The 72,089-nt window shown below is 36.7% G+C and overlaps 2 protein-coding genes and 1 long non-coding RNA gene across 3 annotated transcripts; 2 read left to right on the forward strand and 1 right to left on the reverse strand.

Moving 5' to 3' along the window:
• Positions 1–2,779: 2,779 nt before the first annotated feature.
• adora1b (adenosine A1 receptor b) lies at positions 2,780–11,116 on the reverse strand. The gene is made up of 2 exons (XM_046872375.1): positions 9,894–11,116; positions 2,780–5,421 (listed from the first exon to the last, which is right to left on the reverse strand). The coding sequence occupies exons 1-2, from the start codon at positions 10,232–10,234 to the stop codon at positions 4,737–4,739; spliced, it is 1,026 nt and encodes a 341-aa protein (XP_046728331.1). The 5' UTR covers positions 10,235–11,116; the 3' UTR covers positions 2,780–4,736.
• Positions 11,117–11,776: 660 nt separating this feature from the next.
• On the forward strand, positions 11,777–37,736 carry LOC124400494. Its single transcript, XR_006928392.1, has 3 exons — positions 11,777–12,253; positions 17,417–17,555; positions 36,358–37,736. It is a non-coding gene; the product is annotated as an uncharacterized LOC124400494 (long non-coding RNA).
• Positions 37,737–66,856: 29,120 nt separating this feature from the next.
• LOC124400510 (matrix metalloproteinase-9-like) lies at positions 66,857–70,569 on the forward strand. The gene is made up of 13 exons (XM_046872400.1): positions 66,857–67,102; positions 67,233–67,471; positions 67,582–67,730; positions 67,820–67,948; positions 68,179–68,352; positions 68,448–68,621; positions 68,737–68,910; positions 69,037–69,192; positions 69,328–69,550; positions 69,660–69,799; positions 69,889–70,039; positions 70,155–70,258; positions 70,412–70,569. Exons 1-13 carry the CDS (start codon positions 66,968–66,970, stop codon positions 70,522–70,524), a joined length of 2,061 nt encoding a protein of 686 aa, XP_046728356.1. The 5' UTR covers positions 66,857–66,967; the 3' UTR covers positions 70,525–70,569.
• The last annotated feature ends 1,520 nt before the right edge of the window (positions 70,570–72,089 follow it).

The following is a 72,089-nucleotide window of genomic DNA, read 5'->3' on the forward strand; positions in this document are numbered from 1 at the left end:
CGTGACATCATTATGGAGGAGTGGAAGAGGATCCCATCAACAACCTGTGCAGCACTGGTTAATTCAATGCCCAGGAGGATTGAGGCAGTGCTACATAACAACATAACAGGCACTAACAATTAAAATAAAGTAGTCAGTAACTAGAGAGAGACTTAAAAGGAATGGTATGTAGTATGAGATTAAAGGACGATAATGTGAACCTGCTGACGCATTCTGAGTGTTAAGTGGTTAAATGTCTTTTCCACTATTTCCTGCAGATATGTAGCACATCTCTCTCTCTCTCTCTCTCTCTCTCTCTCTCTCTCTCTCTCTCTCTCTCTCCCTCACACACACACACACACACACACACACACACACACACACACACACACACACACAAACAGAGAGATAAGAGAATAAAACTCCTCAGTGCTGGTCACTGACTATAACTTCTTGTTCCAGATTTTTTTTAATTAACAGCATATACTGTACTGCTCTTGCAACCTGCAGAAAATAAAAAAGTTTTATGCACTATTTATCACGATATATTAATAACTGCACAATAAGGGTTGTAATAGCTTTTTTGTTGCTGGTAGGTGTCTTATCAAATGCATGCTGTAAGTCTTAATTGTGTTAGTGCAGTCATTCTCATGCTGAAAGCTCTTAAGACTTTGTTGTTTTCCCGAAAATTGAATCATCGGTCTACTGATCTCTTTAAACTACATCCTGTACATTATTATTAGCTAAAATATACCCCAAACCATGACATGTCTGTCAGTCTGCTTTGTTCAAATGTACAATATTACACTAACAATTACACAAGCTTTTTACCTGCCAGATAATTCCTGGACAAACATGACACTCGTTTCATAAAACTTCACTTTGTCTTTGTGCAGAAATGTAGCTCTAACTTTAGTCCTAAATAATTTCTCTAAGATGTCTGCTCACAGCTGACGCATGAGATTTGGTGCCAGATGACTGCCAGATGCTTAGAATGCATTTGTCTGGAGTACTTTGATTCATTAAAGTAAAAACATTTAGCTATCTTGCATCGCCTGGTCATGGTCACATACCCAGGATCAATTTTAAAATTACTTTCTTAGATCAGTAGCCTATTGGACAAATTTAAGTCAGAGGTAAAGTTTTTTAACTTTTTAAAAGTGTTTAACACTGTTATTTATAACACACATTTGTTAAATTCAACCAACAGCACATATAATTTAGAAACAGTGGCTTATTATGGAAAAATAAGATGCTCTGGTATTGAATTTAACAAATTGTGGTTGTATATATATATATATATATATATATATATATATATATATATATATAGTATATATATATATATATTAAACAACGAAGCGGCTAATTTATTAATTTTTCCTGGGTTTTTCCCGGTTTCACAAACTTCAAGCCAAAAAACTGAACCCCATAACATTAGACCAATGAAATTTCAGAACGGAAACGAAAAAACGCACCTCACCTGTGTTCTGAGCTGCACGGCATTGGGAGGAAAAAATGTTTTTCTTAAACGCACGATGATGCCAAAAGATAAACTCCAGAGAGAAATTGTTGTGAAAGGAAGGAGGAAGACAGTGAACAATGACTTTCTTGGTCGGCTACTGTTTAGTTGTAACGCGTTGAGTCAGGGTGAAGGGAGAGCTCGCTAACTCCAGTTGCAACAGAAATCATATAAGCACAGACAGATTTCCAAAACTCGTGCTTTTTTATTTTTCTTGGCAACAGCGTTACGGGTTAGTCAAAGAAACTTAGAAATGAGCATCAGAAAATAATAAGGACATATTCCTCGGTCTCCACACATGCAGTAATAGCGGAAAAATGCAGTGCGGGCTATTCCCAAAATACCGCTATGATCCTAAAGGAAGCGCAACATATTTCACCCGTTACACCATGTAACAGACACTGTCTTTCATTAAAGCCTGTGTAAAGTTCATTAGTTTCAATGTAGACATTGCGGCTTATAGACAGGTGCGGCTTATTTATGTTCAAAATAAAAATCTTTGTCAAATTCAGTGGGTGCGGCTTATATATGGGTGCGCTTTATAGTCCGGAAATTACGGTATGTAATTTTACGCACCAAAATACACTGCCACAAAACTAAGATTTCTTTAATGCAATGAATCTATATAGTGGCACAAAGTCAGGTGTGATCATTATTAACAGTTAATACTGATATTGTAATAGAACCAGCTGGTGATTGTTCTGAGCTAATTAAATACCTATAATGATCTGTTTAGGATGAACAGAGTTAACATACTGTACAGTATGTGCTGCATTAATGCCATATGACCAGATGATGCTGTGGGTAAATACATTTTTTTCGTTGCATAATGATAAACAAAAAGGTCACATTCAGGGTTTCAGGTAATACACAGGCCTTTTTGTTGCCCAAACCTTTTCTTATAAAGGCCCAAATAAAGTTAGCATTATACCAAGAATTCTATTCAAAGTTAACATGGTTTACCTTATTAAAAAATAAATAAATGGGAAACATTACCCTGTAATTTGCAAAAGCAAGTAGTGAAATGTTTTTTCAAATGGATTCTTTTCCCCCTTTTTGTCATCTCATATATAGCATGATCTAGTACTTTGTAGGATTCAGTATATTCAACCGAACGGTCTGGCAAAATAGGACTTTTCCTGTTTTAAAACTTTGTTGCTACCAAATGTTTCCCACAGACATTTAACACCGTTGTGGTGGTGCTTGCAATCTTTAGAAAAGCTAATTATAAAACTGTTTTCTAATAAATATAAAATAAATATGACATGAGACAGTGGGTCAGTGAATAAACAGTGTGTCTGTTTTATTCCGGTTCCCCATTTGAGTGTAATTACTATCATAACTGCACAAACAATTTGCTCTGCAACCACAGGCCGCATAAACATAATGTACCGATTCAAATTTCAAGTAAAAGGTATAGAGAGGGAATGCATGATATAAGCAGATTTCTGGTTTGATAGATCACAGTCATGTGAATGATGCCCTAGTTATAAAATGTGCTGGCTGATCAGTGCTCATGTTAACTATGGCTGATGTGGCCTTCTATTGGACATATAGTGCACTAGAATGGACAACACCATCATGCTCCAGTCTTTTCAGGCATATAAACACATTTTGGATTTGGGTGAATGACTAAAGTTCGTGGAGGGAAAAAATCTAAACAATCAAAATGATAATGAAATCAGTATGATTACTGTAATATTTCATTATTTTCTTTTCATTAAAAACGCAATGCAGTTTTAATCTTTTGGGGTTTTATGTTATAAAATAGTAATATAAGGAGGCATTCCAATGCTATATATTTAAATAATTAATTATCAATCGATTTGCTCTAGTGCAGGGGTCACCAACCTTTTTGAAACTGAGAGCTACTTCTTGGGTTCCGATTAATGTGAAGGGCTTCCAGTTTGATCTGGAAATAACAAATTAGCTTAATTTACCTTTTATTATATGTTATTATTAATAATTAATGATATTCATCTACGTGAAGACACTGATCATGTTAATGATTTTTCATAATAATTATCAACAATGATTTAACAAAGTAGGAAACAGCTATTTTTAGAAAAGGCCCGCGGGCTACTCATGTGGTCCTTGCGGGCTACCTGGTGCCCGTGGGCACCACGTTGGTGACCCCTGCTCTAGTGTATACATAATATTGTTTCAATTTTAATGAAACAGATTTTTTGCTGAAGGAAAAATGTTACGCTTGTGTTTTACTTTCGAATATTTTTTTAAAACTATTTTAACTATATATTATGCGAGAGTTTGTTTCAAATTGTCGAAATATCTGCATACATCAGTAATGCAATTTTTCATGCTTCATAATTACGCAAAAAGAAATGTGCTAAAGAACTAATTTCTTGGCCTTGTTCAAACCTGTTTTACAGTTCTATTTTGGTGTGTATTACTACAGTATTATACGTTATTTTATGTTGAGCAATTATTTAGTGATCAGACAATGAACAGACAGTCACATGATATATTAAATTATCAATGGAAAGAAAGCACAGAAATTAATGCTCAAAATTTCACCTATACAAAGCTTCACTTCTGGTCAGCTGCACAAACTGTGTCCAGTGTGAATTTAAAAAAAAAGTGGATTGCTGCACATGCCATGTCATGTCCGGTGTGAAATGGGCTTAACGTTCTTTCTTCCTTTTTTTCCCCCTTTTTTTTTTTGCATTTATGCTTCAGCCTAGATAAGGATTTTTTGAAGCAGCTTTGCAAAAGTGGTTCTAGAAATCAATCAAAATAGAAATATATACAATTTCTTTACCTTATCATTCCTAATGCTCTCTTATGATAACTGTGCTTCAATGTTCAGTATATCAACGATGTTTTCCTGTAAACTGTCAAATTCATTTAGATAAAGGTACTCAGATAAATGTTCATTCTGATTCAGAGATGATGCACCATTATGGAGTGTATTAAACATTTTTTATAGCACATTGATACAAATAATCCAGTGTAGATTTGTGTGAATACTTCCCCTGTGGTTTGACTCTGCATGTCATTGATCTCCCAGTAAACAGTTTTACAAGTATAAAACATTTTTGATTTTCTTTACAATATGTCATACTCCCCATCTTCATGATCTAAATTTCCCTCCCTTGTGTCCATCCCAGAGGAACAATAATGTTTAATATTGATTTGTAGAATGGGGCGTCAGCAAATGATTTACATTCACATTAAATTCATATGTAGCAGACTGCCAGCCTGCTCAGTCTTCCAGTTAAATGTTATTTTGTTCCACTGGAAAAGCAGGCTGAGGAGCGTGGCTGTAATTATCCTTATCCAGTCTTTCGCTCATTTGCGTTTCAATTGGAGGACTCTCCTTACAACAGAAGTACTGCTTCCAGATCCTTTGGAATGCGGTGCGAAACTTGTTAATGTGAAAAGCATAGATGATAGGGTTCACAGCAGAGTTGCCATGAGTGAGTAAAATGGCAATGTAGAGGAGCAATATGGGATTCTCACACGTGGGGCAGAAGAGTGTGATGCAGTTCAGAATATGAAGTGGAAGCCAGCTGACAGCAAACAGAAAAAGGACGAGAGCAAGTGACTTTGCTAGCTTTAGCTCTTTGTCGTAGTACTTGTTTGGGTCACTGTGGCTCGTGCTCACCTTCTTGTTTAACTGCTTGTGAATCATGTAGAAGATCTCTGTGTAGATGCAGAGCATAAGGAGCAGCGGGGGCAACACCCAGCCAAAAAAGTTGAAGTAAACCATGTATTCCATGCTGATGACGTTCTCAAACTGGCAGGTGATGATGAGGTCACGGCTGAGTGAGCCATTTTGTTCTTGGAGGTTGTGTAACTTGTTCCAGCCCAGCATAGGAGTCATGCCAACTATGAAGGCTACTGCCCAGCATGCAACCACAGCTAATCCCACTCGTCTTGAAGTGACCACTCGCTTGTAACTGCAACAAAATTCAATGACATTATTTATTTATGAATCAATATGATCAGTTATTTACAAAAAATTCTAACCATCAGCATGTTACTTCATAATTTACAATATCTCAAACCTGCATGAAAGTGTGTCCATTTTCAGATCAGCACACTTGTTTATATTCTGTTTTTTAAATTCTAAGCTTTTTAAAGAATATAGGGTGGCTGTTTCTGAGTTTAATGCCTCATAAACATTGAGACATATATTGTTGAATAACTGCACTGCCCTTTTAAGGGTCAGCTACTACCATTGTTAACAGGCTCGCCAATAAGAGATGGTAATATAATTTGAGTCTGCAGAATAGGGTCCTGCCCATGGGCAAAACAGCTCCCTAGGTATCTTCCTCTAATCAGTTCTCCAATTCAAGGAAAAGAAGACAAGAGCGCTGTCACAGGAAATTTAATCACACATCTACTTCACTAAATCAAACTGTCTCCAGGTGGAGATGAGATCACTGGTCCTTAGAGTTATTTCTAGATTATATTCTTTTCCCACTCCCGGTGTGTTGTGCAATTACGTCTGCCAGGGCACCTGTGCGTTGTTAATGCGAACGTTTTCCACTTGAGCTACGAGCCTCAATCAATTAGAAAATAAATAAATTACTGAAAGCAAAAGCCTTAAATTTGCCTTGCTACGTAATCAGGTCATTTGCTCATTTTATGAATAACAAAAAATATTCACCCGATACAAAACTGCTATTTTCAATCCTAACTAGATGGATAGCATGCAATACCATGTTATGATCATTTTTAACATTCATTCTTGATGAGCATGAGATGGGAATACACCCTAGATGGTATGCTAGTCCATCACAGGGCAGCATGCAAACACATATTTATACATACATAAGGCAGATTTTAGTCATTATTGTTCCTCCTGGCTTGTATTTTTGGAGATTGGAGCGCATGTGACTGTAACCTCAAAGCAGGATCAAATGGAGATTAGTGGAGTTGTGACCCACTGCCATGTCCCCTATCAATTCAGAATGAATTATTCTGAGATCTGGAATGTATCAGTGATTTATAGCCAAAAATGTCAATTACAAAATAGATCATCAATGGGTTTACAGTTTTTCTCAGTTGCTTTGGAGCATTTCTCAAATCATCCTTAAAATTTGCAAACCAGTAAGTGCATTTCTCAAAACAATTAGTATTCAGGTGAGAACCATAAACAACAATTGATAATGTAGGCAGACAATAGCAGACAATTGTAAACAATAATTTTATTTAATGTACCAAAGCATTCGCATTTTTGTTTAAAGCAATGAGAAATTGCTTTTATACTATGACGAGTGATGACATAATGTAGGGGTTGAAAAAGTTGTTTTGAAAATTTCATTTCTGAAGTGAGAAACTATCCAAAGCAACTTAGAAAAGAATGCAATAATGAAGTAAGACCTAATTTAACCTTCAGAAAAGACCAACTGACCACCACAAAAGTAGTGTGACCAGAAAGCACTACCCAGCCCCACTGTTTGTACGTTTCTAAACAAGACTACAGTAACACTAAAGAAGTCTGCAATATTTTGAATGAACAGCTTCATCAGCTGCACTAATGCTGAAGTCAGCTCCTAAGCGCTGCCAGCCTCCACATATTAATTATACACTTCTATTTGACAGCAACTTTCTGTCATAACTACAATTGTTTTATAGATTGTTATTTGCTCATTATTGCTATGTGCACATCTGCATTTAATGTAATCTACCATATGCTTCTACCTCAACTTACTGCAAAATAATTCATTTTATTTGACTTCAATTGTCACCCTTATACATCATAGTGTTACCTTTACAGTGTAACCTTATTTAATTTAATTCATTTGCTATTTACACTACTGTTTGGATATTTCATTGTCTGTGAATGTTCTTTAACAGATATTATGACCAGCATTCATTCAGTATACAGTAAGACAACTTAATGTCATTTTGTATATGATCTTATAAGAGTTATGTAATATTTAAGCATGCTATATTGCAGTAATTATATGCTTGTACATTAAATGTAGTCTCTTCCCTTATTCAAAACCCGTTCTCTATAGCTTTTCTACTACCTCAATCACTGTATATAATACTATACATTCAGCTGTAGCATTGGATATAACATCAGACCATTTGGGAAATTAGCGTCACCCTTTTTGATAATCACTACGTACGTGTCTCTTTAATAGTGTTATGAAAGATAGAGAACAATAATTTCCTGTTCAAAGAAAGAGCTGTCATAGTCTTCTGGATTAGGATTTTTTTTTGTAACACATAATGGGCTGTAATTCTGCCACTAGCATACAATAGATTTTCAACATGTATTCAGAAGACTCCAGTATAAATATCTTCTTAAATAGGTTTCTGCACCGCTTTCTGATTGATGAGAAATGTGAAGTTTGCTTGTTGGGTCTCTAGGTTACATATAACTCCCCCCCAGTTTAAACATCAATGTTTCCAGTAGTAAACTATATTAGGTTATGATAATATAATAGTCTGCATGAATCAACCAAGTTAGTAAGGCAATATAGAGGGCTATATATTTAGTCCTCAGAGTATTTAGAAAATTAATGATTAATTCCTGAGTCCACAGATCATAATTTAATGATGATTATATCATAAGTGCATCTGTTTTCGTAACCATATTTGCTAATGACCAGTATATTTACACTCCCATGTTTTACTGTAAGTGTAGGTTTTTAATGCCATTTCACCCTAATGTAAACCATGCAGCATATGGTAACTGATCAACTAAATGGCACAGAGCTATCCCAGAAAATAATATTTAGAGCAGAGAAGAGTCAGTTTCAAAAATCAATGGCTGTTATAGAGCACACAGTAGTCAGCATATTCTGGTTCTAAATGTTACTCCTTGCAGTCTTACACTGAGGCAGTGGCATTTTTGGCAGCAGTGAAAAGAAATTTGTGCAAACAAAGCCGTGGAAGGTGAGAGGCAGTTTGTGCAAACAAACGAGCAAACGAGATTTTTTCCAGGAGAACATTTACTGCAAATGTGTTTAAATAAAGAATTAATTATGTTTTTCTAAGTCTTTGTTAGACTGGTTCTATCCCGTTGTTAACAGTATAAATGTTGGTAGGCTAATTGTTTTGCTGGAAGACTAATGCACATAATAGAGTTATTGACATTAAAGGGCCATGGTAGGCACTGAACCCAAGCAAAGCTGTTTATTCATTTAATACAATTGCTTTGTTTATGCATCCAGCACTGTTTCTGTAACTTTGAGAACATGAGAGAGAGAGAGAGAGAGAGAGAGAAAGAAAGAGAGAGAGATGAATGAATACATTTATATGTTGATGTTTTACTGTAGATCCTGTATTTCTACCAGTCCCCCTAATGCATCAGGCCCTAATCCACTACTTATACTCTCACTGCAACTGATAATGTTCTTTTTTCCTTTTTTTTCATTTGAGTGGGATTTGGGATTGAAACTACTCTTCTATACATAGACTGTATAAAATTTTTTTAAGATTTATTCAATGTGACTGCAATGTGCATATGTTGTTTATACCTTTAATATATATGCATTTATTTCAAGGCTGTTTCTGTAACTTTGGGGTATTAAAGTCTGAGCCCTTCTCACACAGAGAGATTGAATGAATGAATAGACTCATAGACTGATGTTTTTAATCCTGTATTTTTACCAGTCCCCCTAACACCTCAGGCCTTAATCCACTATGTATACTGTTACATTAACATACAATGTTCTTTATCCCCTATACTGCACATATATATTGTGCAATGTTATAGATGCGGCACTGTGGCACTGGCAATGTGCATATATTGTTTATTCCTTCAAAATATTTTCATTTAATTTTTTCATGCATTCAGAACTCTTTCAGTATCTTTGGCGTATTAAAGTGGCGTACTTAAGTGGCGTATTAAAGAGAGAGAGAGAGAGAGAGAGAGAGAGAGAGAGAGAGAGAGAGAGAGAGAGAGAGAGAGAGAGATGGATGGATGGATGGATGGATGGATGGATGGCTGGATGGACTCATACATTGATGTCTCAAATCCTGTTTTCTTACCAGTCCCCCAATGTCCCAGGCCCTAATCCACTACTTATACTTTCACAGCAATTGATATAATGTTCTTTCTACTCTTCTATATACATACAGTACATTGGAAAATCTTTTAAGAAGTTGTGCGATGTGACACTGCAGTGTAAAGTGTCAAAACACACTAACTTATGATGCCTTTATAAACAGTCTGAAATTTGAGGCCACTTAGTGAAATCAGATAAATATTGTTTTTTTTTCACAGCCCTACCCCACATCTAAACCCACAAAAGCCATCTGTAAATAAACCGAGAGCACCACTTATGCAGTGCCAGCCAGAAGACTGCAAAACGTATTCGACTTTTCTTTAGCTTTATCATTAGTATCTCATCTGTATAAACCTGGCAGCACTATAACTACAGAAAAGCGAGTAGGATGTGTGTGTTACCTGGTCGGGATCTTAACCCTGAGGTATCGGTCGAAGGCGATGGCGAGCAGGGCGAGGATGGAGCTCTGAGTGAGTACCAGCACTGTACACGCCACCAGCAAACAGCTGTAGAAGTGAGTCTTGAGTCCGATACTGATGGTGATTGCGAGCGGGATGACCAGAGCTCCCACCGCTATGTCGGCCACTGCCAGGGACACAATGAACCAGAAAGTTGTGTCTCTCAGGGACCTGTTTATTTTAACCGCCCAAATCACCATCACGTTTCCGATCACCGATGACACGGCGATCAGCACCTCCATGCCTATGTAGAGGACTTGAGCTGCGTACTGGTCGACTGGCATCGTCGTATCGGTTGCAATGAATAATAAAGCCTGTATAATAATGATAAATTAAAGTTTGGCAGGGATGTCGGGTTTCAGAAAGAAGTGATCTTTAATCGTATGGCTGCAGTCCATAAAATTCCTCCTAGCAAAATGTTTGGGGCTATTCTGGGACAGCAGGCATTCTCTTTTCCTTTTTAAAGTAAGAGCGTAATACACGTGGAAATAATAGATAATGCAATGCATCAAAGAATGTGTGCTTTTATTCGTTTTCGTAAAATAAAAATGTCCGATGGTGGAACCATATTGGCAGAACCCAAACGCGTCTCTTCATCAGATCCACCTGCGCTTTGTTCACATGTCCGGCTGCTTGCATGGCTTTGTCCGAGGAAAACAGTTCAGTTCCGCTTTTCTGTGTCACCTGCATTCGTTGTGCATTCTTCCCACCATCCAGGAGTCCAAAACTGGGACGAGAGAGCACTTCATTCCTGCTCTGGAAATCGCAATCCGTCCGTGTGGGCTGTCAACTGTTCTTCTCCTGGAGCTTATCCGAATCTCAGAAACAACGGAGTATGCAGTGTCCCAAATCAGCCGGTCCTCCCTTTGTGTTTATTCATTACCGTTATTCCTTACATTTATACTACATGGACGCAACCGACTCCCAGTTCATGCTGAGTAAAGTCTCAAATGGTGTTGAGCCAAAGCCCGCAGAGAGGCGTGTGCTGAGCTGGGACCAGAGAGAAATCACGAGAAGAAGATGATGACGATGATGAAGAAGAAGAAGCTGAGAAAAACTAAATGATCGTCTTTTAAATATTGGGTTTCAGCACATACTGCTGGTTTCCTTTACAGCGCCTCGAGTGTTTCCGGCCCAGTCTTTTTTTTTTTCAGGAGGTAAAATGAGGTGTGTGCTTCTGATAACTCTGTGCTTCTGATATTACTGTAATGTGTTAGCATAGAAAGAGGTGTAACGTGGCGCTAAAGACTTCTTCCAGCAGTGCATTTAGCTTTAAAAACAGTTTCTTTATATTGGAAAACAAACCAAATTACAATTCTGTCTTTAGTAATTATGTGCTCCTAAAAGCTGATACATTAATGAAATAGATAGATAGATAGATAGATAGATAGATAGATAGATAGATAGATAGATAGATAGATAGATAGATTGATAGATTGATAGGTAGGCAGACTAATAGATACTCTGATCAAACATAACATTAAAGCCACTGACAGGTGAAGTATATAACATTGATTTTCTATTTACAGTGGCATTTGTAAAGGGGTAGGATATATTAGACAGCAAGTGAACAATAAGTTCTTGAAATTGATGTGTTGGAAAGAGGAAAAATTGGAAGTCTAAAGCTCTGAGTGACTTTGACAAGGGCTAAATTATGATGGCTTGCACCGTCTGGTCTGGTCTGGTCTGGTCTGGTCTGGTCTGGCTCATGTCTACCGCCAAATCTAATGAGGGCGTGAGCATCAAAACTGGACCATGGAGCTATGGAAGCGAGTGCCGTGTTTTTCTTCATCAAGTGGATGTGTGTGTGTGTGTGTGTGTGTGTGTGTGTGTGTGTGTGTGTGTGTTCCGGGGTATTTAGCATTACCCGGGAAGAAATGGCACTATTGATTATGTGATGCTGTGGTAAAATATTCTATTGTTAAACATTAGATCCTGGAACTCATATGGATGTTATCCTGACATGGACCCCCTACCTAAACATAGACCAAGTACAATCATTCGTGACAAAGGATAATGCACCCAGGCTAACATTGCAACAGAATGGGTTGAGGAAAATGGCAGAGTTCACGATGTTGACCTCCAAACTCCCCAGATCCAAATTCGATTGAACATCAGGATGAGCAGGACAAACAAATCCAATCCATAAAGGCCTAACCTTGTGAATTACAGGACTTAAAGGATCTTCTTATAAAGGCTTGGTGCAAGATGCCACACCATACCTTCAGAGATCTTGTTGAGTCCAGGCCTCAACAGGGCAGATAGAGCTGTTTGATGGCACAAGGGCATTTACACAGTATAAGGTAGGTGATATTTCTGTTATGGCTGATTGGAATAGATAGATTTTAAATTCCTTTTTTGGCAGGAGTATTCATCATATAGGTGTACTATATATAGCTATTTAATCAAAGAATGTCACCCATCTTTTGCTTCTGACAATTTATAACCAAGCCAATCTCATCTCTCAGCTTAGAACCGACCAGATATTATTTAGCTGCCATTTGCGATATTATATAGGTGACACTCCCAGCATAGCAGTGACCCTGACACGAATAATGTCATGTTGCTTTTTTTTTTTTTACACATTCACTCTATTTACTAGCCAAAATATTATGTGGCTGCACACAGTGCTGCTGTGGGTACTCAGTGTCCACTCAATTCTCATTTGTATCTGAACTGTTACACCTCAAAGCTTCCTTTGGTACTATTCATCAATCTAGTCTGCTAGACAGACTTGAGAGTGATTTAATTCCTTCTGTGTAGTAAATTGCTTGTATCTGATTGTCACAAGGTGTTAATGACATTTTTGCAAGAGCATGGCTCTGACAATAGTGCCGGCTACAAAGGAAGACAGATTTATATTGATGTGCTCGTCCTAATACATAATTGTTTCAATGGTAACAGCTCATTCACAAGGACTTGGCTTCATATAATGTAAGCCTATAAAACAATCAATTAAAATGATATAACCGAGAAAAGAAAAACCTATATTAGTTGATATTAGGGATGTAACCATATATGAATACATCATTAGGATCGAACAGATAATGCACTCTAAACAAATGTGAATACGGATGTGAAAGGCTTCATCAAAATTCCCATATCATTCAACTAATGGTAATGGTGGTGACCCCTGGTTGATATTGTGAAACCTTTTAGGAGCAAAACGTGTACGCTCAGTTTGTGGTTCACTTCAGTTGTCACCAAGCCTTTTATTCATGTTTTTTCTGGTCTTTGGCTCATTCTACATTCACTTATTTGTTTTTCACAGTATATCCTGTTTGCTTATCTCCTTCCCCATGCCTGTGCTTTGTCTTTGTCTTACATTTTGTTTATCTCTTTACTGTTGAAACTTCATTTGGCACAGATACTGTTTTTAAATGAATAAAAAGTTTTCAACATTGACAAATTGCTGTGGAATAAAAGGACTAAAAAATTGTACATGGTGTTATTGGAAAAAATCCAGTAATTCAAGATGGTAACACATTATCTCATAGATGATCAATTAAACGGGAGTGTTCCCGTTAAGTGTTTTGTCCCTTAATATATGAGTAGAAAACACTTCTGATAAAATAAAAAAGAAATAAATGAAAAAGAAAAACCAAAATACAAAAAAAAAAAAAAAAATGTAAACAAAAGCAGAACTTCTTTTCCACAGTGATTCATACCCAGTCCTTCATTATAGTTTATTCAGCCACTGGGTCAAACACAATTTTAACTTCCATAGTTATATAGACAATAAGCAACAGAGTATTAAGCATTTTTTTTGTTATAAAGACACATTCTTCTTCATTCTTTACAAACTGTGGCCAAATTGAAAAATTCTAACCAAGAAACTTTTGTGTGATTCTGGGGGTAATGTGTGATTCTGATCTAAGCTTAAAAACACATATTTATTTTAACTCACTGTTTACCGGGTTGCCAAAAAAGTATACTCAAGCTAGTCGACTCACTGATTCTAACAGGTACACACAAGACAGATCATATTACGTAGATCCTGACTACTTTACAGCCTCTTTTAAGTGAATATATAGATTTAAAAGTACAGCTTTTAGCTTTGATGGATGATAGATTGGCGGCATAATGCATGCTATATAGTCTGCCTTCATGTGTTTCAAATCATTTGGTAAGCTCCAGTCCTGTATGCTCTAGTCCCAGTGTACCCAAAAAGTCATTTTTACCTTTAGCAAAATATATAAAACATTTTTAAAAATAATTTATTCAATAAATTGCAGAAAGAAATTAATCTCATGTGATATGCATAATTAAAAATATGTTTAGCATTTGTATTTTTCATAAATTTTTATTTATTTACTTATTTATTTTTAAAGGATTTTATCAATGTTCATATTCTTACCATGGGCTTTGCTTTTTTTTTGGATGTGCTTAATGTAGTGAGAATTATCACAATTTTCTCGTTCAGTCCCTTTCCCTTTCTGTATCTGTGAAGCTAAAACAGCAGCTTGCACCATAAGGGAATCATTGAAACTACACAAGCCATAACTAAAATCCCAAAAGACTAATTGTTGGGCATAGTGCACTGCATATGGTGTGAAAACCAACACAGTCTCAATTCGCTTTTTGACGTAGAGGGACGGGAAACCCTTCGCTTCGCTTTTTGACGCAGATGGACGGAACCCCATTTGCGGGTTACGGTTAGGGTTTGGGTTAGGGTTAGGGTTCGGGTTAAGGTTAGGGTTTGGGTTAGGGTTTGGGTTAGGGTTAGGGTTAGGGCTACGGACATCTTCAGGATTTTTCGAAATTTAAAAATTATTCCTGTACACTTATTATGATAGATAATACTTTATTCAGTGTATAGGACAGCGATCTGCGTTGAAAAGTGTAGCACACGGGCTCTCAACCATCTGCGTCGAAAAGCGAGGCGAGGGAGGTTCCGTCTCTCGTCAAAAGCGGCGAAGGGGTACCTCGGCGTCGGATGTGGACGCCGTCCGACGCAACATCCACAGCGTCGATATGTGACGCTTTGGGGTGAGACTGCCCTGTGAAAACAGATTCTATTTAAAGCAATTAACAGGCAGCAGGGAACTACTGAAAACGTTAGACTGCTAACAACATTGTAGTACAACTTGTGTGGAAACTCATGAATGCTGTAATAGAACAAAATGTGTATGATGTATTTATTACAATATACTATACTATAGCTAACCTGAAGGCAAGGTGCACAAGGATAAATTGGGCATACTATTTGGTGCCTAAATACTCACCAAATGTGCTAAGCCACCGAAAGCTAATCAGCAGCTATTCCTAGGAGACTTTTATGAAGTAAAAGTAATGATTTACCTAGACACTTGCTTGAAGCTGGGATCTATTAAGGCTGTTTGTCATTGAAATTCGCATGAGGTTTGAGAATAAACCTCTGACTGGAGCCTGCTGTCTGGTAAAAAATGTCTGAAACCATCCTCTGGGAAAATAATGGAGGATTCTTCTGTGATCTATATTTTTTAAAAGATAAAAACAGCCTACCTTTGTAGTAACAGTGTGCTGTATCAAAAAAAATGTAAGCTAAATTAAGTTACCTTTCACAGCACAGTTCTCTGCAACATTCCCATTAACACCTGGATTTCTGTAATACGCTTCAGAGGCATGTTGAGACCCCATTTGGTGCACAAAGTTCAAAAGAAACCCAACTAGATTTTATATTATAATGTAATATGAAATTTAATTTTATTGTATTTTGCCTATTGCAGATGTCCAGGAGTTCATAGGAATGTCTATTTGAATTGAGCTGTGCTATGAAAACCACAAAATGTTCATTATGTTCATAAGATTTAGGTTTTTACACTAGATACATTTATAAATGCATTTATAATAGTGGTAAATAGCACAACACATCTGGATCTGATTAAAAACAACTATCTGTAAAATTTCTGTATAATTCTGGTTAGGTTTGTAGAGAGGATTCATAGGTGTTTTTCCTGGTATAATACTCGTCCTGATTAACTGAGACAAGCCAAAGTAACAAAAAAGGTACAGCAGAACTAGCTGTAGATGTTGGTAGGTGTTGCTGTATAGTAAATGACAGAAAACCTTGGATATGCTACCAGACATCACCTTAATAATGAGTGTTATTTAAGCCATTCAGAAGACTTATTCTCTCAGCAGTGTTGTAACAAGATAAGCATGATACTGGAAATTGTCAAGACTGCTGTCAGTTGTGAAGGTGTGTATATGTTTAACAACAGACAGTTATAAATCAATTCAGATAGCACTCTCTATCCCCCAAACAAGGTATTTCAGAACATTGCAATTCTGCTGTCTTGGATCATCCCCTGGTTATGTTCCAAAAGACATTTGCAAAGTGAGTCAGGAATCACTGCAAAAAGAGCAGTTCTTGTAGTGTAAGACTCATAACTGTCATTAAGAAAAAGAGCCCTGGCAGGAAGCCTGTTACACTGTGCTCCTGAAGACACTGTTGCCTTTTTTGTCACTTTTTTAAATGTTCAGTTATAAGTCAGCACACCATGCCATAAGCTTTTCTATAGAAAACGACTTAGTTCGGAAGTTGGCATCAGAAAATAAGGAAAAGAGTTGACAAGTGCTTATGCACAACTAAGCAGTATAGTGAAGAGGGGTTTTGTGAAAAACTAACAGTCCCTGTCTTACTTCTTTATCCACAGAGTGCTGCACTCCAGAACGCAGCATGAACAGACAGCACCCTAGAGGCTAATTTTATTCCTTGCTTGTGAAGCCTGTGAAACAATGAAAGGATTATTGTGTAAAATTTAATGAAAAGCTTTTTTGTGGTTAGAGAAATCAAATGTGTCAGTATATATATATATATATATATATATATATATATATATATATATATATATATATATATATATAATATTGTATGTTCTTCAGAATAGCATTATGAGGACCATCTACAGTATCAAAACCAGAAAACCAGGAATCCATAAAAAACAGTTGACAAATGATCCAGATTCAGATCTGTTTGAGTATTAGAATTCTCACTCACAATAATCACAATAATTTACAGAATATGCCTCTGAAGAACTAGCTTTAGACTAGCTTTAATTCTGTCATTATTTTATAAAGGCTTTGGGAGAAGCCCAAATAGATCCCTCCTTTCCCATGTTTGTTTATGTAATACCATCCGTACCAAGACACAACTCAATGTACCACGGAAAGGGGAATGTGAAAAGTAATGCGAGATGATGCCCTGCAAATTGTGTCTATATAGGGATTTAACTGAATGCAAATACATTCAGCAGAGTCTAATAATCATAGATTTAGGTGGGCCAGGATGACGTTATAACTACTTAACGTTAAATAAGACTACACGCAAGGCTCATCACACATGACTTATATTACATGCTGCAATTGTATCTAGTAAATTATGTTGCTTCCATTAAAAAAGTCTTTCAGAATTTTGCTGTAAAACAAGATTTTCGTTATCATGGAGGTTTTTTTCATTATTTTTTTCATTTTGTCAACACAAGGGAGCATTGAGCATGCTTGCCTCAACTCAACTCAACTGATCATCTAGGAATGACACCAACACAATGGTGTCAGGCCTAAGTGACTCACGAAATCCAATTCCCTGAACACCCCAGAGGATCCACCTTTCCTGACCCCCAGGTAGAACACACATCTGTTTCTAATCTCAAACATACACACACTCATAAAAGAGCCCATTCATTCACGGAATGTTTGTGAAGAATACACTCAGTTTATATTTCATTCCTTTCCATGTTTCCAGACATTTTATCGTGTCTGTTTTTCTTGTTTTAATTTTTTTGACGTTTGTTTTGCCCAGTGTATCCTGTTTGCATATCAGCTGACCCCTGCTTGTGTTATAACTTTGTCTTTGCCTAATTTTATAGACATAGTCTTTGTCTATAATGATACATTATCTCTGGCTCGAACTCATTTAAGAATTTAAACTGCATTTGCATCTGTCTCTACAAGTTGTTCCTAACTCACTAAAAAATGGAAAATAGTCTCTGTGTTCCTACTGAAGAGCCTTCAGTGTTCTAAATAGATATGAATATTTTTTTTCCAACTCTGAGAAACTTATAGATGTGCACTGGAAATGGGATTCCTTAAGATGCCAAAAAAGTCACTTGAGTGGGAGGTCAGATATGAAGCGTGCAAACAAGTAGTCAAAAATCCATTTTTTAACCTGAAGTAATTACCTACAGAATTTAGTATTTTTCATTTCTCACTATCTGTACAGGGTGACAGTGGTTGAAATTAGACTAATAGACTGTTTATATTGAGGGAAAATAACCAGTTAAAAGTGGAAAAAACTACTGCGAGCAGGTACAAACAAAAATTCAAACCTGCATAAGCAGGATTAATACCATAACCCAAATGTCTCTTGAATTTTCTAGATGAGGCTAAGGAATTTACACACAATCCTGATATTACTGAAATTTCTAACTTTTTAAATAATTTCTTTCAGTGTTTTCACTAACAAAGGGCTAGGGTGTACTTTCAATTCAATTGAAAACATTACTAACAACAACTAATGCAACAGCAACAAAACATCTATTGTTCTAGGCTATGTATCAGTATGCACAGATACAGATAGTGGCATTGTATTACTCCCTTACTATATGCCAATTGTTCTGCACTCAAAATGCTTTTTTTGTGTATGCATAGATTTGCATTTTTATTTTGTTTGGGTAATATTTAAGTACTAAATAACATTGATTACTATCACTGTATTTGATGAGTTCTGTTTAGACACTTTATTTACATTTGAGTAAGTTGCAGTACGTGATTGCCAAACAGTGCAACTAAAGGGAAAAAGTGACCTGGCTATAAGGCTATAAGAGTTAGGAGTACTTGCCAGTACTTTTATGCATTGTCCTGCTAATAAAGGATGACATGTGAAGTTTGAGAACTAATCGGGGAATGCAAACATTACTGAACACAGAGAATAACACTGTGGTGTTATAAATGAAACTACTCTATTTACTGTGAAGTGGGTAAGTTCAGCATATCATTCAGATCCTAGGTTGCAAAACCAACAATAGCAACCAGCTTCTCTGAGCTGACAAGAGCAGACAGAGTGATTGCAGAACAAAAGCAACAAATGCTTGGAAAAAATGGCCTCTTAGCATCTATCCAGACTGTATTTTACCACGCTGTACAGTTTATCCAAGCGTACTGAGATATTTTAGCTCAAATCAATAATCTGGCCCGATGCTAGTAATAATGTATGACTTCCGGATCAGCCTTTAATTAGTAATTAAAAATATATATAGCCAATTAAATTGAGTGCATACTGATTTAACACAAGCACTTTAATAGTAAATCTTTTGCAAAGTGATATGATTCAAATGGATCCCTTGACATGTGTTTTCAAGATTCTATGCTCATGTTTTTCACTTTGGTGTCATCTGCAGTAACCACACCAACTATATTCACAAAGTGTCTACTCAGCTGATCACCCCGATTGGAATCTTAGCTGCTAGGCAAAGATTGTTAGTTGTGTCCACAGTGGGAGCAGCAGTTTGCAGAGAGTGCTGTTTGCTCATTTTTCTAATGGCTTACATTTAGAAGCCTGTGCCCAGATTCATTTATAAGTTATCCAGCTAATTTAAAGCTGACTCATTGAACCCCACTACCATTTCACAGGCAATTTAAGACAGACTGTAAGGCCATTCAAGGTCTCAGTAGGCTGTTAGTTTGTTCGGGTAATTCACACTGTAAGGAATCTGTGGTATTTTGTGACACAAAATTGGGCATTTAGACTGAACCACACATCCTTGGAAATAGCCTGAATTGAATGGAATACATGTTTGGAATGTAATAAAAAAATAATAGAGCTATGATTTTTTTTTTCCATAATTATACAAACAATTTATTTCCTGCTGTTTTCCATTTAATAAATAATTAATATGTCTAATGTTCCATATTCAGACATCATATTGTTGTACATATTGCAAGAGTTCTCAAAGTAAGAAATGTATGTGCATTTTATGGACACTCTGGGAGAATTGCCTGCTTGCCGACCTACAGGTCATGTTCAACAATTTCACACATTTCTGAACCATTCAACCATTTCTGAACAGGTGCAATTTTGGTAGATATGATTCCATTTTTAAAGCTTTTATCCGCATGTTGAGTTGGCTTATCTTAGCCATCTATCTACAATTATAAGGAAAATTATTGAAATGTATGTAAATGAACCACTAAGAAATACACAGCTAATCCCATGTTAGCTAGAAAGTTAGTATTATCAAGATAAAAATGCTATATGATTTCTCAGGATTCTCTTCCTTCATTCATTTGTTTGTTTATTCATTCATTAAGTTGTTTGTTCATTTATTCATACATTTATATTCAATACCCCTTTATCCTGGTAAGGGATGTTGTTTATCCAAAGCCTATCTAGGGAACACTAGGCACAAGTAAGCAATACACTCTGGCTGGCATATTCCTTAGCAGGGCACCAAACACACACACTACCACTATGTCAGGGAGGTGAAAAAAAATAGAGAACATCTCTTGGTTACGTATCTAACCGTAGTACCTTGAGGCAATGAGATGGTGCGTTGCAATGCTTTGTGAATGCGGCCGCGTTGTCCATGCTCTGAAATATTGTGTGCAATCGGTCAAAATTGGAGACAGGCCATCAACGGCGGGGTGACGACATGACCAGGAAACTATAAACCACACATGGAGTGAGGCATAGAGGCACAGCACAGGGAACTAGGGTTACATACGTAACCTAGAGACGTTCCCTTTCAGGAACTTGAGCTGCGTTTGGGAACTAGACTCCAATACCACCACACTGACCAGTCCCTGACTAGTGTGAATTGGCACAGCTACATCAAAGGACAAAGGTGCCAGGAGTGGAACAGAAGTCAAGGTTATAAGACCTAACGAAGTTCAGCGGGGTGGACCAACCTGCAGTGTCGCAGAGGTCTTGGAGGGACACTCCAGAGGACCAAGCCTTAGAGGCTCCACACTCTGGGTCGAGTGCGCTCTGACCCTGAAAGGAGCGGGGAGGCCAGAGGACTCATAAGAAGATGCCACAGCGCTGATCCACCTGCTTGGTGTCTGCTTGTGAGCAGGAAGGCCTCTCCTCGAAGGGCCATAGCAGATAAATATTTGTTCCGACTTCCTCCAAGGACTCGTCCTGTGGACATTGCAGTCTAGTGCTCCGACTGGGCACAGCCGGTTCAGCTTCTCATGGTCTGGAGAAGGACACCTTGGGGACATAACCCACTCTAGGTTGCAGGAAGGCACTGTCCATACCTGGAGTAATTTCCAAAAAGGAACAAGCCACAGAGAGGGCCTGTAAATTCTCTCCTCAAAGAGCAGATAGCCAGCAAGAACATAGTCTTGACTGAAAGGTGCCTCCATGAAGCCTCGGCCAAAGGGTCAAAGGGGGGGCTCAGATAAAGCCTTCAACACAGCGACCAGGTCCCATCCAGGCTCTCTAGGTCGCACCGGAGGCCTCAGCCTCAGGGTGCCACGGAGTGAACGTGTCAGGAGTAAGTCTCTGCCCAATGAATGCCCTGCCATGGGATAAGCCGAAACGGCGGACACATAGACTTTAAGGGTGAAAGGAGCCAACCCTTTTGCCAACTGTTTCTGCAGGAACATCAGCACTGAACCGACTGGACAGTGGACTGGGTCAAATTGGTGCTCAGCGCACTACACAGTAAACAGACATCTTGCGGCATACAAGCTCCTTGTAGAGGGATACCACCTCAGTGGAGAGATTAAAACCTTGGACAGCCTCCATAGCACTGGTCAAGGGTGAAATATTGTGCCCCCTGATTACTCAGAGGAATTTGCCATGTAGGATGCTTGAGGAGGGCAACCACGTCTGCGAACCATGGTCGACCAGGCCACCAAGGGGCTACCAGGAGGAGACGGACTTCATCCCGGCAGACTCTTTTCCGAACTCCCGGAAGCAGCATGACAGGGGAATGTACTAGACCACCGAAGTGTTGTTCGAACGGATCGACACATGATGGCTATTGACGTCCGGGAGGAAATGCTTCAGAGCCAGAAGCACAGCCAGCATCTCTAGGCAATTGATGTGCCATAGTAGATAGGACCTCTCCTATAGACCTTGCGGCCATTCATGACCGCTCCCCACCCTGTGAGGGATACATCTGTCGTTGGCAGCAAAGGTCAGCATTTTGAACCAGAGTCTCATTAAAGAGGTAACTCAACCCCAGCAAAACAGAACTGCTGGTCATCCCAGGTGATTCATCTCCAGGTCAAGATCTACAAATAACACTTCATGACTCTCTGCTCTCCCCTTCAGCCACTGCTCGTAACCTTGGGGTAACTATGGACAATGAACTGTCTTTTTTCCCACATGTCGCTAATGTTGCTCGTTCTTGTCGATTTCTTCTCTATAACATCCGAAGGATTCGACCATTTCTGTCCATACAGGCTGCCCAGTTGCTTGTTCAGTCTCTTGTCATTTCAAGACTGGACTACTGCAACTCTCTGCTGGCAGGTCTTCCCCTGAACACTATTCGTCCACTGCAAATGATCCAAAACGCAGCTGCACGACTTGTGTTCAATCAGCCCAAGTTTTCCCACACCACCCCACTGCTGCGCTCCTTCACTGGCTTCCAGTAGCTGCACGTATCAGATTCAAAACACTGATGCTTGCCTACAAGGCCAAAAATGGACCAGCACCATCTTACCTCAGTGACCTCATCACATCTCGCACTGCACCACGCTGTCTGAGATCCTCCAGCACTGCTTGACTGGTACCACCTTCTCTCAGAATGAGAGGTAAGTACAATTCAAGGCTCTTCTCTGTTCTGGCACCAAGGTGGTGGAATGAACTTCCCCTAGATGTCCGTACAGCAGAGTCCCTGATTATCTTTAAGCGACGACTGAAGACCTAATTAGCACTTTCCAAGTTTGTAGAATTCGAGTTATATTTATATTGAGTTTGTATTCTTGCGTACCAGTGTAGATTTATTCACTACTAGAGATTTAAAGCACGTTTGTACATCGCTATGGATAAGGGCGTCTGCTAAATGCCGCAAATGTAAATGTAAATGTAAGTACCGACTGTAGAACCTGGACTCTCTGTCTGATGGAGGGATCACCTCAATGGCCTTCTCCCTTCGTCCTCCTCCTTCCAAGACCATAGCCTGCTCGGTTCCCTCCAGAGTAGGACAGACCCTGTTGAAATGGGGCGGATGAGACCTGAACTGGATCGTATAGCTTTGCTCTACAGTGCGCAGGACCCATCAAGACAAGTCTGGCAGAGCTTCCACGTGGTAGTTTAAGGGCATTAGTCTCTCGAGACTGATCTCCAGTATGCCTAGAGCTGGGGCAGTGCCCTGAAGCAGCTCTTATCGCTTTAAAGAAGGGGCGAGTCCTCTTGGTCCGCAACAACGCCAGGCGTAAACCGAGGGGAGAGCGCGCTGGATCTGCCCATGCCCTAAAACACATTTTGAGGTGCTGAGTTGGGATTAGGGCTGTGCCTGGCGAGCAGCCCCATGAGAGTGCCATGGGAGATACCACTGGAACACTGCTGATTGCTTCTTCGCTTGCTGAAACCTTTCGACTACCAAGTTAACAGAGTCGCCGAAAAGGCCTGAGGGCGAGAGTGGGGCATCCAGCAGCACGGCCTCATTCTTGTCAGATATTTCTGACTGAGTGAGCCATAGATGTCTCTCTGTGGAGGTCATGACTCCATAACCGTGATCCCTAAGCCCCATGGCGTAAAATGCAGTCTAAAGGGCTAAAGGGGTGAGCCGAGAAAGGCTGCGCCAAGGACCTGGACACCTCTGTGTGCAGGTCAGGGAAAAAACGGTAGCCCCTGATGTGGAGGTTGCAATTCTGGTAGCAAAAATCACTTGTTGAGTTTACTGGATGGAGTAGCTTTACGCTCATCGGTTGGCAAAGCTTTATCCCACTTTTCTGCGGCCAGTTGCGAACGGGAGCTGGACCGGGCATGTGAGGTTGGAGAAATGGACAAGCACGTCTCTGCGAGGTCTGCCTGCGAACCCCAGGAACTGGAGCACCACCCTGCCTCAGCGAGTGTGGGACCAAAACCACAAGAAGTGAGGGCCCCTTCCTCGAAGAGTGCCTATCAGGAGCGGAGCGATCGCATAGACATGCTCACAGTCTGCTCCCTCGATAACCGACTTAGCATGCTCCGCTCCCGAACAAGCCACACAAAGGCTTTGTGTATATACTGGGGGCAGGGAGGGACACACAGCCTAAAAGTGTGCTTGGATTTTTTTTATGTCCTTTTTTTTTTTAAACAAAGACGAACACAACATTTAATTTTCACACAGCATGATTCGTGAACAAACAGAAGCTGCCGCCTGCTTCACTCCATGTGCGTTTTATAGCTTCCTGGTCGTGACGTCACCCCGCCGGTGACAGCCTGCCTCCAATTTTGACTGATTGCACACATTATTTTAGATCATGGACAATGTTGCCGCGTTCCCAAAATGTTGCGATGCAGCTCAAGTTCCTGAGAGAGAACTTGGAGGATAGAGGATACCTGCTGTATGTGCACACACAGGAACAACAAAACTCCACACAGCCTGTAACCTGGATCAAACAAGAGCTCATGGAGCTGTTAGACTGCAGTGCTACCTTGTCTATTTATGTCCAGTGACCCAAAAATGTTAAAGGTAGATACTGTGAATTACACCACCACCTCCTCAACCACACACAAACACACAAACAAATGATTATTTTTGTATTTAGGATCTGCTTTAAAAAAAATCAAAAAACAATACACACTGGCAATAATCTTGCCAGATAAAGATAACAGATAAAAATATTACATTTTATGTGTGCCTCTGAAGGCAGGATTACTTTGAATTCAATACTGATACAGTATGAGCTCAGTGACACACTATTCTGTGATCCATATTAAGTACACACCTTCTGTAGTTTGCAATTTGCAGATATTTTCTTTTTATTTGTCTATTTATTTTCTAACATTACAGCAGGTTTATTGTAAAAAAGTAGCAATATGTAATGTGTTTGAAAGTAAAAGTGATTGAAGCTGTACAGACTACCTTCCATTTTTTAGTTCTTCCTAACCCTTGCATTTCCTATCCTTTTAATACATTCCCAAAGACAGTATTTTATAGTCAGTATCTGCAAGAGCTCCTTGAAGATAAACATCAATAATATTCATACTTGCAAAGCCATTTCTAACAAGTTGAAGACAGGCTGCAACTATGATTATAAGGAAATACCTATTAACACGAACAAACATTAATGTTATACCACATTGTTCACTGATTCGGCTAGCTGACCTGGAGTGGATGGTATGCTACAGAGATTCATACTGTAAGTGGTGAAATGTCATGGCATACATTTTTTAACTGTCATCATTAAAATGATCCTGGATGGCAGCAATATAGAAGTATGAATAGCAGTATGAAACAAAGGCTGCATTATTTAAAAACACTACTGCATCATAACACAGAATGCAAATAATCTGAATGAACATTAAATTGATTTAACATTTGCCCCTGAGCATGAGCTGACCCACCTTATCATTGCTCCTGGGGCATGCTGTCATGCACTGACAAGTCACACTTCATTCCAATGATATATTTTGCCCAGCACAGGCACTTCAAATGATTGTTTTATTTACCCTGCTATTAGCCCACTCTTAGAACATTAAGGTATAATGGAAGGCCCATTGCTGAGTGAAGTCTTTTGAATGCCTGCCAAATCTCTGCTGCATAAAGAACCTGCAACCTTTTGTATATAGAAAAGTGCTCAGCCTTTCACTGTGCTTAATGATTCTTAAGCCCAGAAATGCTTGCAGATGGTCACTCAGCAAGTCTTCTGGCATAGAAAAAGACTTATTTAATCTTTAATAGCACATACGTCGGAAGGAAATTATCAGAGCACATTTCATTTTAATTTGTCATTTTGAAGCACAATATTCTAATTACACATTACTCTATGAGTACTTTCTCTGGTTTATTCCATTTATTTAATGTAGTGGTGCCCAATCTTTAATGCACAAGGGACCAGTTACATGCAAGACAATTTTTCCACAAACCAGGGAAAGGGGTCTGGGTCTAATGCATAACTAAACACAATAATGTGCCTATCATATTACTAATAAACATATTGAATAATTTAATTACTAATTAAATTATTACATATATAATGAAATTCTTCCTCAACTTACCATAATGCAGGGTGGGTGCTTAATTTAGCAAAGAAAGTGGTCAGTTTTACAAATAAAGCACTCTGCACACCACAAAAGTCAGTAAAATGGAAATTAAATAAATATTTAAAAGTTTTTGTTCTTTCTGTGTGACCCAGTACCTAATGATCCACAGCCCTGCGGTTGGGAGCCTATGATATTGTGCATAACTTTTTGTGCTGCCCACCATATTTCTTTTAGTACTCTGTTAGCACTCATATCTCTAAAAGAGGTTTTCTCAAACACTTGCAATTATTACATAATCATGGTTGACAGTGGGAGATGTGGGGTCCTTTGTCAGGCTGGTTTTTATAGAATAATTTTACTGATGACTCCATTTTCCACAGCATTTGGCCCTAAATGCCCAATTTTCCACTTCATCTCCCCGACAATAAAGACTCTATCATCCTTGTTCTCGAAACCTCTTGAAAACAAGGAAATTAATTCTGGACTGATTAAGCAGTTCTGTATGAGGTGCAGTCTTATTCTTCATTACATAAAATGTTCACCTGGTCAGTTTAGTGTACCAAACAAAATGACACCTACACAGGAAACTACTTTGACAGACATTCCTATATGCTACGTCTATATAGACAATTGCTGTTGCAATAATAAGCTGGAAGTTGTGCTTTTTGTCAATACACATACAGTATAAAGTTGCATATGCTCAGAGAATGTAAGTGTAATTTTTCCCATCCCCCTCTCCAACAGTCAAACAGATATGCATTACACACTGTAGTGATCTATTGTTAGAAAAGAGAGGCAAAAGAGCTAGTAGGAGATGTTTAGCACATTGCAGCCAGAGATATTCGATATTCTAAGTCTGTATCTACACACACAAAAAAAACGCTCTCTCTGACTCCATTTCTGTTTGCAAAATTGTCAGATCTTATAAAACTTAAACTAAAATAAAAGTTGTCTCTACACTTGACACAATGCAACAGATAAGCAGTATTGATTAGAGCTCTGTATCTAGAGTCCTGTTGTACATTTATAGTGTCGCTATCAATACAGTGAAACTTCAAATAGGGTCTCGACTGGACTGAGTAGTGTAACTGCAATGAGTAGTGGAAGTATGCTATTATGAGATAGATAGTGAGGAAAGAGGGGTTGTAAAGAAAAAAATAGAAAAATTAAATTGCTGATAAGGTTTGAAAGAGAAGGATTTGATAGAAGGTTATGATGACAGGATGGGATTTTTTTTCAATCAGCAGTATGGTATTTATGCTGTAATAATCCATTTGAAAAATGGGGATAAAACTGGGAGATTTTTAAACGGTTTGTGTGTGTGTGTGTGTGTGTCAGTAAGACAGAGAGACAAAATAATTATTAAAGTTCCACTTGATCTATAACAATTTTAAAGGACGATAGATTTCAGCTTGTACCTAGAACTCAAACACTTTGTCCTGTTTAATGCAAGGATTTATTTATTTATTTTACTGCAGAAAACTGTTTAGGTGTGTTACCACAAAACAGCATGAGGAATAATAATACACTTTCCTGGGAGATACGGTGCTTTGAAGTCTTGATGGGTATTTTCTAAGCAGGATTATATAGCTAAAAAATAAATAAATAATAATGAATAATAATTGTGCTTCACTTTAATCTTAGTGCTGTGAAGATAACAGAGTCCTACTTAGTTTCTACACAATAGAATATTTAGTGCAATATATTGTAAAATCAAAGTATCCACTGCTTATTGTGTCTTTTGTACATTTCCCTTTTAACCCAGGCAAGTAAAACACATGTACTTACCCTTCATCTGAACCTTCACATGCTATGCTCGGAAAGATTAAGATTATGCATAAAAATGATTATTTGGGAAATGAAAATAGCCTGAAGGGTTGTGGATGAGCGGATGGAGTCCTCATGTGTTACAGGGATCAAAACCCAATTTCCAAAATGAAACCATATTGGTGGAACCAATTTCTGACATAATTAAGGGCTATTTTCTTCTAAGGCAGTGAGAAATTGAATTTATGCCCAGGCTATTCATGGATAACAGGATACCTGCCTAAAACAAATACTCTGTATTTACACTTTGCCCCCAGACTTAAACCAATACATACTGGAGCTAGCATAATGAAAGATTCCCAAATACAAACACATTCTTTAATGACCTTTGCTGCTTGCATTCTTTTCAGTCATGAAAAACAGTGTTTTTCCCCTGCTGCAAGCATCACTTAGTGTGCATGAATGTGCTGAGAATAATGATGAAACCACATTCATTCATGATCATATGCATCCAGAGTCACACCTCAGCTCACTAGGTGCAATTTTGAAAATTGCTTCAGGAAATGGTATGCGTAGGTAAAAGTGGAGCGAATTGTCACACTGAAACCCTCGACAGCTTCCCGGAATACAGCTTCTAATTCGTATTGCTGCAATAGGTAACTTTAACCCGGCATAAACTTCAGTAGTGATTCATCACGAACAATGTTAACCAAGTTGCAAAGCAAGTTAATCGACAACAGGAGGAAGAAAAAAATAATGACAGGACTTATTATTCTCTAATAAGACGTGGATGAGGTTGAAATCGTTAATTAGATGAATGGACAAACCTGGGATTACTAGACGTAGTAATGAATGACGCACATTTTAAAAATGTGGTTCACAGAATGTCACATCCTATATATCGGGATGCATTTCATGCCTATTTTGGAAGCATGCATCAAGGCGTTTAGCTATGCAGATGATGTAGGGTCAAGAAATACGTATACTGTTTAGACTGTTTAATGCTACTATAATATGCATGATGGCAGAGACAAATTTTTGTAATTGTTCATGATCTGTTATACTTTTTTTTGTTGGTAATTTTGATGATATTTTCTGTAAAAAATTAATAATAAATGAATGACAGCTTGTTACAAAATGACAACTAACTAACTGAACTTGTGTCTCTGTGTAAAAATGTTAAATTATACGAATTAGCACTGCAAACATGCTGACCCAGATTACTCACAATACACCTATTGTTATGTAATCAACAAATGTGTGACAGGGAGATACAGTGGCTAATGCGAAACATAAACCTGGCACGTTTTTTTTTTAACATGCATGTGTGTGTGTGTGTGTGTGTGTGTGTGTGTGTGTGTGTGTGTGTGTGTGTATGTGTGTTGTGGGATTTGTGAGCGTTTAATGCATTCCCTGATTTGTTTTTGAGGTTAGCTCCAGATGGTCTAGCTGCAAAAGCATTTTAATAAGCAACAGCTCTATTCTTGAGAAATCAAGCAATCATTTGATGTTTCACCTTTTATTTGATTTTTAAATGTAGGTCTGTGTATAAGTGGGTATGTCATAACTAGACCTGCATGATTCCTCCACAAATCTTTCATTTTGACCTAGTGAATAAAATGTAGTTTTCATAAAGAGGGTAAAATCACATGCAAATAGATTGAAGCAACCCACATAGGCCTTTTTTATGGAAAATGACAGAATGAAGATAGTTGCCTGGGGAAATATTTTGCATGAGCTTTGATACAGGAAACTACTGTGCCCGCAGAGTCTCATCCATCATGAAACACCTCTGGGGAACATGCACAACATGTCAGAATTGAATTAAAATCAGCTTTGCCATTTCAAGTTGTAAGCAGAATAAGTAGTCTCTTACAGGCCCCTGAGACACCAGAGGCCCCTTCTTCTACTTCTTTCAGCTGCTCCCATTAGGGGTGGCCACAGTGGATCATCCGTCTCCATACTACTCCGTCCTGTATATCTGCCTCTTTCAAACCAACTACCTGCATGTCTTCCTTTACCACATCCATAAACCTCTTTCTTGGCCTTCCTCTTTTCCTCCTTCCTGGTGGTTTCTTTCTCAGCATTCTCTTACCGATGTACCCCAGGTCCCTCCTCTGCACATGTCCAAACATCTCAATCCTGCCTCTTTCACCTTGTCTCCAAAACGTCCAACATGCACGGCCTCTCTAATAATCTCATTTCTAATCCTGTCCATACTCGTCACTCACAATGAAAACCTCAACATCTTCTGCTCTGCTACCTCCAGCTCCACCTCCGGTCTTTTACTCAATGCCACTGTCTCTAAATCATACAACATCGCAGGCCTCACCACAGTCCTATAAACTTCCCCTTTCACTCTTGCAGATACTCTTCTATCACAAATCACTTCTGCACTCTTCTCCACCCACTCCACCCACCTGCACTCTTTTCTTCACTTCTCTAACACACTCTTCATTACTTTGCACTGTTGACCCCAGGTCCCTGAGCTCCTCCACCTTCTCCATCTCCATCTCTTCTCCTGTAACCGCACCACTCCACTGCCCTCCCTCTCATTCACACACATGTACTCTGTCTTACTTCCACTGACATTCATTCCCAATTTTCTCCAGCATGTACCTCCACCTCTTCTAGCTCTTCTCAACCTGCTCCCTACTCTCACCACAAATCACAATATCATCTGCAAACACCATAGTCCATGTAAGTCCATTTTAAAAGGAACACCTGTAACCCTACTCATTTAGGCAGTAAATTTTCTAAACAGGAAATAAATGGTACAGTGCATAAAATCATGCAGATACAGGTCAAGGGCTTTAGTTAATGTTGAGATCAAAAATGAGAAGAAGAAAAATGTGATCTTAGTGATTTTAGAAACTGCCTCTGATTTCAGAAAATGCCTTTAGAAACAGGCTCCAGGGATCTGATGTATAACAGTCTTGAGAATTCACACAATGGTGAGCAAAACAAAAAACATTCTATGGTTCTGTTGGCATGAGAATGCCTTGTTAATGAGAGACATAAGTGGAAAATGGTCAGACTATTTTGAGGAGACGTAACCTAAAAAAACACTCTTTACAACCATAGGGAATCTGAGGCTACTATGGGCAAAGGCTCACCAAAGCTAGGACGTTAAAGATTGAAAGGAGATCAGGTCCCATTTTGATATTCTTCCATTGTGCAGTTTAGGCAATCTGGTGCCCAGTGTGGCCTCAGATTGTCAGATTCATATTCTTAATTAATAAAAATGGAACTCGATGTGTTTGTCTGCACTTGTATCCGATCTGCTTCAAGGTTTAATGTGTTGTGCATTCTGAGACGTTTTCTTGCTTGCCACAGTTGTAAAATGTGAGCTGCTCATACAATGACCTAAGGCATGTTTATAGGTCCTGAGGGCATACTCTTATCAGGACAACAGCTTGGTGCATAGTATTCATCGGTAGTCTTACAAATTTCCCAGAATTTTAACCCTGTAATATAAGACTGCAAAGCCATGACATGCTATAGCTGTGCATATTCAATCAATCTCATCTGACAAAGGACAAGTTGTTGTTTAATGGCAACATACTGTATAACCAACTAATGCTAATGTTCTTGGTAATGATCACTGTTAATGATTAGAAAGCACATATCCTTTAATTAAAGACAGGCTAAATTCTTAATGATGTGATGTATTAAATTACTGGGGAGCAGCAGTCTTTGTGAAGCTTGCAGTAAGAGCTGCAGAGGAAATTGTGCTGAGCACAGTTGGCAATACAACAGCTAGCACTTAAAGAGTTTGGCAAGCACATAGAGAATATCGAGTTCAAGCCCCCTTTTTTGCCATGTCTCTTTATCAATGCTGTGGCATTTTAGCAACACTGAAAGATTAGGTTGTTATTCTTAAACCATTATTTCTGGACCAATCAGAAGCAAATTTAGATTATTTGTTAGGGCTGGAAGAACGAGACCACTTGCTACAGCACTGAACAGGCTTCTGCTCCTGGGAGGGCTGGAAACATCTGCTGACTGATGTAGTATACTCAGAGTAGTGACAGAGTAGTTGCTTGGCTGTAAGGCAATTAATCTTTTGGCTATTTAAATAGTCCATGTGCATGGGGCTCCCACCCTGATTAAAGCTTGCAGTGGAAAAACAGTCTCTTCAAATGTCCACATGCACCACCCATTTTTATGATATGACAGGCTGGGAAGGTCTAGATACTACAAGCCTCATTAAGTCTCACTTTCAGGGACAGGTTGCTGATAAAAGAGATATGGAGGGTTTCTGGTCAGGTTGTAACAAATCTTGTTGGAGATGGAAGGTTTATATTAAGACTTAAAGCTGCAAGGCTGATCTCAGCAGACGGATTCAGTCAACCCATAGTAGAATATTTTTTCATACAGGTACATTAGCTTTTCAAAGCTTTATTCCTACTCTGCGTTTTTCACTCGCACATGCACTGCCATCATTTCCTGTTTTGTCACCATATCCAGAGTCACAAACTGGCAGCCAGACTATTTCAACAGAGTGTTCAGTCAGAGTTTAGAAAAAATAATGTCTGAGTCACATATCCTTCTTTATGGTGGTGAGAAATGTGCTGCTGGGGAACTTTTTATTTTTTATCAGATTAAGACACATCTGACTCAGACTGCAGCCTTCATTCACACACGATCAAGTTAAGCTTGTCGGATTCGTACAGACTTGAAGCTATCCGTGAGGACTTTCTCTTCACATAGCCCTTTTTTTTTGGCAATTTCTATCAGAATAAATGCCTATGGGTATGCCTCATAGAACAGTTGGTACTAATTGATCACCAGAGACAATAAATTGCATCATTGATTTTATGCTTAACACGGAATAGAATTGCACTATTTCCACAGTGGTTCTGAGACCTGATCACGATTTTAAACAATGTTGCATATTATAGACTAAAGTAGGATCAGAATGTTCAGAAACACTGCCAGGCTGTCTATTAACCAAATTGATCAGGACTAAATAGGAAACTTTGAGAAGTGCAAAGTTTGTACCATTACAACCATCTGAAAATCTTTTATAGAAAACAACAACCAAGAAGTGCCCTGGCATGATACATATAAATCTATTTACCATTCAAACCACAACAGCTGTTACCTAAGGCTAAAAGAGGATTTGGGTAGCAGAGGGGGCCCCTAGTTCTTCCAAGAGTGCCAACAATGTGTGAACAGCTGTGTTCAGCTGTATGTGTTATGATGTGGAGTTCTCAAATCATGCAAATGTGGGGAAAACGTGTTATATGTGATATTGTCAGCATCTGACCACAAGGCTTAATTTGCCTAAATGCAACCGGTCAGGAAGTTTTAGCAGTGGCATCTTGATTAATTTCTGGCATTTTATGAGTACAATTTAAAAAACAAAGCCTTTTTTCTATAAAAAAGTCAGGAAATGTAACTTGCAGTATATCAGATTGCATGAGCAGTAGGTGAGGCAGCCAGGTTTTACCTAAGTTTAATCTAGTGATGGTCTCTCATGGCAATAAAGGTACTATTTAGGAGGAGGTGGTAGCTCAGTGGTTAAGGCATTGGGCTTTGGATCAGAAGATCACAGGTTCAAATCCCGCTGCCACTGCTGGGCCCTTGAGCAAAGCCCTAAAAACCCTCCCCTGCTCAGTTGTAAGTCGCTCTGGATAAGGGCGTCTGCCAAATGCCGCAAATGAAATGAAATATTTATTATGTCTTTTTATATATATAGACATAATAACATATAATATAATAATATTTATTGATATTGAAACAAATTTGCTCACTTTTATTAATGCCAGAGGCTTTAAATGCATAATGTATTATGCTGATTAGAACATCCTTCATCCTTTGGAATATATGTAGTTTTGCCGCATTATGGAATTAAAAGGAATTATATTATCAGAGAGCCCATCTAATAAAGCATTATAATGCACATTTTAGTCCATCCATTTAGAACATTTAAAGTTATTGTCTACATTTTAATGGATAGATTCATCACTGGAGACAATTATCATTTTAATTGGCAAAACATTGTTTCTCTCTCTCTCTCTCTCTCTCTCTCTCTCTCTCTCTCTCTCTCTCTCTCTCTCTCTCTCCGTCTTTTTCTCTCTTGCACTAACTGTTTGGTATTATTTGTATAGAACAATCCATGCAGTACTTTCCCCTTCTCCTTGTCACCATCCATCATCAGGTTTCATATCCTGTTGATACTCTTATAAAAGAGAACAGGGGTTATTTCATCATTGATTTTCTCCCACTGAAGAGATTTAGAAATGCTTTATATACAGTGTATTAAGTTCCCAGACTTACAACAAGACCCTTATGTGATCTGGGCAGCTTAAAAGATTATTACTTTGCCACATCAAATTCCATGTTTTTTTAAAGAGCATCTGCATTAAACTGGTGTAATCATATACTCACATTGTCCTAGTATAATGATATAAAATAATGCAGTATTCCTTGACCTGAAAAAATTTAAGTAATGATATACCACTCCACTTATATGCAACCTGAAATGGCACATGCTTGATGAGTGTTGCAGTGAGCAACATGGCGCATCGTATGCATTAATGTGGTTAAATATTTTGCATGCTGCGTGAGTTTGCCCTATACCTTGTGTTTGGTGATGCAAGGTAAAGCAATGTGATCATTGTTTTTTCACAGCAAGGTAACTTGCATAAAAAGAATAATCTATTGTTTAACTTTTTTTTCTTTGAGTAAACACATGTATTGTTTGAATGGAGTGATTTATGGACAAAAAAAAACAGGTTAGAGGTTAAAGAGAAAACGTACTTCATGCCTCGTAGTACCTTTTGTGTACGTTTTAACTGCACGATAGAATATTTTTCCACCTTTATGTACCTAAGGTGATTTTCAGGACAAAGAGTGACTGCATGTGTGTTAGATGCACAACATAGCATTACCTGCCAGTATTACTTTCATAAAGCTCTAACACAGCAGTCCTGCAGCAACACTACCTGGCTGTGTCTCTAGTAATTTTTTACCTTGTCAGTCAACAGGAAAACTCAACACAGCACAAGAGCTTTCCAGGAATTTCTCCCCTGCTAGACCTTGTAAACTAGAAAATCTTGTGTAATATTTCATGGTTGTCATGTAAAAGGAGTGTTATAGATTTTAATAAGAGCGGAAGATGAAAAAGTCATAGACAAAGCAGGCAAAAGTTCAAATGTACAAACAGACTTGTAAAGCGAGGACAATTATCAAAAAGGGTAAAGAAAGCAATCAACAAAGTAATAGTCAAAAATATCAAGGATTGGTAAGTCTAAGAACAAGATCACAACGATTGTATACTTTGTTGCAAACTTGTCCTTTAAATAGCACACCTTTGCTCAATCATGTTGATTTATTTTTTGATGGAGACTCAAAGCACATTTGTACGTCATTCTGGATAAGCGCATCTGCTAAATGCCTTAAATGTAATTGTAAGCGCAATCAGTAAAAAGGAGATTGGGAGCAGGAAACTGAGTGTGTTGGTATTGGAGCCTGCGGCAGCCATATTTTCAAGGCCACTGTGGTTGCTGGAAGTCTGAGACTGTATAGTGATAATAAGAAGTGAGGTATGTCAGTTTATCATAGATGGTGTTTTTTAAACTGTCTGTAATGAGATCTTATTTCCAGTTTAATAAGACATTCAGTAATAATGCATTATGGCAGTATCATAGTGTAGTGACTATATTCATTCATATCGAGCAGATGCTTTATCTTGGTCAGTATTGAAGTGGATCCAGAGTTTATCTCAGGGCCACTGGGCAAAAACTTTCACTCTAATGTCTATTGAAGGGCATTATGATCACAGACATAAACACACTTGTTCACAACTTTACATGTCTAATCAGTAAACCAGAGAACCTAGAGATCCATGCAGACATAAAAAGAACATATTCAGAGGGCTGGAACCCTGGAGCCATGGGGTGGCAAAGCTACCAGCTGTGTCAATATTCCACCTTGGAATAACATTTTTAGCCCTTTATGCTTCCCTATTCACGTCTGTAGTTATGTAAGTAAGAGAGAATATCACGTAAGTGCAAAAAAAAGGCACATGATTTTTTTTACTTAAATCTCAGGAAACTAATTAAAATTACCCTAGCAACTGAGCAGGTGTTAGCACCCTAGCTTAATTGGAACTCTTTTTAGATAAAAGCATCAACCAAATGAGGGAAAGTAAATCTACTTAACTGGGCTTGCGTACTGTGGTTCAGTGATGGTGAAAAACATGTATTAATCTCTCTGCTAACTTACATTGCAAATATTCTATATTGTCCATTTTTCTGGCATGCAATGCACATACAAAAAATGCTGCAATATGACTATTAATATTAGTTAATAAATAAAGCAAAATTTATATATATATATATATATATATATATATATATATATATATATATATATATATATATATATATATAAGGTATTAATCAATGTATGGGATTCGTTTTTTTTTTTTATGAATCAATTTAATTAATTCATTTTTTACTATTATTATTAACTCTCTTACATTATCTGCTTTATCACCCTTAGGGTTGCGGTAGACCTGGAGCTTTTCCCAGAAGCACATTGGCAGTAAGCAGGAATACATCCTGGGTTGGATGCCAATCAATCACAGGGCATTATATTTACCTAGTAATCAAATGCATTCTTAAAATTCTATACAGCAATAGATATTACACAACCAAGCAATAACTATTCTTTTGAGCGGAATTTTTTTATTTTTTTTTACATATTTTAGACCATGATTATACCCCCTAATTGCACCCCCAAGCGTAGACTTTAGCAGTAGCCCTCCTATTGCCTGACTTTCCCCACAAGTGAACTAGAGCTAGTAGTGGGTCAGGATAAAAGATCTGACAAGCTGGTTTTGCTCACAGCTCACCTCCCATTCTGTCGGTCATCCAGGCATCAGTGCTCTAAATCCCAAGGATCTGCCTGACTCACACTCTTCACTGGAGGGTGAGATTGAACAGATGGTGTAACCGTGTTGGATAGTATGTCTGCCGCTGTACTGTAGTTTAGAACATCAAAGAGCACTCTGATAGCACATGAAAGCAAACAATTTTCTGTTTAGGCTGCACACTTTAGATGACATTAAGGGCACATCGCTATTAATCTGAATAAATTCGAAAACTAATACATTTCTCTATACTTTGGCCCTCCACGCACAATAAAATGTGTTTTTATCAATTGAAAATAAAACTTTTTGAAAGCATTCTCCTAAGTGGGTGTTTTGAAAATGCCATTTATGCATTGTAGTGAAAAAGCACACATTTATTTTTATTTTTCAATTGCAAGGTAAGTGGTGGTTCTTATGTTCTGTCTCTTGGTGACAACTGAGAAGCCGTTTAGAAATGGAGCCATTGTTGTTATTGCATAGGCTATTTCTTCGGGAAGACTTTTTTTTTTTCTCAACTGTGTGTAGTTAATCAGAGGGACTTTAAATGACTCCTTATACATACAAGTCAAGAACCTTTTATTGCCATTTCTACCATATATAGCTGATGCAGTACACAGTGAAATGAGACAACGTTCCTCCTGAACCCTGGTGGTACATTTAACAACATAGAGCTGAATCACACAACCTAAAGTTGCATAACAGAACACAGAGCTAAAGACTAAAGAAAGTGTCCTTGCCACATAAAGTGCATCGTGTGCAACAGTGCAAACAGTGCAGGCAAAAAACAGTACAGACAGACAACACAAGACAGTGTGGGACAGATACACAAAACACAGAATACAAAATAGCGCTGACCAGTAAACCTATTGTATAATATGTTATACAGTAATGTGCAAAGAAGACTATAAATAAGAGTGTATTTTAAACATCAACACAATGTAGTTCACAATAAAGCAGTAGCAGCACTCAAAAGGTGCAAAACTGCATGTAAACAGTATAATATGATTATATATAAATATAATATGGGTGTTGGAATGGATTGAGATGAATAATGAGTGTGTGTTGAGTTCAGGTTGTACAGTTCAGAAACAAACAATTTAATGAGTGTGTGTTATGTTTCAGTGTGTTGGGGTGCCTGATGGCTTGAGGTAAAAAACTATTGCACAGTCTGGATGTGAGGCCCGAATGCTTTGGAACCTCTTTCCTGATGGTAGGAGGGTGAAGAGTGTGTGTGAGGAGTGTGTGGGGTCGTCCACAATGCTGTTGGGTTTACGGATGCAGTGTGTGGTTTAAATGTCCGTAACAGATGGAAGAAAGACTTCGATGATCTTCTCAGCTGTCCTTACTATACTCTGTAGGGTCTTGTGATCCGAGACAGAGCAGTTCCCAAACCAGGCAGTGATGCAGCTGCTCAGGATGCTCTCAATGGTCCCTCTGTACAACATGATTAGGATGTGGGGAGGGAGATTTGCTTTCCTAAGCCTTCTCAGAATGTAGAGATGCTGCTGGGCTTTTTTGGTGATCGAGCTGGTGTTGAGTGACCAGGTAAATGTCTCTGCCAGATGTACAACAAGAAAGTTGGTGCTCTTGATCTATCGATGATCAGTTGAGAATGGCCGCTCTGTGCTCTCCTGAAGTCAACAACCATCTCTTAGACAGGTTGTTGGCTCCACACAAGGCTGACTTACCGGTCTTGCTTATGACACCCACTACAGTCGTGTCATTGCCGAACTTCAGTGTGTGATTCGAGCTGTGCATTGCTACACAGTCATGAGTCAGCAGAGTGAACAGCAGTGGGCTGAGCACACAGATCTGAGAGGCTCCAGTGCTCACTGTGGCAGTGCTGGAGATGCTGTTCTCGAATCGGACTGACTGAGGTCTCCCAGTCAGGAAGTCTAGAATCCAGTTGCGGAGGGAGGTGTTCCGGCCCAGTAGACTTAACTTCTCAATCAGGTGCTGAGGGATGCTTGTGTTAAATGCAAAGTCTATGAACAGCATCCGTACGTAAGTGTCCTTATTGCCCAGTTGGATGAGGGCCAGATTGAGGGTCCTGGAGATGGCATAGTCTGTGGAATCATTTGGACATAACGCAAACTGCATGTGGTCCAGTGAGGGTGGAACCTGGGGCTTGATGTGTTTTATGACCAGCCTCTCGAAACATTTCAATACAATGGGTGTGAGTGCGACAGGATGATAGATACAGCATATGCAGCACAGATAAAGCATGTAGGACAAGATTACTTTATTTGTTGGACACAATAAATTATCACGTGTTTTAAAAAGAGTGAGAGAAAGAGAGAGAGCTTTAAAAACACAAAAGGAATGGGATAAATAGGCAGAGCAATTACATCAATATCTACAACATATTCCTCCTAATGTTCTGAAACTACCCTGTTCTACAAAACACAATTCAAAGGAATCTTTTTAACCAGAAAAATAATTCAAATAATATTTTTGACAAATGGTGCAATTTTATTGTAAGAAAATGTAATCGCTTTCCAGTCTATTGATCAAAGTCCTCACTGTTTATTCTGGTGCTTTTAGAGCACATATGATAATAACTGGCATATATATCAAAAGCACAATGGCATTGAATCAGGCACAGCACCAAAGACAGATGTCAAATGAAACAGGCAGACCTAACCATCTTCCCCCAGCGAGCATCTCCTGTCTGCAATCCATCAGTATCAGTGCTCAAATACAGACTATTAGAAGCACCTCTTTCAAAAGGCTGGTAAACCATGTATTACAAAGTGATCAGCCCCTGGGATAGTGTGCTCAAATACTGTCAGTGTAGCTCTATGTTATGTAAGTCTCCATTAAAAATGTTCCTTTATTTCTGCAGTGAGTTCTCGGGAGGATAGAAGACATTTTGTCTTGCGTATAAGCTCAACTACTGTTCCTCTAGTACACATATAAAATTTTATAGTGGGAATTTTGTTTTTGCAAGTGCCCACATACAAAAAAGTGTTGTAGTTTAGTGTAGTGCAAGTAATTCCCTGTTGATTTAGTGACATTCAGTGTCAGGTTACATCTCCTGCCAGTACAATCAATAACTGGCACATGCAGGCTTCATTATCTTGCATTTTATTCAGGAATCTGTTGGGGGGAGGTGTTATATTGTATGGGTTTTCAAGGTTATACTATTTTACATTTACATTTACATTTGCGGCATTTAGCAGACGCCCTTATCCAGAGCGACGTACAAACGTGCTTTATTTTAAACGTGCTTTTATTTTAAGACCCTACACTGGCCTAAGGATGTGCCCTTTCCTATAATTCTAAATCAATGGTAAAAAATAAGTTACAAAAAAGCTTGTTTCTATAATAAGTTCTGATGCCTAGGCTGGATTGTGTTTCATGTCTTAGTCCCACTAAAACGACAAGTAGCAAGGCACCAGCTTCAAACTATCAAAATGACTTCTTAGTAAGAAGATAAAGCCCCAATGGAGGGTCATGTTGTAGTCCTGAGAATTGTAGTAGTAGATACGTGATAAGAATAAGGCTACAAATCAACAATGTAGCAAACACCTGCTTGGAGATCTGCCTGGTGAGGTGTGCAATCTCCAGCTGAGTGTCCTGATGGGGCTAGTGTTTTTATTTTATTTTTATTGCAGTTAAGCAGATTGTCCTCTTTCGTCATGACCCCTGTGCTATTTGGGCACATCTATCAAAAGTCCTCACTTTCCTGAAGGATCAATACCCCACTGCTTCAGTGCTACATGTGGTCAGTGATGGGCCGACCACCCAATACCCTCCAAAAATAATTTCTACTTCTTCACCAACATTCCATATCAGATGGGCTGGAAGAAACTCATTTGGAACTTTCTGGAGACTGGCCATGGAAAAGGCCCTGCTGATGGGATAGCAGCAGCAGTGTAAAGAAGAGCTGATGACATCATAGCTAGAGGGAAGGACATACCAAATGCTCGGGTGCTCTTTGAGGAGCTTCAACAGCAAAAGTCTGCCACAGAGCTCTTCTATGTTGAGCCAGAGGAAATTGAGTGTATGGACATTCATGTGCCATACGAGCTACAAACAATCCGTGGCACAATGAAGATTCATCAGGTAATGGTTGACAGTCCACAGTCGTCTCAAACAAATAATTTTACATGAACTAAGTTCATGCCTTAACAGTTTTTCCTCTCCTTTCAGATAACATTCTGCTAGCCCAAGCCAAATGTCATGGAGAATCCTCAGTTGCTTTTGCACAGCACCAAAGACAGATGTCAAATGAAACAGGCAGACCTAACCATCTTCCCCCAGCGAGCATCTCCTGTCTGCAATCCATCAGTATCAGTGCTCAAATACAGACTATTAGAAGCACCTCTTTCAAAAGGCTGGTAAACCATGTATTACAAAGTGATCAGCCCCTGGGATAGTGTGCTCAAATACTGTCAGTGTAGCTCTATGTTATGTAAGTCTCCATTAAAAATGTTCCTTTATTTCTGCAGTGAGTTCTCGGGAGGATAGAAGACATTTTGTCTTGCGTATAAGCTCAACTACTGTTCCTCTAGTACACATATCAAATTTTATAGTGGGAATTTTGTTTTTGCAAGTGCCCCACATACAAAAAAGTGTTGTAGTTTAGTGTAGTGCAAGTAATTCCCTGTTGATTTAGTGACATTCAGTGTCAGGTTACATCTCCTGCCAGTACAATCAATAACTGGCACATGCAGGCTTCATTATCTTGCATTTTATTCAGGAATCTGTTGGGGGGAGGTGTTATATTGTATGGGTTTTCAAGGTTATACTATTTTACATTTACATTTACATTTACATTTACATTTACATTTACATTTACATTTACATTTACATTTACATTTACATTTACATTTACATTTGCGGCATTTAGCAGACGCCCTTATCCAGAGCGACGTACAAACGTGCTTTATTTTAAACGTGCTTTTATTTTAAGACCCTACACTGGCCTAAGGATGTGCCCTTTCCTATAATTCTAAATCAATGGTAAAAAATAAGTTACAAAAAAGCTTGTTTCTATAATAAGTTCTGATGCCTAGGCTGGATTGTGTTTCATGTCTTAGTCCCACTAAAACGACAAGTAGCAAGGCACCAGCTTCAAACTATCAAAATGACTTCTTAGTAAGAAGATAAAGCCCCAATGGAGGGTCATGTTGTAGTCCTGAGAATTGTAGTAGTAGATACGTGATAAGAATAAGGCTACAAATCAACAATGTAGCAAACACCTGCTTGGAGATCTGCCTGGTGAGGTGTGCAATCTCCAGCTGAGTGTCCTGATGGGGCTAGTGTTTTTTATTTTATTTTTTTATTGCAGTTAAGCAGATTGTCATGACCTTAAAATTAATTAAGAAAAGAAACAGGCATTGCTAATCAATCAGCTTTAATGCCAAGAGAGTCAAGTTGAGTGGGGTTTTTTTTTGTTTGTTTGTTTTTTTACAAACATATGTAAATGTGTAAATATTTTATTATTATTATTATTATTATTATTATTATTATTATTATTATTATTAAATAGGGGACATTAAATAAAGTATGACTTTCCAGTGTAATAGAGATAACAATATGTAATAAGGACACTATGCATTATCTGTAGAAATACTAAACCACAATTACTTTGGTAGGTTTGTTATGCTGTATGGAAAATTGTATGGAGTATACTTTTAGTTCCTTCTTTTTTTCCAAGTTAAATTAATTTTAAGGACACATTATGTTAATGTTTCATGTCAATGGTACAAATTAATGATTTAAAATATGTATCATTAATGGTCGTGCCCAAGCAAAAGTTAAAAACATACAGTTAGTTTTTTTTGTAGGGCGTGTAAAGTGAACTACAGGTGTTATACACACTTCTGAGAAGCTTTAATTATCTAATCTTGATCATTATATCTGTTTTTAAATGAATGGATGGATGGATGGATGGATGGATGGAGTGAAAGCTAAATTGATTAATTGATAAATAAATAGATAATTGGAAGGATTGATTGGATGGAATCACTTCAGAGCAGCAATTCTCATCTATAAGCCAACCCCAGTGATACTATTTGTCTTTACACTTGCATATTTAACCACTAATGACTGTCAAATTTATGTTCTTAAAGATAATCAATAACTGTGTCAATGTGCATCTTTTAAATTTCGAAAGGGAACAAGTAGAAGCACAGTTGAGTAACTAAAAACTTTGACATATCCCTTTTTCCAAGTGAACGCAACTAATTCAAAGAAACTGAAGTGCATACAGTATTAGAAATATCAGTATCTCTTCAAATAGTAAAAACAAATAATAAAAGAGTAAATGTACTAGTGTAAAATATAAAAATTACTTTTCTGTAGATGTGTTACAATTAAAGAAAAATAATTGTTCAATTATTGTTAATATGTAGATGTTTCCTGTAATGAGGCATTTATTTAATGTTTACAGAAGTCACCTTTGAAAGCAGAGTTGTGTCAGGAACACCACAGACATGTTTCCCTCCAGACTAACTGTTGTGTATTGCCCCATTTGTCATTCTGTTTAGGTTATTTGGTTTTTTTGCTCACTGGAGCATTAATCTTACGTCTGTGTCTATGTGTGCATGCTTGGTCAGATTATGATTGCTATTTGTATGCTGAATAGCTTTTGTTTTCACGTTGTAGGTTTCCTTGCCTTGTCTTGTCAAGCTTTATCCTAGCCCTTTGTTGTGCCAGTGCTTCTTTGTTCTTTCTCAGTCTTTGTTTCTTAATTGTTTTTTTATTGAAGATATTCTACATTTGCATCTGGCTCCTCGCTCATCTTGCTGATTTTTTTTTTTCTTCTAACATGTAACATGTAACAAGCATAATTATTTTAGGAAATACAAAATGTCAGGCTGCTATTAAATATTTTTAATAGCTGTAAAAATGTAATTGGTGACAGAAGTTAACATTTAATGTAGCATTTAATGTTTAATGCAACATTGAATGTTAGTATAAATTGCTAGAAATGGTTCTGTTGACTTATTTAAAAAAATGCATAGTTGGCCATTTTCTGTGCTATAAGATAAAATACTTTGGGGCAAGTGGACAAATAATCCACTTGCGCTTTGAGTCATATGAATACAGCCAAAATGTTGTATGAATGTTTATAAAGGCTAAGTCAAATATTTTATAAACATGCATAATTAGAAAACCTGAATGTTTCTACAAATGAATGTATCTAGAAACCTTCACAAAGCACCCTACTAAGGTAAAATTTCTTTAAATAGTAACTTTTTAAAACCACCAAATATTTATATTGAGTTTCCACTTGTAAAAGTGTCAAAACACTGTACAACTGTTTTGGCAGTTGTGGTTGTACAGACTCGTTTAACAAAACCATTTCTTTGTTTCTCTCATGGTATGTTTATTCTTCCCAAATCACAAGAGTCAAGCAATGTACAAACAGTGCCAAATGTAAATGGTATTTGACCTTTCCACAGCCTGTCTAACCTTGGTTTTGTGTAAACTGAATTATTTGCCTGATAGCAATGGCAAAACTGAACAGAGCTTGATAGAAAAAAAAGTGAACAGGTGAGTGATAAAGTAGAGATGTGCATTGTTGTCAAGATGTTCAGAGTTTCTGATAAGCTCTGATGTCATGGGTTCTCACATTATCTTTTGCCAGGCACTGGGAAGTGTTTTATCAGTGTACATATTTGATAGTAGAACAGTCTTCAATGGTGATTCAAGGCTATGAAAAACCTGTTCAGGGTTTCACCAAATAAATACATTCAAATTTAACGTTCTGCTGAACAGCCAGTGAGCCTTAGGCCTGTTAAAACTAGAAAATAAAGGCAGTGATGTGGTATATCAGCACCATTGATTTGCTACGTCAGACAGAGATAAGTGGAAAAAAGGATCTGAAGCATCCTCACATAGAAGGAATTGGGGTCTAACATAATCTCAGTTGGTGAGTAGTGCTGACTGTGTCTCTTACACTGATTAGTGGTATCTCACTCTTGTTCTGATGATTGATGGACTTTCTCTTTGCAAAGAATCTATCGTCCTGTCCCTGCTGTGGTGTTCTCTTGGCTGGTAGCTACCAAATGGGAAAATACAACAGTAACACCTTTGCTGACTGAGTTTGTAACTTAATCGTTACCATGGGCATCTGTGCAACTCATGGGCCGTTTCTGTTTATGATGAGTGAAAGAATTATGCTAGCAAGCACCACAGCACCTATTGACTGCACATACTATTTATGGCATATACAACATACGGTCTTAGTGCTTAGGTCAAAATAATAAACTCTGTATGATCTGATTTGCTCAAATGTTCTACTTTTCAGTTCAGACAATTTTACAAAGCTCAGTTTTTTTGTGGTTACAAAACGGCTGCCCAATGTAATTTTTTTTATGGCTTGTCTGTATATAGTCTGTCATAAGTCACTGTCAATAGTAAATAAATAAAGTATTTTTGAAACCTCTTGTTTATAATAGAATGAGTAGCATTTATTTTTCACAGCTTCATTCTGAGACTGGGTTACTGTCTGTACAGTGATCTTCATGTTCTCTGTCAGTCTGTGTGAGTTCCCCCCAGGTAACCTGGCATCCTTCCACCTATATTAAATTTGTTTCAAAGTGTGATTTTGTGGGCTGCCCTACCAAGGACTGGTGTTTCATCCTTAGTGTAATCTGTTGTGATTTATATTATCTGCAAAAGTAAAAAAAAAAAAATCTAATGAAACCCTGTAACTTTTAGACATAAAGGACATAAAGTATATCAACGGAAACTCAGAGTCCATATTTCTAATATAATTTGAAGATGTTTGCAATCAGACTATATAGTTTGCAATAAGACTACTATCTTGCTTCATAATCCTTTTTCCGCCCTCTGTTTCCATTTTCTAATTTTCCATTAGTTCCTTTGCCACGGATGAAAAAAAAACTATGAGCTGACTACCTGCTAAAATGAGAAAACCTATGAGGTGCTAATTCCAGCTCGATGAGCCACTCAGGACAGCATGCTGAGCTTCATAATATGGTAATGAGCATGCAGCCTTGTCCACTTATGAGGAAATGTGTGTGTGTGTGTGTGTGTGTGTGTGTGTGTGTGTGTGTGTGTGTGTGTGTTAAGGTGTGAGGCTGGATAGTGCACTAAACGTGTCATAAAACACTGCAGGACAAAAAAAAAATCACACTTCCACCTTATAAAAGCACCTAAAAAACGTTTGTATTCAAATGCAGATTCATGGTTCTTAACAAATGATATGTAAGTAGATTTTGCTAAACAAATATAAAAAATGCACCAACATTTTTTCATTGGTCCATGCTAGCTGTTTCATAAACAAATAAGCAATAGTTTTTTTTTTACTTTAGAATGGAACAAGTGATTTGATTTGTTTACTGTGGTTTGTTCACTGTTTGTGGAAGCTCTGATGAGTAAAGTGGTTTCACCTGGGACCCACTGGAGGGGAGTTGGATATTAATAGCTCACGGACACACAACAATGACAGAGACGGATTGGTCTGTGTCTAAAAAGCCATTGTTCACTTGCTCACAGGAGATGGCCAAGGACATTTTCAAGAATCTCTATAATGCAGAAAATCCTTAGAATGTAGTCTTCAGTAAAATAAGAATGGCAGAGGGAATGAACAGCAGTAGGTGTGTGTATATATACTTACATTCAGAACAAGGTTAGCTAAGCTCTCTAGAGGTAGCATATTTTTTCCTCATTCCCCACTATTTTTAGGCATATGTGTTCATCTAGAGAATGCTGCTGCCTCATTGCCATGTGAGCTGCTGAGAGCTAGGCCTTATTACCATTAATGGAGGGGAATGGCTGGCTTGCCAGATTATATTTGCAGAAGCCGTGTTAGTCATATTGACCTGTGTTACAGAGGTGAAGCTCTGTTGACCTCATTAGTGAACCTGAAGCAGTTACTTAGCAGCTTTGGACCATGTACTCCATGCGCTCTAGGACCATTTACTCTCTGAACCTGAATAGATCTCAGCAATATTTGGTCATCCAATTTTTTTTTATTATACTAGACATATTAATATTTCAACAACATGGGTTCCAATCCCGATTTAATACACAGCAGTATAGGTAGACCAGGTGGGCTATAAAGTTGTCACCTGCTAAATTATTATCCTAGTTGGCCATGGATTTTTGCTGACTCTGGCTCTGTGGTACCATAACATTTATTAGTACATAAATCTTAACCTGGTCACTGCTGCAGCAAAACCTGCAGGAAATTAGCTTGACTTATTTCAAATGAGCATTAGTAGGCACTAAGAACCTCATTATTAATAGCTTTCAAAAGATTGAGAGTGTGTAAAGTAAACTGATTTACCTGACAAAAAAAATGCTTCCCTTGTGTCCATCCGGATCAATGGTTCACAGTCACTGTCCCCAAATGTTCTTAAATTGTCCAACAAACCAGATTTGATTTATCAAGCAATTCATGTATGCAAAGCTAAAAAAAAAAAAAAAACATACCCAGGCCAAGGTCTCAGTGACTTTCATGCCAGACAGGCTGGTCTGAGTATTTCAGACACTGCTATTTTCCTGGAAATTTCACTCTCAAATATCTCTAGAGTTTATACAGAATGGTGCAAAAAGAGGCAGGCATGATGAGAGAGGATGGCAGGACTGGTTTAATCTGACAGAAAGGTTACAGGGCACTTCTGCCTGCCTCACCAATCACCATTTCTGGACCCAATATTTTAACATCTGAATGTGGTACAACAAGAGATTTGCATCATGAATATGGAGTTGCCATATCTAAAAAATTAAGTGATGCATCATGCCAACATGGACCAGAATATCAAAGGAAAATATTATAACACATAAATATATAACACTTTGTGAATCCATACATTGAACAATAGAGATTGCTCTGAGAGTAAAAACAGCCCTCCCACAATAATAATGTTGTTCGTAATTAAATGGCTGAGAGAGATGCACTACAAGATATATTTTGAGGCTATTTAAAAAAATATGTATAAAGCAGTTCTACACTTCCAGGAACTAGCAGCATATATTAAGAACCATTTATGCTTAGAGGAAAAAAAACTAGAAGGTGATTATTTCCTCTTGTTAGAAACAACAGATGCTCTGCATCTCCGCAATCACACAGCAGATGGCTGTCATAGCAGTGTGGATGATAAGCACAATCACATGAGGTGTGAATAAATATGAAAGAGAGAGAAAGGACTTGATGAAAGAGAAAATTATCATAGCACTCTGATGGATTTTATGAAACCAAAGGATGATTTTTTGAACAGCCAGGTTTGCAAGGTAAAAAAAAAATACAAAAGCATATCATTTACACTTCTCATGTGCAGTTATTAACAAATTATTCTGTTCTGGCCACACGATATGAAAGCCATTACCATGAATTATGTAACTTGAGGCCATGACTTAATACTTAATACAGTTAAGCTCAATGCTTACGTTCTTGTGACCATACTGTTCATAGTCATAATTTACAAAATAGTAGTTCAACCAATTATTTATATAGAAGACCACTTGGGATTCTGCAAAACGCAGATCTGTATTAATATTAAATGTGCACTCGATCTGAATCTATAGAAACGTCCTGTGGCTTTAATTTAATAAACAAATACTTAAATATAACCTCTGTGACTCTGTGCATATGAACGAATGCAGGAGGTCTGGATTTGCTTTGGGCTCTGCCTCCTGCCTCACTAAGTCATGGGTGCCCTCTGTTGGTCACAGGAGGCATAACAATATATCAGATTCCTATACAGCCATGAACTAATCTAATTTCATACCACATTGTAAGTGGTGAGTTTCCATCACAGTCTCACGGCATATCGTGATTTAGTTAAATAAATTTAATTTATATAAAAAAAAGCAGCATCCATTTGAAATGGTTTCTGTTTTGACGACTATCTTAAGAGACGCTACTGCTTACAGGGTCTTATTATTTAATTAACAAATTATTTACTTTTTTATTGTAACGTAGAAATGTATTCAACCTATTTTCTAGAGTCTCATTAATGCAGCAGTTATAACAAATTGTAAATAAATAATTGTATACACATTACTGAATATATACAGTCAGATCCATAAGTATTTGGACAGTAATGCAATTTTTTATAATTTATTCTTTGATGGAAAAAAAAAACATGAATGCAATTCTAAATTAATCGTGCAATATTTTTTAAATAAACCCCTTCAATTAAAGCTTAAAGCTGAACGTTTACACTTTAGAGACAACTTGACTGCTTCTGGCTAAATTGTGCAACGGATGCAATAATAGTTTAGGAATTACATCCATTTCTTTATTTATAAATAATTTATTTTTAAATTATATTTGGGTTTCTCCATTGCTGATATGTCTTTTGTTTTGAATGTCAGAAATATTAAATGCAGATCTATAATAAACTGTGCACATTTTTTACCACATATTATGCTTTTAAGCAGGTTTTTACAGACAACCTCTCACATGATGTTCTCTGTGATGCACTAAGTAAATTCTTCAGAATTTCTCCTAATGTCCACTGGGAAATTTCGAAAGGGCATGATCTTATGTTTAATCAATTACGCTAATTTATTTAGACTAGATGCAAGCAGAATATATAATAGGTTGGAATGCAGCAGATAACATCTGCTATTTACATTTACAGTTACATTTGCGGCAATTAGCAGAGGCCCTTGTCCAGAGCGACGCACAAAATTGTATTTCTTTATTTGATTGTGTGTATAAATGATTGTTTGTCTCAGGAGATATTGGTTTGAGGATGTGGCTGTCTAAACTGCTGCATATGAGCAAATGCAAAGAAAAGGTTTGCATAGGTATATACTGTTTAGAAATGTACAATTTCCTTCAATATATTAATATGTAATTATCCCAACATGAAATGACTGGACTAAGGACGAATGTAATTTTTGTATTTATTATTTTTAATTAAGAAGTTATTCTCAGTTATTTTGTTGAGTTGTTTCTAGGTACAGGCTTAGTCTTTTCCAGTAATGTATTTATATAATATGTTTGTCTATGCTTATTGCACTTGCCAGTCATTTTTAAGAACTATAATAAAGGATAAAAGCAAAAGGACACTACAACCTTCAGTAGATTTATCCTTGCATTGCTCATATAGTTGACAAACATGTACTGTTCATATATATTTTACTGTCAGGATGCAGCAATTGACAATAGCCCAAGTGACTTTCCAGAGAGCAATGAGTCATTTCCTGGAAGAGGAGAATAAAGGACCCTGCTTCTCTTCACATATTTTGATAAATGTTACCTTGGGCTCTGACACTGACAAATTACATTCTTGGGAATAATTATTCTACCTCTGATTATGTATTGGGACCTGAACATCATCATCATTTGGCCTGTTTGGAATTGGTATCCATTTTATTTCAGTCAGGTCAAAAGGTAGACTTTTTTACCCACTCACTCAATCACTCATTGACTCACTCACAGTCAGTAAGCACTTTAGCTGGTCAGGGCCATTTAAAAAGGGCCAAATTGTAATGGCTAGAGGAACATCAGAGAGGGTCAGAGCATCTTCAAAATAGCAGCTGGGGTGTCCCGGGTATGTATTCATTAGTGCCTACAAAAAAGTCCAGGGAGGGACAAGTACAAAGCTGATAAATTGCTAAAAAATTTGGTTGAAGGCTATGATAAAAAATATATTAGAACATACAGTGGCATATGGGTCTGGTTAGATCAGAACTGTCAGATGCTGATTCCTGTCCACCACTAAATGTAATATAACCTATAATGAGCACATGAACATCAGAACTGGACCTCGAAGCAGTGATAAAGGTCCATACTCTAATGATTTTTTTTTTTACATCATAGCAAGGTGTGCATGTGTTGTATGTCAGATAGATGGCACCAGAATGGACTATGGCAGGGGTGTCCAATCTTTTCTAAAGGGCTGGTGTGGGTGCAGGTTTTTATTCCAACCAAACCACTAGATTCCACCTGTTCATCTTTATTTTTAATGGACTACCAAGGGTGGCCCTTGTTTGGTTGGAATAAAAACCTGCACCCATACTGGCCCTTTGTGAAAAAGACTGGACACCGGTGCACTTTGGGGAGAAAACAAGCAGGCTTTGTGATGTTCTGTGCGAGACATGGTGCCAGGTACCACAGAACACCTTCATTGTTCTTGTAGAGTCAATGCCTTGACCGGTCATAAGTGTTTTATATATATCTCTACACCTGCTCATGAGCCTCGGAATGCACAACACGTCAAACCTTAAGGCTGATGGAGTACAACAGGAGAAGACCTGATGAACGTTAGGCCATCTGGTATAAAAGGGTAGGGACTCTAATTGGCCTGATGGTGTCTGGATGCCACATGTCCATCTGAGAATCCTTCAGAACAAGATATAGGCTTGTCACTGGTTTACAAAGTATGTTTAAAGCAGTAACTGGTGAGTAAATGTCTTTGTTTGTTTGCTAATAGGTATGACAGGGTGGAGACAGTTATTTCTAATTGTGTCCAGATTTCACGTGTCTACATGAGCATTTTCAAAATAATATATAAGCTTGTCAGAGTTCATTTTAAACAATTAGTGGTGACTAAATAACCTTGTTTGTTTGCTGAAAGGACTTTTTTTGGCTTTGTTTAAAATGTTATTAAACAGACCACTTCCTCTAAGAGTGAACTATTAATGACCATATTAATTAGTTTGACTTAAATATTCTGTAATATTATAATACCACATTTATCTATGTTTTAAAAGCATTGTTTATAGTGCATATATATATATATATATATATATATATATATATATATATATATATATATATATATATATATATATATATATATATATATATACATTATATATACATTATATACTGTGTGTGTGTGTGTGTGTGTGTGTGTGTGTGTGTGTGTGTGTGTGTGTGTGTGTATGTGTGTGTGTATATGTGTGTGTGTATATGTGTGTGTGTGTGTGAGTGTACATATATATCAGAGATGGCAAAAGTGTTTTAAAATACTCTGTAGAAGTAATTATAAGTAAAGCTATTCTCAATATAAAGCATGAAGTCAAAATGTTCTTGTAAATGTTCTAAAGTAATTATGGTGTTTTAAATTACGCAAATCATCAGGACACCAAACGGAACCTTTGCTATGTTTCCACACGGACGGTTAATGAGGTGATACCAGAGAAATTGTACCTCTTCTAACTTGCATACAGATTACATAAGCAGTGAATATTTGAACAAACTTTCTTTTAATATACGTATTAAGTTTGTGATGCAAGATTCAGGTTGTTTTATTTATGTGTCTGTGAAGAGAGGATGGCAGAGAGCGCCCCCTGTCTGTTTTTTTGTTTTACAAAAGCACAGCGTTATGCTCTCAATATGAGTGTATACAAATAAAAGTAGACCCTTTACAGATTCAATTGGTGTATTGCTCTTATTTGTGCGATCAAAAAAGACAATAATTTAAGTTTGTTTCAGTGTTATGAGGAAAAAAATTCCACAAAATGCGCAGCCGTGTTTGTAGAGGGTTAATTGTGTGCATCATGGCGGATTTTGGTGCTGAATTCAGACTTGGCGCATCAGTAAAACAAATGTTTACTGATTTGAAATCATTATTTTTTTAAGTGTTTTTTTTTTTAAATCTGCGTAAAGAAAGGATGTCATGAATATACATGTGTCGCATTAAAGATTAAAATCTTGCCTCTTTTATATGTATTTATTTATATTTTTTAATAAAAATGGTCAAACAAGAATGCATGCGTTAATAAAATTAATGCTTTTTAAATGAATTTGTGTTAACGTGTTATTAACGTGTTATTAACGTGTCAAAATAACACGTTAATAACACGTTAACACAAATTCATTTAAAAAGCATTAATTTGTGTTAACGTGTTATTAACGTGTTATTTTAACGTGTCAAAATAACACGTTAATAACACGTTAACACAAATTAATGCTTTTTAAATGAATTTGTGTTAACGTGTTATTAACGTGTTATTTTGACAGCCCTGATTAATATATTAATTCAAAACGAATTTCAAATTGTACTACCTAATGAATGTGTCCAGGATGAACATCCACTATATTGAACACAAGCAGAGAAAAGATGATGATCAGGTGATCAGGAATGTGTCTGTTCTCGGTCATGTTTACATCGCTGACTCCTTCTGTCTCATCCATGTTAGCTTTACTTCTTGTTGCCTTCTGCCCAGCTCATTGTTTGCTTCGTAAACTAGCCTACGTCTGTGGTGTGTGAGAGCCAGGAAATGATACACCAGTGGTTTGTTCGAGAAAGCCACGCAATGACAGAAAATAGGTTGATGGGCTAAAAGTAGTGTGCAGTGAGAAGAAAAATATGGACATTTCACCAAATAGATTAAAACTAAAGTAACATGTCTCTTTCGAAAATGTAAAAACAAAGTACAGATATTTGTGTAAAAATGTAATGAGTAAAAGTAAAAAGTTGTGTGAAAAATAAATAGTAAAGTAAAGTACTGAGTATTTGTACTTTGTTACTTCCCACCTCCACAGCTGCAGGAAAATGTTAAAAAGAAAGCAATAGCTCAGTAACGTGACTGGGTATAAAAAAAAGCAAAAGACATTGAGATTGGCAGAGTTTACCAACTTGTGTGTCTGCTATTGTGGAACACTCAGAATAATGTTCCTTAACATAGAATTGTAAAGACCTGGAATAAATAATCATCTACACTAAATAATATTATCAAAAGATTTAGCGAATCTAGAGAAATCTCTGTGAACAAGGGACAAGGGCGAATATCAATGCTGGATTCTCATGATCTTCAAGCCATCAGGTGACACCGCAGTAAATGCAGATATGATTCTTCAATGGAAATAACTACATGGGCTCAGAAACACCCTCATAAATAATTATCTGTGAACACAGTTCTCCTTTTCATCCAAAAATGCAGGTTAAAGCTCTATCGTGCAAAGAAGAAGCCAGAAACGCTTCTCTCTTCTCTGGGCCAAAGCTCATTAAAAATAAAGTGCTGTATTGGTCTGCTTGCAGTCCAGACCTTTCACCATTTGAAAACATTTGATGCATCATGAAAAAATAAATATGACAAATAAGACCCAGGACTGTTTAGTCATGTATCCTGTATCAGACAACAATATGACAACATTGCTGTCACAAAACTCTAGCAGCTAGGCTCCTTCATTCCCAGACATATATGAACTGTTGTTAACAGAAGACGGGGCGCTTTACGGTGTTAAACATGACCCTGTGCCAACTGTTTTTGATCAATTTGAACACTTCTCTCTTCCTTTTACATCAATACAGTTAGGGCCTTAACTGTAATTTACTATTTAGTACTTGTTACTTACTACTAACTACCATTAGTCTGATACTCAAACTTCTTTCCATTCGATAATAAAATAGTCTTCAAAATATATTTTTTAAACAAGCATACCCGTTTTGGAAAACTAAGCAGAAATTTTGTATCCAACAGTCTATTGAAAATTCTAGTATCATAAACAAAAAATCTGACTAACTTTAAAGAAGGAGACACTGGGTTGTTAAACCTGTAATATGTATATGTTTCACCAAGTTTAAACCTGCTTATAGCCTTTGGCCTTTTTCATATTTTTCTATAGTATAGCATGTATTCTCCTCCCCTATTACACCAACATGACGCATTAATGAAAATCCTTGTTTTTGTCAATGACACGTATGCTAGCAAGGAATGTCATGATGCCAAGAAATTTACTCCACAAAATTAGGGGGTGGAAGTGTAAAACCACAAGCACTGAAACTGAACATCCAAACACAGAGGTGAATGATGTTTATCACAGGGGGGAAACAGAGGCTGCCATTTAGCTTTTGGAATGTTTACGTCTCACGCACAGCTGTAGTCACAATCAACAGGATAATCTGGCTGGTATTATTTGCTTAAAAAAAAACATTAAATATAAAACTATTAGGTAATTCATAGCATATTTAGTTCAATAAATATTTGATTGTTTGTATGGAGACACCATCTTAATCAGAGACATTACTTATATCAGTTTTCAATTTTCCTAATTAAAAACAGAGGGGGGAAAAAGGTGAAATACAATAATGTATATCTTTCTACATCTGTATTATTATGTGCTGGATCAAGTGCTATATTTATTTTAAATAAAGGGGGTGGAATCCATATTGTTTAAATAAACCAATTTTGCAGTCAATAATATGATGATTAAAATTAGTACTATGAAATAATGTAGTAATAATATACATTACTGCACTCCTGTTAGATATTTCAGTACATGCCATCTTCTGCTTTATTTATCGTTATACTAGTCTTATTTAATTCATTGTCTCTTGCTTCTAAATACATAAAAATACAATTGACAGCAAAAAAAATGCTATACTATGTTTTTTCAGGTATTTGCAATTCCTAGATTTATTTCAGGCTTGAATGCAAGTGTTGCTGGGTGAATGTGGTGGGCTAAATGCTTTTAAAAACTCATGATTCATCTTAAAATGCTTCTAGCCAAAAAAAATATGCCAACCTCAGATGTCTGAACTACATGCAGGTGGTTTGAATCATCTGAATGGGAAACAGAAAATTCATGTAACCCTTTAACTAGAAATGCTGAAAACCTGTGAACGTCCCTGCTGAGCTAATCAAGTGCTCAAAAGGAAACTGTTAAATATATTTTGTGTTGCATTCCAATATTTGTTGATGAAGAAGGGGCTACAAAATTTGCACACACACACACACACACACACACACACACACACACACACACACACACACACACAATGCTGGTTGCTCACTTCATCAAGTCTAGGCTTGTGTGTGGTCTGACTGAAATCATTTCTGCCCTTGACTCACTTCTGTCTGGATGCTACAGGAATTTCCCTCTTTTCCAATTTCCCCTTCCTAAGCAGCGGTTTTCTACACTATGCAATGTGTGCATATTGTGAGGGGAGATTTGGAGAGCTAGATGTTGGTGAGATCATTTGTGGTCAGTGGGATTACAAGCACTGATGCATTTGCTCTTTGTAATAATACTGCATGAAAGAGTTTGCATACAGCATAGTATGCAAAAATATGTTAGATTTCTGGTAGTATTTTTTTTTTTATACTTAAGACACAAGGTATAAGTAAGTGTGTGTCATTTATCATGCACTTCCTACAATTATATGAGTCACATTTAAATTTAGCTGATAATTAATCCCTCCAGAGCAGTAAAAACCAGCAGAAACCAATACCTTCCCTGTCATCACTTTGAAGGCTTTAATGCCTGAGGTAAAAAAAAACGCCATCTGCAAGTCCTTTGTATGAGATTTACGTTTGACGTAGATGTGATGTTTACACATGCATTGCAGACTGCATGCTATTTCAAAACAACCTGGATTACTACATGGCCTATTAGTCACACACTCCTCTTACAACATGTATAGTAAAGTGTGAGTGTATTTCAGAAAAGTTGTAAAATCAGGGTTGCATTTAAGTCCTGCCAACACAGATTACAGTATACTTTCATAACAGGAAGTTCTTTTTTTGTTTTGAAAGAATTTTCACAACATATATTACATAAACAAGTGAATAAATAAAACTAAACTGTGGGAATCTATTTGGGTCTGTTTACTTATGTTAATGAATCTGTAGATTGTATTTGTTTATACTCTAGCACATTGAGTATACTGGTATTAATAAACAAATCTTATTGTTTCCTACATCATTTGTAAGTTATTTGTTGATTCCAAAAATGAAATAAATGTTTAAAAACTGCCAATATTTGCATCAGTCACTGCAAAAGCCAGAAATGTGTAAACAGAGCAGTACTCAATATGGAATACAAATGTGTTTATTTCTGATGAAATAAAATTACAATCAGCCAAATACAATATAAAGGTGTAACTTGTGTGGGTTGCATGTTAGATCAGCAGTTATTATATCCTGAATAATCAAAACCAACAGTAGTTACAGCAGTGTTTGGGACTGACTTGGTATTTGTATGTTTATAAATGTTTGTTTAATTGTACATTTAATTACATGTTTTAAAGGTCCTCCGTTAGTTTATTTTTAAAGTTCTCTTCAAAACAAAGAGAAAGGCACTGGCAAAATGCACAATTATAAACTACACCACATGAATTACATTTGACAGACGCCCTTTATCCAGAGAAATGTACAATTTTCTTTCGTATGCAACATTTAAGGGCTTGCTAAAGGGTTCACAATGGCAGTGGCATAAACTCACAACCTTACAATCAGTAGTCTAACATCTGTCATCCTATAAGCTAGAAGATGAATTTCCTTGATACACATAAGGTTTGCATGTTCTAATACTATCGTCAGCTTCCAAGCAAAAGCATCTAGAATGAATCATGTAAAAAAGTCAGCAGTGTACTCTTTGTTTCTCTAGAATCCTGTTTATGCTGAATTGCAGAAACTGGCTTGTGTGTTTCATAGTTGTTTCCCTCATGCCTTTGCACAGGAAACCGCTACTTTATTATTCATCATTTCTGTGGGAATATGGATAACTTATTTACTTAGGCTTGGGTTTACTTATGGCAAAACATTGCAGTATGAAGATACTGTATGCAGTTGCCATGATTTACCTTCATCCAAAAAAAAAAAAATATAATATTGGCAAAAGTATGTGGACATCTGCCTATTACATATATGTGCTTGTTAAACATCCCATTCCAGATGTAATCCCCCTGTCTTCTTATAATAATTTCCATTCTTTTGGGAAGACTTTTTTAAACTATATTTTGGAGTATAGCTCTGGGGATTTGTGTTTATTTAGCCAAGAAAGCATAACGAGAGCTTTATTCCGGCACTGATGTTGCCGGAGGAATCCTGGGGTGCAGTCAGCTCTCCAGGTCATACTAAAGGTGTTCATGGTGTTGAGGCCAAGGCTCTGTGCAAGTCATTCAAAATCTGCCAAATAAACCTTGGTACATCATGTCTTCATAGAGCTTGCTTTATGCACAGAGACGTTTTCATGCTGGAACATTTTTGGGCAAAGATACATCAAAATGTATTTTTAAATAAAATACCAAATACCTTAACTTTAAGTGTATCAAAATAAACTACAAAATACATTGGCCACACCATGTATCAAAATAAACTACTTTTAATACTTGTAATACTTTTTACAATGGAGAATGAAATTTCTTTGCAAACCGTCCATAAATTGGCCTATTGGTCTATACTTTACTATTACACTGACTCAGTTAATTAAGTACACAATGTTTGATAGCAACAGCTTTTCTCAAAAGCATCACTCTGAGTCATACAATAAATCTGACATATGCAACTAGTTAACAGATTAAATATTCACATACATACCCCTGTGATCTCCCAGATGAAGGTTAGTTTTAAAGTAACCAACAGTTTAATGTTTAACAGTTTGCGAATGACTGATAAATGTAGTCTTATTTAGTTACTTGGTGTTTGGTAACGAAGGGCTACTTTGCATCAGCAACACTGATTCAATGACAAACAAGTCATTCATAAGAAAACAACTGATGGCACTTGTATTCATAGCAACTAGTTTCTAACTAATTAATCATTTGATTGTTCATCATAAATATAATAATATATTTGTGTCAGGCAGTCATACATGCAGTGGTATGCAAAAACATGATCCGACTTTAGCAGTTACTTCAATTAAGGAACAATATTTAGCAATGTAATATTTATTTATCCATCATTGGACACCTATTTGAAAGCTGGCAGCCTGCACATTTCTTACCTTCGCCACCTTCTTCCTTATGGATACATTTTCTGTTCTGATCTCAAGTCTGAGTAGGCACCATTCAGAGGCTGCATTTTTATGATGTCATCATGTAGACTTATTACAAAGTATTTTATAGTATTTTAAACCTACAAAAATACAGGAAACTAAAGTATTTTGATACAAAATATGACACTATTTTCATCAACCCTTGGACAATTTACAAAATCCTATTAAATATTTTAAATACGTATTTGAAATACATGTATCATAAATACTGCCCATTTTTGCATACAAAGACATCTTATACAAACGTTTAAGGAAGGTGCTTATATGGACAGGTGTCCACAAACTTTTTGTTATATAATGTAGGTTAATATTTTTTGCAGAATCTTCAGTTTAATCTAAACTTTTAATTTAATAAATTCTGTCTTAATTAGTGCAATACTCCTGTACCTACTATAGCTAAAGGAAACCTGAGCTTAAGAAGGTCTTCAGTGGATAGAAGGTATATGTCACAGGGAGCATTAACTATGTTCTCTTTCATAGCTTTTGAGGGAGAGGAAGTGCTGCTATTTACACATACACACATGCACACACAAACATATAGACATGTGCAAAATGAAAATATTTTGCAGAACTTCCCTCAAGTCATACTACATAGTCATCTGTGCACGATCAGCTCAAGTGCTTTGACTAATTTCTCCCAAGGTCATCAGACAAACTGATTTATTTTGGTTTGAATGTTATGTATTTATGAGTCATTTTCTAATCTAAGCATTTCTAAGCATCCATATCACTTGCGACGGTAAGGCCTATAAACATAAAAAAGCCAAGGAGAGATCACTACAGAAATCCCTTAATGCTTCAGGAAATAGAGGAATGTTTTTTTGATAGTGGGCAAACTGGAGTGAATTAAGAGCTATTTATAAAAAGGAGCAGGATAAAACATTATAAGAATTCAGGGCAACAGCCAAAAGCCAATTCTGAACTCCATGAAATGATGGGCAGGTGTATGAAAAACCAGGACATATCAGCGATAACTAGCTAAGAATTTATTTATTTTATATTATAAAATTTAAGTAAATATATGAAAGGATCATTTTCACTTTATTATGCATTTTTATATACCTACTGAAATTCCAGAATTGACCAAGACACGAGAGTGCTACCAAAACTATAGTGAATTACTGAACATAAGCAACAGTTTAAGTGTTCAAAGAAATACACTAACTTTCAAAGCACCCTGAAATTGAGGTAGCGGTATGTAAACTGTAGTATTAAATTTTAAGTCGTAGGGTTTTTTTATAAAAATGTAATGCACACAATGACTTTATCTTGCAACTTTTTTTTACCTTGCTCATATTAAAATATTTTATTATATTTTGTATAGAACTGTGCTGCTAATTCTGTGTTGTAGAAAATTGTAAAATGAAAATGTCCCATGATCATAAGCCCACAAGACTACCTCATGAGTTCTAGTTGAGCATGTGACCAAATTACTAAAATATTTAACTGCAATCAGATTAGTCCTTTAAATAAGCCAGACTTTCTGTATTATTGATTACCTGACTACTTACCTCCCTCATGTTAATTAATTTTTCGGTAGATCTTTTTGTTTTTCAGGAACATTTTTCATTTATCACGTTTAATTTATCCATAAATCCAGTCCAACCTAGAACAACTTATCAGTTGTTAAACAACCACATTCTAATGTGGTGTCCATGCATGGTATCACAGTATTTCACTCAAAATCATTTGAAATTTCTGTTACAGATTGAAATACTTCCTTAACTTTTGCAACACTCAACACAATATTAACACAGTTGCTAATATTAAGAATATGTCAATCACTAAAAAACCCAATTTATTTACAATCCTTTTCTTGAATATTTTACTGTTACTTGGACCAAGTGACTAAAACAAATATTTGTACTCACAACCTCTTCTGCCCTTCAATCTAAAACAGCTAAGCAGCAAGTATCTTCATCAAAACATTGGTGCATCAAAGCTGATGATGAATGGAAAACAACATCCAGTATGACCCCACTTTACTGTTAATACCTGTTAATGCCACATGGATTACTCAGCACCCCAGGACTCTCAGGCATTCATTAATGCTCTGTCCAGGGACATGCTTGGAAACTTTGTGATTGCCTGAAGTGGAGACATTTAAATTAACCCAAATTCCATTTCACTCAATCTTATTGACGATGCCAAGGTACAAGTAGTGGCAGAAAGGCCCATTCCCCAAAGTTTCCAAAGTATCAAATGCCTAGAGAAATTTCTTTCGTTTTAAAAATTACTGTAAATGATTCATGAGAAAATTCAACATCGTTGTAAACCATCTCACATCACTTCTTAAGGATGGATAAAAAAAAAAAACACTTTTGAACATTTAAGTACATGCATTCAATTCTACTAGCTGCAAAAACCTCAGACCTCAGAAGGGAGTTTTTCTTTATATGCAGTTAAGTATGATTTGTTAAAAACATGTTGATAGTGTGCATGTCCAAGTACAACTTTGACCATATAACTATTTTAAGATCTAATGACACTTGGCAAAGTTGCATTTGTTGGATGTTCTGATGAGGCACTTCTTTCCTACAGTACTTCCAGTTCTCGCTATGTCTAATAGTTTATTTTGAGACCTTGCTTTCATCTATCATCTTCAAAGCATGCTTTTCAGGATAATTTTTGAAACATGCAATGATTATGGCTCTGCTACTATACATGGCTTTGTGACAACAGTCCATCTCTTTCTGAATTGAGAGCTTGTGGAATATTTTCTTTGGCTATGATAAAAGGTGAAAAGGTGATTTTACATGTACGTAAAAATAATATATGGTCAAAGGCAAACTTTTGGGGGACTTTAAAAATAAAATTAGCCTGTGTCCTAATGATCAGAATGTTTTTAGTGCTAGCAATTTCAAAGAAATTAGCACATAGGTGCTTTATTTTAAAGGTATCTGCCAAATGCCATAAATGTAAATGTAAATGTAAGTAATGTAATAACTTTACACACTTTTATGCTTTCTTTGAAAGACATCATGTTTAGCTTCCAGGTAGTGGCTGCTATAAGGGTATGCCGCCCCTCACTGTAACGGCAGTTCATTAGAAGCTTGTGGTCTTATATTCAGCAACTTGCTACAAAGTGGTCAGATTTTTTTTAACCAGCCTATTTATGACAACCACACATATGAGACTGCTGCTAAGAAAAAGCTGTGGATGTGCATTTCTGGCCACTTGTCATAAGCCAAAGTCAGGGAAAAGCCTAGTTTTGAACCTGGTTTGTCATATGTGGTTACATTCAGTTTTGGTTAAAGAAATCCCCTAAAACACATTTGACGCTACACATATGTCACATATACACAAGTCATAGGAACAGTCAGAATAATCACTGATTTTGTTTGGTAAAAAAGGTTTCAAACATTTTTTGCATCAATTGTATCAGAAAATGTACCAATAGGAGAAGGGATATACATTTAAATATAATAAATATTTATAAAAAAATTAAACCCTATAAGTCTATTCTCCTATTTTAATTCAAGGCATACTGTACATAGAAAGCGACTAAACTATTTAAAACAAAAGTATAGATTTAATGTCCCTTTAATATCATTATGACATTTTATAGAAAACGACTTTTGCATCTGTAGCTATTTACACAGCTATCAAATATTTTTTATAAAACCTGACGTGCCAAAAATAATATAGAGTCTAATGGGAGTACTTTTTTTTTTCCTACCGGGTGCTTACTTGCAAGTTTACCCCAAGTGAATGTGTGTCTCTCTCTGTGTGTGTGTGTGTGTGTGTGTGTGTGTGTGTGTGTGTGTGTGTGTGTGTGTGTGTGTGTGTGTGTGTGTGTGTGTGTGTATACATTCCGAATCTGAGTGGGCTAAATAAGAAGGGAAGGGCATATTCTGCTACTGTGGTTCTTTTATTGCTTTGTCTCTCTGCCTGGAGTTTTTAAAGCACAATATTTAATGCATTAAATTGTGTTTTTTAAAACAAATGTAGCTGCAGCTAGTCTATTTTCCTCTCACCTCTCACTTTCTCAGGATTAAAACTCTAAAATTAAATGTATTGCTCAACCTTTGTCTCATAGTATCATAGCAAGCATAAATCCAATGAACCAACCTGGAATTTTTATGTAAGTAGACAGCAGCTAAACCACAATGTTCTTGAAATGTGCATGTAAAATGTGGTTAAACAATACCCTGCCCTAGTCTAGTATTTTTTGCATGTTAACATGAGAGATGTACACTGCTGCTGCCAAATGAGGGGGTGAATATTTTTGTTAACTAAGATGTGATAGAATTTGTTTACAGCAGAGCCAGGCTTTTTGGATTTGAAGCAGAAAAACAAAACCATGGTGCCATCCATTACAGCCGCAGAAAAGAAGTTCATTAAGACATTTGACGCCAAGCTTAAGCAGTGGCAGATGTCTTTGTTTTTTGAGGGATTTGGAAATGTCTAAGTTAAAAATTAGAACGAAATATATATATTAAGCTGTGTTAAATGGTGTCAAATAGCTAAATGCACACTATGACTATGTTACCATAGTAAAGACATTATATCAAGTATTTCTTATGTAATATGAAAGGGCTTTGTTTATAAACATACATGAGTTATTATCTGGCCTAGTATTCTTACTACAATAAGAATGCCAAGAAAGTCAGTGTAAACCATGATCTAAGCTTTATGAGTGATAACCCAGTGATTTATAATCCTTTTCAGTGTCTGTGAAGGTGGCACATGAAGGGGTGTGTTGCAATCATTATATTCACATCTATGTGTTGTTACTTTAAATGAGTTTTGTGCTAAAAGCATTTTATATGGATGTTTCTGTTGAGGAATTTAGTTTCCACTTCAAAGACATGATGTTTTTTTGTATAGTTGAATATAAATACACACACACACACACACACACACACACACACACACACACATGCACACACGCATGCATGCACACACACACACACACACACGTTGTGGCACACACCATTTCAAGATGTGTTATTTGAAACATGAATATTAATTTGACTCTAAGTTACAATATAGTGCTATGACTATGCTGTTAACACCAAATCACAACCTTTTACATTCTAGACTTGCACATGAGTGTACATCTGAGTTTCTGTCTGTCTGGTTCTGCGTCTGCTTAGGTAGTTACCGTAGCATTTTATTCTGTATGTTATAATAGAAGAAAGGGCGCATAACTCAATGCAGCTGGCTTTTTGCAGAGAATGAAACCCCCTCCAAAAGAATCAGGTACACAATATATTTGGAAATGTTTCATGGTGTTATTGACATACTACTTCTCTTAAATACAAGCCCTATTCCAAATTAAACCAGACTGTTTCATACTGATGCATGCAGCATGGCTATTTAGAAAGATTGAAGTAATCAGAAGATCCGGTTGATGTGGATAGATGTGTCCACATTGAGGAAAGTTTTTCTAGCATAATGTTTTATTGTGGCAGCAGGATCTTAGTCAACATCCTGCTTTATTATGTCACTCCCTCCTGTTCCCTGAACACATCCATTATAAACAGACTTACCTCACATTGAATATAGTCAGCTTTGTTGATTTCACCTTTAGTCCAATGCTTCTGGGTTAGACACATTATTATTATTATTATTATTATTATTATTATTATTATTATTATTATTACTATTATTAATAAAGGCATGATATAAGTTTACAGTTGTTTTCTTTCAGTTGCTTTAAAGCATTTTACAGATCTGAAATGAAATTCTCAAAACTACTTGTTCAACCTCATCATTTAATCATCAATTTGCGAATGCTTTTGTACATTCATTTAATCGATTGTGTACAATTGTCTGCTGTGTCCTACATTATCAGTTGTTTATGTCATGTTGATCAAAATGTATTATACTGGTTTTACCTGAATAGTATTAGCTCCCAAAACATTACAGCATCAGTTCATTGCATAAGTCATTGAATGCAAAATGGTTAAACCAGTTGTCATCTTCTGTCATCTAAAATTTCTATTAAACTTTTTTTTAAATGTGACTTGATACTGATAATTGATAAATTGTGCTGATGAATCTTAAATGTCAATAATCACAGAAAGTGTATGGCATCAGATCAACCAATAATCAACTAGTTCTCTAAAACAGGCCAAAGGTGAATCTTGTGAACCTTCAATAAGAGAGTGTATATAGACAGAGCAAAAAATCGATGAACAACTAAGAAACAAATGAACACGTGTATAGTACAGTAAAAGTGTGAATTCTGTCCGGTCTCTTGCAATTAATATAAATCAAATATGCAATCAAATAAATGAATTTGTGCCGTACTGAAGGAAGTAAAATGAAGTGCAATTTTTAGTCACTGTGATCCAAACCATAGTTTATGAAGAAATCCTGAAACTGTGCACTATCATACTGACAACATGACTAAACATTTTAATGATTTTGTTTGTGAACAATGACAAAAGGATTTTAAATTCTGATGGGAATAAGATCTTTACTGGCACAAATACTTAACATTGAGAGATGAACTAAGGATTTTGAGAAAAGTATAGACTTTTGTGAGAAATGTCGAATTTCCATAAAAGAAAAATTCAATGTTTTGTGCTGTATGTACAAATTGTTTTAAGAATGCACTTTCTGGTTTGCAAATATCAAGGATGATTTAAGAAATGCTCCAAAGCAGCTGAGAAAAACTGTAATATCATGATGTGAAAGCCAAAGGAAATTTGATTTATTGATTATTATATATAAATAGTCGGTTAATTTTGGGGTATTGTAGTAAAATGGTCTGTTCTTACCAACTTTTCTTAGTAATTGTTGTTTGTAATGTAGACGTTTGAAACAGTTTATCAACACCAATATTTTAATTCATTCATCTTTACTAACCACCTTTCCTGTTCAGTGTGCAGGAAAATCCAGGAGTATTCCAGGAACACTGGTTGACAGGCCATCATTTTTAACCATGCACACACATACACACTTATTCATACTATGTAAGCATAGCTGTTAGATGTTAAAAAAAGGTAAAAAAAAAATAGGGTAAAATGCCCAGTAAACTCCATTATGTATGTATGTTGAGTAAAATCAGTAATGTAATGTGTAATGTACATTACTTATAGACAGGAAGAGAATTAAAAAATTACAATGACAAAACAATAGAAACACAAGGCTTAGACATGGAGGTGCAATTAAAATTGTATTTGTCACATATGTGCTAAATGCAATGAAGTGTTTTTTGACATTAAATGGAATAAATACAAATTTTAATATACAGAATGCAAATAAAACAGAGAAAGCAAAAAAAATAAAAATACAAGATCAAATCAAATTTGCACTAAAAATAGAAATCAAACATAGAGTATTCATACACACCAGTATTTATATTCCAGAGAGGTAGAAACGGTCTGACCTATTATTTATTGTTTACCTTATACTGTAATCCTTCAATACATATTTGATTCTATATTTTATGCATGCATATTTATACACACTTAAACTATATTAATGAAATAAACATGTATACACATCAAACATCCAAATGTTCTGCAAATGGATAATGATGTAATGAGCGGTGGTGATGCATAACCCTGTGGTTAAATGACATCAATATGATCTTACCGGATTATTGCCAAATCTGATATAATTAACATTGAAATTATTTGTATTCTTCTGAAATTCTTTAGGTTCTACATTTCAACATGCACCAAATTTTAGAAAAAGAATATGTAAAGTACAACAAAAAGTATAATTGCATGGTGTCTGTGAGAAGACAATATATATAATAAATAGTATCTAATAAAACGTATGAACTCTAAACATCTAATGAACTTTTAAAAAGCACAAACAAACAAAGGAATTATTTAATTATATATTAAGATAATATTTGATCATTTCACATTCCCTTTGAAATGTGCTCTTTATTTGCATTTGAGAAAAAAATACATTTAAAATTTACAAAATATTACATACCAGTAAAACAAGATGAATAAAACAGTCTTTGTCTTTGTGGTGACTACAATGTTTTTTTTTAAGAAAAGTTAAAAAAAATGTTTGTTATGCAAATTTATTTTTAACACCAAGGTTCATTCTCAATCATTTTTTTTTAAATAACTGAAAAACTGAAAAATAACTTTGAAAATAACTGAAATTAAATGTATTATAATAATATCAATGTTACTAGAATATAACAGATTATTGGTTATTGTTTATTAAATATTTTTTTATAGAAAATTGTTCAGGAGTAATTGTAATTACAAAAATAATCAGTTAAAAAAAGAAATATATATAGTAAATTTTATTTTGTGGAATTCCCCTACTTGGAAGGTGCAGTAGAGAAGAAAATAAAAGAAAAAAATTACAGAGAGAGAGAGAGAGAGAGAGAGAGAGAGAGAGAGAGAGAGAGAGAGAGAGAGAGAGAGAGAGGGAGAAAAAAAACACTGTTGTGGGTGTGGAGAGGATGAAGTGATCGTCATCAAGAGGATGAGGTTGAGTAATCTCTCGTCTCATCAGGACTATAAATACTGGTTTTAGACCTTTAAGCCAGAAGGAAGACTAAAGAAGACTCAACAGCTACAGAGACTTTGAGAAACTTTCAGACAGCTGTGCTCTATTTTGCAAATCAGTGGCTGAAAGCTCTCACCATGAGAATAGGTATTTTAGCATTTATGGTTCTTGGCACCTGCACTTTAAGTGCATGGTGCCACCCAATTAAACCCAAGTTTGTGGTCTTCCCTGGAGATGTACTCAAAAACATGACAGACACAGATTTGGCTCAGGTGAGTTTTTATTTTCTTCCTACTTTTTATGCAGATTCATACAAGTGTAAAAAAAAATATTGTTCGAAAAAATTACACATGTATTTAAGTGACTTGACTGATTGCCTTGTTCTGTTTTGTTTGTCTCCAGAGCTACCTGAAGCGATTTGGGTATATGGAGATACTGGATAAGAGTGGACACCAGGGATCAGTGTCTACTTCCAAAGCTCTGAAGAGGCTGCAGAATCAGTTGGGTCTAAAAGAGACTGGCCATCTGGATCAATCCACAATGGAGGCCATGAAGAAGCCACGCTGTGGTGTTCCGGACGTCCGCAACTACCAGACATTTGAAGGAGACCTGAAGTGGGATCACAATGACGTTACATACAGGTAACTATGAAATATGTAAGCTCTAATCGATGTGAGGGACCGCTACCGTTAGAGAATTATGTGAAAATAAGTAAAATACTAATTACAATTTCTAATAATATTTTCTATAGGATTCTGAACTACTCACCAGACTTAGACGCGTCTATTATTGACGATGCCTTTGCCCGAGCCTTTAATGTGTGGAGTGATGTCACACCTCTAACTTTCACACGTCTCTATGATGGCACTGCTGACATTATGATCTCATTTGGGAAAAAGAGTGAGTTTTAATCATAAGATCATACAATTTTGCAGCACAAAGGCGTAAAAAAAAATGAAATCATTGAAACAACCTATATAATTTTTTAGATCATGGAGATCCCTACCCATTTGATGGGAAAGATGGTCTGCTGGCACATGCCTATCCCCCTGGTGAAGGGATACAGGGAGATGCTCACTTTGATGATGATGAATACTGGACCCTTGGCAGTGGACCAGGTAAGAGTCTTTTATCAAAATATTTTCTGGATTTAATACAAATATTTACCTTAACATAAAGTATTTATCGTGTGATGTTGCAAAATAGAACAAATAGAAAAATAGAACAATTACTCCCTCTAGAGGACAGTTTATTTGCTAACTGAGCATACTCGAGCAAACTCATGGGCAAATCCTACTTACTTTCAAAGTTTTAATGGAATCATGAATGTGTGTGTTTTTTCCTCCAGCGATCAAGACCTATTATGGCAATGCAGATGGCGCCATGTGTCATTTCCCTTTCCAGTTTGAGGGGAAGTCGTATTCCACTTGCACCTCTGAAGGTCGTGATGATGGCCTGCCATGGTGCGCAACGACTGCTGATTATGGCAAAGATAAAAAATATGGTTTCTGCCCTAGCGAGCGTAAGTTCTCCATCTTATCCATCATCTATGCAAGACCTGAACATTATTTCAGTGTATAAGATAATAAATAACAGCTTTTCTTTCTTTCTTCACAGTTCTGTTCACGTATGATGGGAATAGTGATGGTGCAGCTTGTGTCTTTCCATTTGTATTTGAGGGGAAAACATACACTAGCTGTACCACTGACGGACGTAATGATGAGTATCGTTGGTGCGCCACTACGGCCAGCTTTGACCAGGACAAGAAATATGGGTTCTGTCCTAACAGAGGTAAGAGCCTGTAATGAACCATTTGGCATAGAAAATAGATATATTTGGTGTCAGAATTACTTAATGACATCAATTACAGCAAATTAAATGTCTATATATTTATTTGGGCCAACAGATACTGCTGTGATTGGTGGAAACTCTGAGGGGGACCCATGTCACTTTCCTTTCACCTTCCTGGGAAAAACCTACAGTTCCTGCACAAGTGAAGGCCGCAGTGATGGAAAACTGTGGTGTGCCACAACCAGCAGCTATGACAAGGACAATAAATGGGGCTTTTGCCCAGATAAGGGTAATTATCTTAGCTTTTAGCATTTTCATACCAGTGTACCTAGTAATATGGCTCTTAATGACTATAGTTAATACATAAATTCAGGATTTAAGAATTGCTATTAACTCACATTTCCGCTTTTTGCAGGTTACAGTCTGTTCCTGGTAGCAGCCCATGAGTTTGGACATGCCCTTGGTCTGGAACATTCCAACATTCAGGATGCTTTGATGTACCCAATGTACAAATATATAGCTGACTTTTCTTTAAATCAGGATGACATTGATGGCATCCAGTATCTCTATGGTATGCAGATGAACATGAATCTTATATTAATTACCTATTATTTTAATTTTTTTTAATGTATTAAATCATGTATTTAACTCACAAATATTGTGATAAACAAAATTGAACAACTCTATTGTGTTTTGCATCTTTCAGGACCCAAAACAGGCCCAAAACCTACCCCACCCAAACCATCAACCACTACATCTTCCCCAGCAACCAAACCCACTAAGCAAACACCTAAGACTACTCCATCCTCAAGATCCACCACAACTGCACCTGTGTATACGCCTGTGGAACCCTCAGTTGATCCTTGCTCGGTGGACAAATTCGATCTTATCACAGAGATCCAAGGGGAGCTTCATTTCTTCAAAGATGGGTAAGTACTGGTAGTACAGTTGAGAAACTTTATATACTTGTTACTTATAATTAATGAATAATTAATTAATCGCAGAGGAAATTTAATAAACTTATTTATTGTTTCTTAGGTACTACTGGAAGTCCGTAAGTGGTGCCAATGAGGATCGCAAAGGCCCATTCCTGGTCTCAGAGAGATGGCCTAACCTGCCAACTAAGCTTGACACTGCTTTTGAGGATCCCCTTACTAATAAGGTTTACTTCTTCACAGGTAAAACATGAAACACACAACAACCCGAAGCAGTAATATACAGTTTGTTATTTTTAAGACCTGTATCTGAGATTTTCCATCTGTTTCAGGCACTCAGTTCTGGGTGTTCACTGGACAGGATGCAATGGGACCACGAAGAATTGAGAAACTTGGCTTACCGGATAGCTTGAAGAAGGTTGAAGGAGCATTGCAGAGGGGAAAAGCCAAAGTGCTGCTTTTTAGTGGGGAGGAATACTGGAGGTGAATATAAATCTGTGTAAAGTTTTGTGATGATCTTAATTCAAAGATATGCATCTCTTTTAAATACATTTTTAGAGGTAGATCTAATTTCCACTGTTTTTGTTTATTTTCTTAGGCTGGATCTGAAGACCCAGCAGATAGATAAAGGATACCCCCGCCACATTGACATGACCTTTGGTGGTGTTCCAATGGATGCTCATGATGTGTTCCTCTATAATGGTAAATCAATTTGCTTGGCAATCATATAAAAAGTATTTATTTAGTATTTTAACATTGGCAATAAATTTTTACATTTGTTTAAGTAAAGCTTTTAGAAATCATATTGACAGTTAATGGATTGAACAAACCTATACTATTTATTTTTCATTGTAGGACATTATTACTTCTGTCGAGATGTTTACTACTGGAGAATGACCAGCAGACGACAGGTTGACAGAGTTGGATACGTCTATGAACTCCTGAATTGTCCCAACTACCGAATCTGATTTCATCAGATTAAAGATTTCTAATGATAAGAAAAGCACATCAAACTTAACTTAAATGCAAATCCCAGATGTGTTCTTTTTTTTAATTAAAGAAATTGAAAGTGTTATTGAAAGAATAAAAACTATGTAATAATGTTTAATGTTATTTTGAGAAATATTTGCCTGGAGCAAATAATAAAGTTAATTAATGATAAGTTACTTAAGGTTATTTTAGTTAAGGTATTTTAAAATATTTTTGTCTTCTCTATTCTGTTTTTGTCTAGTCTAAGTTTGCACAAGTGAATGTTTTTCACAATTGTTTAATTTATTTATAAAATCAGTAGTGTTTTGCCAAATGAATAATTAAATAAATTTTTATTTTGAATCTCTTTAAGACTTTTCTCTTATCTTTTTTGTATTTTTTTATATCTTTACGAGTATTATTGTGATCGATGCCAGCAGTACTATTTTTTTAATAATTTTAAACATCATATTAAAATTTTTACTATCTATCACATATTACACATGAATCCCATATTAATTAAAGTATGAATGCAAGCACATATGTGTATCAATTAAAATATTATTAAGCAAAATGTAAAAAATATAAAATTATTAATAACCTATATGTTGAACCATGTGTGAAAAAAGATACCGTAACAGTGATTTTAATCATCATCATCATCATCATCATCATCTTCATCATCTTTATGATCATCATTATGATGTTAAGCACCTTTCATAAAAAAGCAGCAGTATTAAAAACATTTAAAACAGTAAAAGGTTAAACAGCAAATGATATAGCATATTATACAAGAAAGCTTAAAAAAATAAAACATTTAAAGAAATATGATTAAAAAAATAGCTACATTAAACTTAATTAAAACTAAATAATATAAGAATATAGAATAGGAGAGAACTACAGAATTAAATACAAACAATACAGATCTCAACAGCCTCAAAAATCCTTTGCACACATTTCAACACCTTTGTTTTCTTAAATAGCATGCCTCCAAGAGGTACACCCCTGGCCTTAAATGTGCAAACTCCTTAATGAACACACACCTCAGAATTGGCTGCCTTCTGAATGAGCGCACTCCCCTGGTGTGAAGCCTAATACCTTTGCTTCATTCAATGCGCTGACTCCTGCAAATATTAAATTACTTTGACATTTAGCCATTTACATCTGATCAGATATAATCATTTATTTCTTCCTTTCTTTGAATTTCTTCAATTTCATTCATCTATTCATGGATGTAGAGCTTTTACAGTACACAAGTGGTGGTCTCTTTCTGCAGCAGAGACTTGGTAACTAGTCAGGGTTGAGGGAAATGTGAATGGAGCAAAGTACAGGGATGTCCTCAATTAAAAACCTGTACCGCAGCACTCATGATATTTGTCTGGGCCGAAAGTTCACTTTCCTACATGACTTGAATTAATTCATTTTTATTTGTATATCACTTTTAACAATGAACATTGTCTCAAAGCAGCTTTACACGGATAATGTGGTGATAAAAATGAATAAGATGTTCTTTATAAGTGTAGGTTTGTCCCTGATGAGCAAGCCTGTGGCAGCTGTGGCAAGG

Source organism: Silurus meridionalis, chromosome 17, assembly GCF_014805685.1.
Source record: "Silurus meridionalis isolate SWU-2019-XX chromosome 17, ASM1480568v1, whole genome shotgun sequence".
NCBI lineage: Eukaryota > Metazoa > Chordata > Actinopteri > Siluriformes > Siluridae > Silurus > Silurus meridionalis.

Excerpts from the sequence above, each read along its gene's own strand:
- adora1b (XM_046872375.1), bottom strand. The coding sequence starts at position 10,234 with ATGCCAGTCGACCAGTACGCAGCTCAAGTCCTCTACATAGGCATGGAG. Across the intron at positions 5,422-9,893 it reads AGGGTTAAGATCCCGACCAG|TTACAAGCGAGTGGTCACTT; the intron begins GTAACACACACA and ends ATTTTGTTGCAG.
- LOC124400510 (XM_046872400.1), top strand. The coding sequence starts at position 66,968 with ATGAGAATAGGTATTTTAGCATTTATGGTTCTTGGCACCTGCACTTTA. Across the intron at positions 67,731-67,819 it reads GATCTCATTTGGGAAAAAGA|ATCATGGAGATCCCTACCCA; the intron begins GTGAGTTTTAAT and ends ATAATTTTTTAG. Across the intron at positions 70,040-70,154 it reads AGTGGGGAGGAATACTGGAG|GCTGGATCTGAAGACCCAGC; the intron begins GTGAATATAAAT and ends TTATTTTCTTAG.